Source organism: Pezoporus wallicus, unplaced genomic scaffold, assembly GCF_028554395.1.
Source record: "Pezoporus wallicus isolate ANWC-B61680 ecotype Strahan unplaced genomic scaffold, APGP_CSIRO_Pwel_v1 contig_227, whole genome shotgun sequence".
In the NCBI taxonomy this organism is placed as follows: domain Eukaryota; kingdom Metazoa; phylum Chordata; class Aves; order Psittaciformes; family Psittacidae; genus Pezoporus; species Pezoporus wallicus.
The window spans coordinates 4,255,091-4,316,038 of record NW_026635704.1 but is presented as its reverse complement, the minus strand read 5'-3'; the positions used below and the strand labels follow the sequence as shown (position 1 = coordinate 4,316,038).

General features: G+C 42.6%; 1 protein-coding gene across 1 annotated transcript; it reads right to left on the bottom strand.

Moving 5' to 3' along the window:
• Positions 1 to 7,518: 7,518 nt before the first annotated feature.
• On the bottom strand, positions 7,519 to 35,589 carry APCDD1 (APC down-regulated 1). Its single transcript, XM_057397459.1, has 5 exons — positions 35,432 to 35,589; positions 25,991 to 26,174; positions 24,115 to 24,646; positions 10,621 to 10,942; positions 7,519 to 8,632 (listed from the first exon to the last, which is right to left on the bottom strand). The coding sequence occupies exons 1-5, from the start codon at positions 35,487 to 35,489 to the stop codon at positions 8,184 to 8,186; spliced, it is 1,545 nt and encodes a 514-aa protein (XP_057253442.1). The 5' UTR covers positions 35,490 to 35,589; the 3' UTR covers positions 7,519 to 8,183.
• Between the last annotated feature and the right edge of the window lie 25,359 nt (positions 35,590 to 60,948).

Below are 60,948 nucleotides of genomic sequence, written 5' to 3'. Positions count from 1 at the left end.
CTTTAACTGTTCCTAATTTTTTAGTTACTTTAAAATTGCTTATTATTTTATTTTTTTTTACTGGAAATCCTTTATTTTTTTTTTACAGGAAATCCTTCCTAGTCTTGTGCCTGCTGGCTTCTAAGTCTTCCTTTCCTGTAGCTATACGTTGGTAGCTATTGCCTTGTTCAGGCATGGAAGTTAAAGCGCTTGCTCTTATAGCAGGGTGTGCTGGTAATAATCTTAAGATACAAAATTACAGTGTCTGTCAAAATGTAGCAATATTTTTTAGCATATATAGTGTATTTAAGTTTGTGTAGCTCTTAGAACAGCTTAGTGAATGTGTGATACTACTCATTAAAAGTTTTAGTAATTCCAGGGATAAGGTACTTGCATATGGGCTGTATATATATATATATATATATATATATATGTATGTGATACATATATAATTACAATTTTCAGTTACCATTTATATATACATTTTTGGACAGATGGGAATACATTGAAGCAATGAAAGGTCTGCAGCTTAGTAACAGTGTTTTCAAGTTTTTTCAAGTATTAATTTAAAACGAAACATGCAGAAATGGTTGGTACAGCTGAGACCGCACAATCATTTCCCCAGTGTCCATTATGGAGTGTGAAGAAGGGATTCCTTTAGTGCATGCTGCATAGGTTCAACAAGTTTTGCCCTACCTGTAGGGCAGTGGGCATGCAGGAGAGCCTTCGGTAAAGGCTGTAGGGATAAGGCTTCATTTGGGCATTTCCTAACTCTTAGAAGTGTAATTTAAAATTTCTTCCAGGTGTAGTTCCTGTGATTTCCCTTATCACTACCACTCCCATGGATGGTGTGCCCCTGTGGTAAGGAGAGAGCGTGCTGTGCAATGAAACTAGTGTTAGTCTGAACCTGAAAGAAGACTTGTAAAACGTCTTTAAAAGATGTGCGTATGCTTTGTTTTCTGTGTGCTAAAACCATGGGCTCAGTAGAAGAACTTGCTTCAGGACCAGTATGCATCCCTCTTAATTTGCCCAGTTACCCAGACTGTGATGATCCTTTCATCTTTCATAAGAGATGTTGGTGTCACCCTCTTTCCTTGCTGGCACTCCTCTGCTCCAGTTACTATTTCACCTTATCAAGTGCTCTAAATTAATTACTATAAGCAGACTAAAGGAAAGCATTCCTTCTGTCTTTAAATTGAGCTCTGCTGCTGCTTACTGTCCTTGATAAAGGGGACTAAACCCTTAAAGCGTGTCTGGTTTTGGTCATCCCTGCCTTCCGGCTCCCCGGACTGCATTCCAATTGGAATTTTGGGGAGGAAGGGGGAAAGCTAGGAGACCGACTGTTGAGAAGGTGTTAGCCGCCAGATGGCAATGTCTGCTCGGATTCCTATATACAGGTCGGTTCTGTGGCAGAGTATTTGGCTCCTTGTGTGTCTCTTGCTTATAGTGTTGAAATTATTGCAGTTGCTGGAAGATACGGTTGTTTACAGCCGTATATGAGTCCTTAGGTCATTAAATAAAGCTAATCTCTATATATTGATTTGATTTATCTTTGGGGGTCTTCAGGCTGCTGTTTGGAGCTAAAAGTGATCCAGTAGTTGGGTATTTATTGAGAGAATTCATAATGCCATGTCTCTGTCTAGCAAGCATCTGTCCTCTGGATAAGCGTACAGATAGTTCAGATCCCGGGCTTTCTCTGTGGGTGGAATTACAGAATTCAGCAGAATTAATTCAGGAGATCTAATGCCTAACAACTCCCAAGTGTAAGGCTTTTCCCCCTGACTTTTCTGCCCCCTCTCCCTGACTTCCCCTTGACTTTTTCTGTTTCTTTATTTGAAGACAGCACTGTCCTGCACTGCTTGCTTTCTCATTGTCCAATGGACTGTCTTGGAAATGGCAGCAGACAAGAACCAGTGTGATTCCCATGGGAAAAGGATGTTGGGAATCGTGTCTTCCTGCTTCAAAAGGATGACCACAGGCAGTTCCCATTAGTGGAGGACACGTAGGAATTAGTTACTTTCCTTGGGTCTTGGTAGCACCATAGCTAGAATCCATCAGATGGACTGGTCATATGTCCTGGAGCAGACTTGTGAAGAAGGGTGGGAAAAGGCGCCTGATAAATAATTGCTCAGGCCAACATTGCTGTTTCCTTTGCTATTGAAGGTACTTGTGATTTTGTTTCTGACAGCCATGATTGTTCCTTCCTGATTCAGCAGTGGAGTAGGAATTTTATTTCTTCCTTATTGCTGGCAGCAATTAGCAATTAAAAAAAACAAACAAACCCTACAGTGATTGCACTAGAGGAGAAGACTAGAAGGGAAAAATTCCTAGCAAATACTTGTAGCAGGAAGGCAAAATTATGGAATACTAATGAACCTACAGAATTCAGAATTAGTGGTGCTGGTTTTTATCGCCTAGTCTTCCCTGTTGCGTCAGCAATGAGTAAATTGCACCATGTAGAATCTATTTATGCCTGAACACATATGCAGCCACTGCTCTGTGTGGAAGGGCTGTGGCTACAGCATTCAGAGTACCTTGTAATTTAGGGCATGCTTCCTGCAAACCAAGCTCATCTGTGAGGGATCTCCCAAGTCACTCAGAAGTCCCTCAGCTCCACAGCTTGTGGTGGTGGTGGTGATGGAAGTCTCACTGCATTTCACATCTCTCTGTATGCGAGTGAGGCAAAGGTGAAACTGCACAGCACCGAGGAAAGATGCTTTTGTTATCCTGTGGCTCATTCTCCCTTCTCTGTTATTTCAGGTTTTACTTTTAAGAAAAGCATCCTTTCTGATCCCTCTCTGCTCCCTCTCCCAGGTTGTATCCCATAAAGCAAGCCAGATGCAACAGTAGAGCAGTAATGTTGATTTGCTTAACTCTCATTTATGAAAAATCTTGGTTTCTGTTGAACCCCACCCTTTGTCATGACACAGCTGCTCTGACTGTGCTGTCCTTGCAAGCCAACACCATCATTGCTCGCTGGACAATTCCAGCCCCCTTTTTTGTTCAGAGAACATGAAGATGTGCTGTGAAACTCAAATCATCCCAGCTGTTTCCATCAGAGCTGTTTCTAGTGATGCGCTCTCAAGCAAAAGTGTTTTCTTGTGCATGTAGTAAGAAATGAGCTTTTCTGTGCACAAGTTACTTAACAGAGGGATTTTTGGTTATCGCTTTTTGGGACAGCTATCTTTTTTTTGTACAGGTATCAAGTCCACAAGTACAGAAAACTAACATGTATAGGAGGAAAAGAAATCCTTAGTTTTCAGTTAGGCTTTTTTATTTCAATCAATAGTTTAGCAAGTGCTTAAACTTCCCCAGCAGTTTCATCTGGAACGTAGTTGAGAGGAAAAATATTTTCTATAACTTTACAAAAATAAAAAGATTTTTTCTTTTTAAATCCTGCACTTTAGGCAAGCACACTCCAACTCAAGACAGACATCATACCTTAAAATACGGACTCCTGTTCATAGAAATGACGTTCTACCCCAGGGCAGCAGGCACAATACGTAAAAGGTATAGGAACAGAGCAAGAACACTTGTTTAGATTGTTTGGGGTTTTTTTCTTGATCCCTTTTGTCCTATTTCTTAAATATGACCTGTTAAAACAATTTGCCCAAGAACTTCTTCAGGTTAGCATTTCTTCTGTCAGGGGGCTCCTTGAGTAGGATATTACTGGGGGAAAAACTTCAGTGTGTCCTGGCAACACTGGCGGTGATTGAAGATACTACCATTAATTGTTTCATTATTGTTTAAAATAAAAAGCTTCTGCATTTCTGTCTGGGAGAAATCACTTGGTTTGTAGGTCTTCTGCTAAACCACTTGCAGCTTAACTTCTTCGAAAGCCAGGGCTGCCAGCACATGAGGTCAGGTTGGAGAAATAAAATGAATGGAATATATTGAGTCATAGATGAGTACAGTGCTGTGTGGCAGCTAATCTAGTGTGTAATGAAACCAAAAGATCAAGGAACCTTAGCTGCTAGTTCTGTGCCTGTAACCTAGGAGAAGCCTTGCAGAGAGTATGGGTTGGCAAATAAACTATATAGTCTGAAGATTTCCATCTTTGTCCAACTTGACTTATACTGGCTAATAGAAAGAAAAAATACATATGCACACGGAAGAAAGCTGGTGCACCATATGCTGTGAACCCAGATCATAAAATTATGTTTCTGGTCAACACTACAAATCAACCAAACGAGTCCCCAGTCAGGTAAGAACTAGACAGGTCTTCCTCTTGAAACTGTTGTAATATTTCTGACATTAGGCAATTTGCACAAGCAGTAATAAACTGTGGATCTTTGCACTGATGAATGTAGAACATTGTGCTGCAGAGTGGTTTTGTTGCTCTCTGTTTCAATCCTGCATCACCAGCATGGGCAGATTTCAGCGGGGACTGAGTTGTGTGTGGCATTTGCATAGAGAAGGAACAGTGACAACTATTCTGACAACTCTTAGCCATTGATATTTTTCCAGAGACAGGATCACCTAACATGGGGATGAATGGTTGACAGTGGTGGAAGAAGCTTGTCTTGTATAATTTAAGGAACATCATGCCATACCAATCCTCATGAATAAAAACTAATATGAATTCAGTCATGCCGCTAAGTCTCAAACAGAAGTCAGAAGCAAAGCTCATATATAAAGCATTTGTTTGACTGTAATAATTCAGTAACTCAGCTGGAGATACACTGGTGTCAGTCTTCTGAGTATACAGCTCAAGTCTATAGCTAGAGAAAACCAAATTCCGTCCTGGTTCTTAGCTTCTCTTTCAGAGGTGGTGTGTCTCCTTCTTGATCCTCCAGTTAAAACTGTGCTCCTGATGCCTCCCTGCCTACTGATCCAGAACTGACTCTTCAAGTAGGTTTGACTGTGTGGAGCAGAAAACCATTGAGAAATGCAGAACAGAGCAGCTGTTGTTCACAGGGGACTGATTGATCCATCATGCTGCACTGGCTTTCAGCATCTTCCATCAAGCTGAAGGAGGGTCGGATATCAGGTGGATGGCTGAACACTTCTTCTGGTGACTGCTGAGCCACCGTGAGCCTCGTTCCTGACTCATTTTAATGAGTCTTCTGTGACTTTTCATCTCTCTGAGGAAGCAGCGTGAAAGATGTGATGTGACCTGGCAGTGAGTGTATGATACTGTTCTTTCTCCTTCCTCTTGCTGTCTCAAACTGATTTTGTTCCAACTCTGAGGAAATTTACATTACAAGGCTGATACCAGGTTGGAAAATTGTCAAGAAGGCACAGGCTTGGAGGAGATGGGGAGTCTGAGCATAGCTATTTATTGCTCAAATAGCTTTTTCCTGCTGCTTTGCTAGCAAGGTCTCTGCTGTTACTGTGTTTTCAAAGAGTGCTTCTGCTAAAGCAGACAGTAAGGAGACTCGCCTATATAAAGCTGAAAGACCTTCATTCAAGACATACTTTTCATGTGATGTTGGAAGTAACGTATTTTTGTATCACATAATACTTGAATGAAAAGTTAGAAGCTGCTCATACAGATGAAGAAACATTATGACCTTACTCCTTACATTTCTTACACAGTTTTCTTTTCGTTCTGCGAGCCAAAACACATGTATGTTAGTAAAAGCCACGGCCCAAATTTTCAAGGTTAAGACATGCCCTCAGCTTCTTCCTCATTAAAGCAGGGGAGCGTGGTTCATCTATGAACTTGTATGTGCCTCCCCAGCATCCCTATAGGCCCCCTTCAGATACTGGAAGGCTGCTATGAGGTCTCCACGCAGCCTTCTCTTCTCCAGGCTGAACAGCTCCAACTTCCTCAGCCTGTCTTCATACAGGAGGTGCTCCAGTCCCCTGATCATCCTCGTGGCCCTTCCCTGGACTTGTTCCAACAGTTCCATGTCCTTTTTATGTTGAGGACACCAGAACTGCACACAATACTCCAGGTGAGGTCTCGCAAGAGCAGAATAGAGGGGCAGGATCACCTCCTTCGACCTGCTGGTCACGCTCCTTTTGATGCGGCCCAGGATACCGTTGGCTTTCTGGGCTGCAAGCGCACACTGAAGCTGGCTCATGTTCATTTTCTCATCGCCCAACACCCCCAAGTCCTTCTCCGCAGGGCTGCTCTGAATCTCTTCTCTGCCCAACCTGTAGCTGTGCCTGGGATTGCTCTGACCCAGGTGAAGGACCTTGCACTTGTCATGGTTAAACTTCATGATGTTGGCATCAGCCCACCTCACAAGCATGTCAAGGTCCCTCTGGATGGCATTCCTTCCCTCCAGCATATCAACTGAACCAGACAGCTTGGTGTCATCGGCAAACTTGCTGAGGGCGCACTCAATTCCACTGTCCATGTCAGTGACAAAGATGTTAAACAAGACCGGTCCCAACACCGATCCCTGAGGGACACCACTTGTTACTGGTCTCCAGCTGGACATTGAGCCATTGACCACAACTCTTTGTGTGCGGCCATCCAGCCAGTTCTTTATCCACCGAGTGGTCCATCCATCAAATTGATGTTGTTCCAATTTAGAGACAAGGATGTTGTGTGGGACAGTGTCAAACGCTTTGCACAAGTCCAGGTAGATGACATCAACTGCTCTCCCCCTGTCCATCAGCTCTGTAGCCCCATCATAGAAGGCCACCAGATTGGTCGGGCAGGATTTCCCCTTAGTGAAGCCATGCTGGCTGTCACCAAGCACCTTGTTGTTTTTCATGTGCCTTAGCATGCCATTCAGGAGAATCTGCTCCAAGCTTTTGCCAGGCACACAGGGGAGACTGACTGGTCTGTAATTCCCTGGGTCATCCATTTTCCCCTTCTTGAAAATGGGGGTTATATTTCTCTTTTTCCAGTCATCGGGAACTTCACCTGACTGCCATGATTTCTCAAATATGATGGCCAGTGGCTTCGCAACTTCATTTGCCAGCTCCTTCAGGACCCATGGATGGATTTCATCAGGTCCCATGGACTTGTGCACGTTCAGGTTCTTAAGATGGTCTCAAACCAGACCCTCTCCTGCAGTGGGCCCAAGGTCTTCTTTCTCACAGTCCCTGTGTCTGCCTTCCAAGACTTGGGTGCTGTGGTCAGAGCATTTGCCAGTGAAGACTGAGGCAAAGAAGTCATTGAGAAACTCGGCCTTCTCCAAATCCAGGGTAGCCAGCTCTTCCGATAGCTTCCAGAGAGGGCCCATGTTGTCCCTAGTCTGTTCAATCTGTCCAGCAAGGAGAAAAGGGAGGACGTGGCTGCATTTGTGCCACTTTTGCTCCTCCCTCTGGTAAGGCTGGGCCAGTCTAAATAGGGTTGCGTGTTACTACTCCACTTACTTCTTTACTTTGCCCGCCCGGCTGACAGCAAATCCAAGGCACAAATACTATGGGCAGAGCATGTAAAGTCTCAGCGCTATGAAAATGTAAGTCGTCCCTGCAGCCTCGTATCGCAGCTTACCTGCACTGTGTGCATCCGACAGGAATGCTTGTGTCTGGCTTTAAGGCGGCTTGGTTGTAACTACTCGCTAGAAACAAAGGGAGGCCTTGAAGCAATTACACGGCTAAGGAAATAAAACAAGAAAACATCTAAACCGCTGGTTATTTTTACAACTTAATGATTGTAAAAATAGCTTAAATTACTTGGAATATTTTTCTCATTAGAGGTATCAGCCGTTCAGCACTATCTGAACAGAGGGCTGTCGCTTCGCTGTTTCTTTGTATGTTACGAGCTGTGAGATAATGACAAGATAAACCTTTGTGGGTTTCCTCCTTATATACATATCTACATCAGAGCTGTGAAGTCAGAGGGGGAAGCTGCTATCACAGTACTGGCACAATACCGAGCCCTTCCCCAGAGCTATATTCTGATGAGAAATGGGGTGCTGGGGAGAAGAGTCCCACAGCGGTAAGATGGCAGAGATGGCTGAAGCAGGATCGTAACATTCACCCCAGCAGTTAAAAACAATAATAATAAAAGGAGACCCCCTCCCTCCCCCCAGAATTCTGCAGTCCTAAAGTGCAATTACTTTTGTGCAGTCATGTCAGGCCAGGGATCAGACTGGATGAAGTTCAAAGCACAAACATCAAACGGGTGCCGTTCGGGATTCGAGGAGGAGGGGGGAAGTAAGGAAAAGAACAACAGTTCTCAGGCATTCAAGTGCATCAAGAAAATAAATGTTCCTTTCTTTCAGAAGAAAAACAACCCCCAGTCTGGTGGAATCCTGGCTTTGTAGTCATGAAAAATAAGGTTTTTTTTTCCACTTCTAGCTGAGAATGTCCCAATATGACACAGTACAAATAAACACCAAAGCAAGAGCTGAGGTGCTGGGATATTTTCCTGGTGCCCTGCTGCTATACAGCCTTATTTTATTCTCCTCTGGTGACTCTTCAGATCTGGGTACAGAAGAAGCACACTGAATTAAAGGCATCTGATAGGAAGTGGCTCTCTTCTCCGGTCGGTCCGGGCTGGACCCATCGCTTGGTCTCTGGCCATTGTACAGCAAGTACCTGCCCCGGGCATCCTGCTCCATTTTGAAGATCTCGTACTCGGTGTGAGGTAGGCGGATGCCGAGTGCAATGCAGCCATTCGTGTGGGTGACATCCTGCTGAACCCCAACTTGCCAGGACCCCTGTGCTCCACATTCATTCCCATTGAAGACATTGAGCAGTGAAGCTGTGGATATATCCATGGGAGTGACTTTCATGTGATTCACTGCAAGAGAGGACGAGAGGAGCTATTAGCAGAGGGATGAAAACAAAAGCAAAGGCAGCAGGCGGGTTGCAGTGTACCTGTGAAATCAGAATTGTCTCTCCCTGTTCATTCTTAAATCAAATTTTCATATTGCAGGTGTTGCCAGCAGATCTGTTTGCATCGTATGTCTTCGATGCAATTGCTTCTTGCACAGAACACATACACCACCCCCAACTCAGCTGAAGAAAACCTGATGGCTGCATATCTCAGTCAGAGATTAAGCAGAGCTTTTCATAAATTCCATACAATCCTTTATGGATAAAAGCCTGGTTTGTTGTATTAGGAGATAGGTAAAAGAGGAAACAATAAAACTATAATCATGTTTTATTACCATCTCCTTTAGCCCGTAAGTAGGGCTGTTTATCATGTATTTTTCATCATTTTCTAACATATATTACTCCATAAAGCTAATGAAATAATTGGCTCCAGTTGGAAGATTTGGAAGGTTCCACAGCTGCACTATCTTCCTGTATTACTTGTCCTTTTTGGCATGAACTACATGCCAGAATATAGCTGAACTACAGAGAGATGCATTTTCTCATGTCTCAGCAGTGACTGCAGCTTCTTCAGTTCTAACCTGCCTGTATTTCAAAAGAATTTATGACACGAAGTTGTATTTTTCAGCCAAGTTTAAAAGGTTGGGAAAAATCAAACCGAATGAGCCTATAGAAGCTGAATAGAGATTTTTCCTGGTGTGCGTCTGACACTGCATCAAGAAAAGGGGATCAGAATGGGTCAGTGCTGACCAGAATAGAAGGAAATAATGAGCCATCATGCCCCCCAGCACACCACAATCCCAATTCTCTTGCTATCGTTTTATAGTAAGACTTGTTGGGAGTTTTATTTTGAAGTTTTCTAAACAGACATTTGACCCGGTGACTCTACAGTTCACATTATTTGACCTAACTGGTGTAAAAGGTAATTTACAGAAACTGAACCTAAGAGTTTTAACAAAACCAAGTTAGTGACCTTGACCCATGATGTAAATTAGCATACCATAAACTAGAAATTCAAGCAAAAACTGGACTTCTCTCCGGGAGGTAAGCTGGGACACGCTGCATGCAGCTCTAAAGAGCAAATGTTCTGACAGGCAAGGGCATCTCCTGACTCCTATGAAAATCCCTGATTAGTAAATTGCTTTTTACAGTTAGATGCTTTCCTAAATTGGAGCCATGCAAGAAGCTTTAAGCTTCTCACATGGTAAGTGAAAGAAGGAGGAACGAGACCACAGAGTGCCTGGGGCTTTCAGAAGCTCCGCTGGGGCTGGTGCCATGGCAGAACATCGTGTTTTGGAGATGTTTGTTTCTGTGAGTGGTTAAAGCCACTGAGCTCTTTGTACACAGGGTGCTATGGGGCTGTTTGCACAGGAAGATGCAGGGACCCAGATAGCGTCACCGCTGCGTGCTGCTTCTCAAAATACTTGAGGGGTTTCTGTTAGACGCATCTCGTCTTCACCGTGGTGGGATTAATCAGCGGTCTTTAGGGACATCCTCACTTGCTCTAGGGCTCCTTGGAAGCTGATGAAGACACATGCTGTTACATGTCTTCAACAGAAAATTGTTTATAGCACCTCAGACCTGAAATGCCTTCTGAAGGTGCTTTCCTCTCTCTACTGAAGGGAGCCTTAGGATGCAGATCTAACCTTAGACACTTGCTTACATGCTTGAAGCCTGGCCACTGGACGCCAGGACTTAGTGATGCAAAATCTCACTTTCTTGAGCTGTACTTAAAGATCTCTGCCTCGGATGAGACTTGCTTCAGTGGTGTGAAATGCCATGCAGCTGTATAGTTTGGCTGGCATTCACACAACACCTGTGAGCTTCCCAAGAAATGACTAACTACTGGAAACAACAGAATGACACAATCAGCAACCAAACCATTACAAGTGAACTCTGCTCTGGTCCATAGCTACGTGACCAGCTCTGCCCCCATTTAACAAGACACACTACCTTTAAACACAAACTCTGTGCCACCCATGACTTTGGACGAGTGCACTCCCCGGCTGTAGCGTCCTTTGGCGTAGATGGTGAAGGTGGGGTGCTTGCAGATGGGGTCGGAGTAGTGATAGTAGTGACCTTCCCAGGTGTTGTTGTTGTCGTGGAAGATGAAGTGCCGAGTGAGGAAGAGGACCTCTGGTCTCACCTCGCAGCGCTGGCTCACCCACTCTCCGTGTAGCCCTATGGTCAGATCTGCCTTGGGGGGTAAGATGGGAGGATGGTGCTCATCTGAACGGTAGATGATTCTGCACGCAATGCATGTGCGGTCATGGTTCTGAAATGAGGCAGAGAGAAACCCTCAGTAGGCATTATCAACGATACAGGGCAACGAATCAGGCCATCCCTTTCATGCTGAAGCAACACCAACTCGGCATTTTAAGGGATACACTGTCATTCCTTGTCGTGTTAGTGTTCTCCTGTTAATTTCACCCTTCAAAGCACCTGAAACATGGCACCATTTGGTTTTGTATACATAAGGCTGCATAATAGGAAAGCAGTTAAGAGATTAATTCCCTCATCTGCATTTATCTGAACATTTTAGTTCAGCTTTTTATAGAATCTAGAAAAGGCTGACTTTATCCTTCAAATAGTATGAGAAGCTGGCAGATGTTAATTTACTATGGTAGGGACTTGGCAACACTGGCTTTTGCTGAGCTCTTATTTTGCATCTGTTTTCCTTTTAGCTCCTTTTGTAGATAGACAGCAGTGTCCTAAGGACATTTTTCCTCACATCCACTTTGTTCAAGCTGTGGGGTACACTGAGTTAAGAGCAGAAGCTCCCTACGCAGCCACTGGGGTGGGAGATTTACGCAAATGCTTTTTCTTTGCACCCATTTCCATTCCTCTTTTCTGATATTTCTCCAGGCTCCCTCCATCATGTAAATGCTCATATTCATCACTCATACTTTCAAGTCCATGTGAGCTGCTGCGGAGTCAGCATTTCTCCACTCACTGCCTTCAGCTCATGGCACACTTTAGGGGGGACATTTACACAACCTTCGTTAGTGCCCTGAGTTTCTCCAGTAATGTGGCTGTAGGTATCTTCAGAGGATCAACATAAAACTCCCATGCTGTATCGCTTTTACACATATCAAACAGGGTTTATATTTGCCCCCATCTCAGACCAGATAGACACCAAAAGTCAGTGAGATCCATGACAAGTCTGCTATTCTGCATTCCTGCGATGTAGAATAATGGTCTATGTGAAAAATAATTATAAATGATGTAGCTCGGGTTGACCTGAACCAGCACTGGCCAACAGTCCTGCTCTGAGGAGGAAGGAGGTTGGACTTGGTGACCTCCAGAGGGTCTTTCCACCCCAAAACACATGGTCTCTTGTGAACCACGCGTCAGCAGGCTACTGAAGTGGATGCAGTTCTTTCCCACTGTGGAGTTTATTAACCAATTTTAAGGTACTTTTTTTCAGGTAAATTCTACAAGCAGGTGAAAGGGCCACTGGTATCTCAGTGAAAATACAAAGAACACTCAATTGAGTAATTTAACTGCAGCTGGTGAAGTTAGTGCAGATTTGTGCCATAGTAACAGACAGCAGAGGCTGGTGCAAAACACCTGGTTCTGAACATCGAAAGCACAGATAATGATAAGGACTGTGAAACTGAGCCATTTCCTGACATTGCAAATTGCAGGTTGGATTTTCTGATGGTCAAGAGTGGAACCAAGATCCAGTTATGTTTCCTATTTTGCTGTAGGTTTCTTGTGTGGCCTTCCTGTGTGACTTAACCTCATTTCATAGAAACACAGACAATTGCAGCTCTTCTGTTTAGGACAGGGCTGGTAGGAGGCTAAATAAAGACACTGAGCTGTCAGAAAGCAGACAGAAATTTCATGGGCCTGGAAATTCAAATAAAATATTCTAATAGTGTGTAGCTCTATTCCTGGAACAAACCTTCCAATACAGTCTGACAGAAGGCCAGTGTCCACCTTCCTCCTGCCTACAATAAAGTCTCAGCAGGTTTCCTCTGCAAGCTTGTTTGGGAGTTACAAAACCAGTCTGTTGAATCCCTAGCTCTCTTCAGAGGATGTCTTTTTCTCTGGAAAGCTCTCTGGTTTACTGAGTAGTTTGTGGCTCAGGATTGCTGGGGGGCAGATGACTTATAAATTACTAGGAAATAGGCTGGAGCTGGGAAAGGTGGAGACTATCTTGGCACACCTTGGGCAGCAGCAGAGCTGCCCCATTTCCACTGAGCTCCAGGGAGGATGCCAGAAGCTGAGCACTTACTGGTGCTGCAAGGAAACTTTTGGATGAGTTTGTGATTCTGTTCACTGCCAACCAAAGCACCAAGAAAACATGCAGCTTTGAACTGTTATAGAAATAACACTTTTTCTTCTTGGAGATCAGTATCTAAAAGATGCCACTGCTGCCTTCCATGGACACTGCAGTGATCCAGGCCGAGGGGTTGCTCTGGGGAAGATGGTGTCTATCAAGCACTCATTTCTCCAGAATGGCTGTTCTGACATGGGGCACACTGGTGTCACTGCTTCCTAACACAATAAACTGCACTGATGACAGTAACTTTATTCTGTGATTGCCCCACTCACATAAAGTCAAGCAAGAAAGTGAGGAAAAGACAGTGTTGTAAAACTAAACATAGCTTATATAAGCTGAACTGGTTAATAGAAGAAGACAATTTCTGCTACAGTCCCTTCTCTATTGAAGTTGAAAGCTCTTATCAGCTTCTAGAGGAGACCCTGCCTGAGCAATATGGCGGTTTGGTTTATATTCCCATTTCCCTCTCAGGAGCCTGTCCTCCGCAATCAGTTTGTGAGCCAAAACCAATTCAACCTGGGAACCACTGATTTCTGTTGCCCTTGTTCAAAATATGAAGAAAAACAAATGGAAACCCAGCCTGTTGTCTTTTTGGTCACCCTTGGCTGTTTGCGGGATTCCTCTGTTGTTTCTCAGGTCTAGTGAATGGACAAGGAGGAGATGTGTAATCAGTCCTATTTGCAGCAACATTGGGTTTTTTTTTAAACTTTCTCGACCAGGAAGGACAATCAAGCATAAATGTTCTTTGCTGTTCTAGCGGTGATTTTAGGTCTCATCACTCCTCTACAACATTAAAAGGAATGGGTATTATGAGTCAAGGCTCTGATGCTGGGTTGGGAGTATTATCATAGTTTGACATCTCCTCTGTCATACTGGGAGTGTAGAAGGTGTAGACTGGTAACACTTGCAGCTGCTTAGTCCATTGGTTGTGGCCAGCAGCCGAGTAGGCAGAAGGTCCATGGAGCTCCATGGTGGAAAAAAATTTGTAACTACAAGCAGCCCATTTCTTCTTATCAGAGGGGGGTTCATGTTGCAGTGTGAGTACAGTGTCTGCCATTGTGTGGAGTGGAGGTGACTCCCTGGGCCAACTCAAGGAAGGCCCAGGTTAACTCAGTGCTAAACTTCACTTTGATTTCTGTGAGCTGTCTGGCTCTTTGATCTCTGCAGTGCTGAACTGCTGTAACTCTGTGCAGCCCTTCTAATTCCAAAGGCTTTGCACCAGCTCAGAAGGTCTGGCCAGTTGCACTGCTGCCTACCTTCTAGCTACTGGTGGTGTGCCTGGATGGAGGGATGAGGTGAATGGGCACATTTTACAATGAACACGGAGTGGGACAGGGAGAGGTTGGCGTGGTGAGGGTGGAAGCAGAAGCATGCCTTTTGCAACAGTGAGACATCAGGCAGGCTTAGGCACCTCATACAGCCTGAACACATCGCTTCCCTGAGACAAGCACTTGTATCTAAGCCCACATAAATGTTTGGTTTTTTTTTTTCCTGTGATAGTATCTTTCACAGAGTTATGAACTTCTTAGTGGAAGCATATGCCACGTGTGAACTCCCTTAGTACAATTCTGTCCAAGTAATGGATGAGGGAAAGATCTGGCTTTGTTATGAGGCAATTTGACTTAATTATGGAGTAATTTACATTTAACAATTGAGTGTATTTTTCACTGTTGCTATTTCAGGTCAGCTGCTCTTGGCTCTTAATTATGCTGGCTGAGGCTTCGCAAATCACTCCCTTTCCATGTGTCTCACGGAAAGATTATTTTCTAAAAACAGAGTTCAAAGAAAACAGGGAACACAGGCAGAGGACATTCGTGTCCAAACACGATTAAATACTCTCTAATAAAAAGCTCATTTGGGCATGACATAAACTAAAAAGCAATAAAATGAGCAGTGGACAGGATGAACATCTGTTTTATGTTCTGATTATCTTAGGTGTACAATGCAGTACTTTTAATCGTGGGGTCTGACTAAAAGGACCAGTTCCTGAAATGGCTGCTTCCTAATGACTGGAAGGTCCCTTCCCATACCGAGTGCCTCCTTGTAGCTCTGCAGTGCCAAGCCCATCGTGCCCCAACTCCTTGCTCTCACAGGTGTTTCTTTAAAGCAAATTATCAATTAATCCATGAGGCCATGTGGCCTGAAACAAGCCTGAACCTGGCTGGAAACACAGTTCTTGTACTAGGGACAAAATAGCCTGTGATCTGAAAATTTCCACCAACATTTCTCCTCATCCCTCTCGCCTGCTGCCTCAGCTGAAATGGTAACAGGGCCAGAGAACTCTGGAAGCCAAGCAGGGAGGTTTCTAATAGAAAAAGGCAAAGAAGGATGAGGTTCCTTGATCTTTTTCCCAGTTGCTGTGGATAGTCAGAAACATAAACCCTCTCAGCATCGTTTAATTTTCTCTTGAATTCCATGGGATTCTATGGCTGCCTAAGGCTAATTTGCTTCTAATAATTTCATAGTGTTTTTTTATGGCCCCGGCCAAAAAAACTATCACACAATTGCTCTCTGAGCAATGGTGAAATAAGCTTTAAGTAACACCTAAAAGGATCTTTTTGGAAGGTGTTCTGGTTTTCTTTGAACACCTTTATATTTCAAGGCTGTTGACATCTATATGTATCTGTATAAGAATAAGACATCTATGGACCTAATGTTTTTCAAAATGTACAGAAAATCTATCTTTTCCTTATAGTTAAAGCAGAAGCTGAAATAGATGCTTAGTATTGAGGAGAGGACCTGCAGGGTGTACTGCAAGCTGTATTTAGGGACGAAACAAACAATCACTAATAGTAAGGAGCAATACAGTTATTTTTCAACTGAACACCTTGTTCAAAACATATTTCTTCTCTATCAATCTACTTATTCTTTATATCTTGAAAATGTGTCTGTATTTCAATCTGAAAATTTTAAAGCACCATTTGTCTGAAACAGCTCAAATTGTGACTCAACCTTTCTCGTGTAGAATTACACCAGATCACTTTTGTGATATTTGGATACATAATAGAAAATTAACATAATCTCAACTAGAACTTACTGGTTTTTAATGGAAGATTCATTGCTCAGACTACTTATGAGAGATGCAGTGTGTTCTTAGCAGAATAACATTAAAAGTTAATGTGATATTTTTCATTAGATTCTTATTCTTAAAAGGACATTTTAATGGAGAATGTTGACCATTTTCTGACAGACTTCCTCTTTTTTTTTTTTTCATAGTTGCAAATACGTGGTATTTTACCAGACTGGACACATTAAGACGACAAAATCATAGAAGGCAGAGATGTGCAGTAAGGTCCTAAACCATCCAAAGATAGGGCAGCTCCTGTGATAGGAGCCCTGGTGTTGGGGCAGATGTGGGACTGCTGTTGTTCAGAGAAGCAGTGGACAATTCTGAGCAGCAGTGAACCCAATTAGCTTTCTCAGTAGCTGTTTCACACCTGCAAGGTCTTTAAACCTGCATGGAATTATACAGCTGCTTCCCAAATTAATTTGGGAAATCAGCTCTTCTTTTCTTTCTATCTGGAGCCACTGCATGGTGGACACATCCTTCCCATACCATAACACAGCTAAAAGATTCAGGTAACAGCTCTGCCTCAGCAGGATGGAAAAGCGCACACTGTTCAAAATGAGATGGGCTGCCTTTGGACTCCTCCTTGCTAGCCTCTTCCCTCTCAGCAATGCCAGTATCAAACCCAAACCCAACCCAAATCCCTGGGCAGAGCAGTGGCTTCTTTTTTGTAATGCCTCCCCTGGGGCTCAGGCCTTCCAGCTTTCACCTTTTACTCAAACCCAGATATTCAACGTGGCTACTCGAAGTACATCCTTCCCTCCCTTGTCTCTCCTTAAGACCTGCTGCCACCACTCTCCTGCTCACTTACAGTAAGACCATACTGAAGTCACTTACTTCAAACTTCTGTAGTGATATCCTGCTTTATCAAGTCATGTATTGACATTAATAATATTTCCAGAACACTACTTGTGCTGTCTGAGCCCCCATGTCTATGCTGATGGCTGTAGCATGGGAAGCTTTATTGGAAGATCCAAGTTCTCAGCTGATATAAACCCACCTTTGGCCAGCCTGATTTGCACTGGTTGCCAGTGCATGACAAGAAGCAGGTCTCATTCATGGTTTAAAAAAGAGGACAGGTTGCATCTATATGGTATCATGAGAAGCAAGGTCTAGAAAAAGCCCCAGCAGACACCCCAGTGCCCTTCTGCACCCTCCCATCACCAGAGAAAATGCTCCTGATCAGCTGTGACGCCTGCACAAGGCAGCCTAGGCTCTAGTTGTTCACAAGGTCAGGTTGCTCTTGCATTGGAGGCTTCCCTTTTAGGATGGATCTGACATTGTCTATGCAGTGTTACTGGATGGGCCATGTAGCAGCAACTGGGTTCAGTATGTTGCATGCAGCATATCCTTGTTGCAGGGAGATGCGTGGTGAGGGACCAGGCACTGGTTTTCCTCAAGTGTGGGCTCAGGACTGAACTGTGTGTGCAGTGTAGACCTACCTGGTGGTTTGGGATCTTGTAGGGTCCAACAGTCACAAAAGCTGGGGTAGGAAAACCCTGCTATGTGAATGCACGTATTACCATGAGGGAAAGCACTGAAGAACAGGGGAAAGAAAAGCCACGCTTAGTAATGCTCTCTCACACCCACCCAAATACCATGTGTCACGGGCAGGGCTAGATGGGACTAGAAGGAGGCATGCCTGGTCAGGATGCTTCAAACCTCACCACCCGAGAAAAACAGGTACCAGGCTTTACTGCTAGAAATTGAGTGTTCCCAGGATGAGTACAGATGGAAACCCTTGGGAGAACCAATTCAATTCAAGGAAATGCTTCCAACTCATCAAAACAAGCTGGATACCTTTGCCTCACAGTGCCAAGGAGCAGAGTCCACAGAAAGGACACTTTTATCGCTCAATATCAAGCTCTGCTCCTCCACTGCTCTAGATAACTGCAGACCAAGACAACAGTTTAACAAATGGCTACAATATCCCTCCACCACAAAAGTGATAATTTGCAGGCTTTCCATGACCTCATATGAAGCTGAGCTGGCTAATGTGCATTAGGCTGGCTCTGGGGAGTTGACAAGCACGGCTTGACACAGTTGTAATTCAGCCTGCCAAATGGAATGAAGGCTAACAAAGATTTAAAACTTTAATTAAAAATCTTGAAGCAAGTGAACTGCTGGAGACAGCGGTAACTCCTTTGCAGGGCTGTCAGTTTGGGATTTCTTTTGGTGGGGAACAGAGGTGCTGCGAGCAGGAAGGAGGGTGGAGATATGCTCAGATTTATCTGCAAGTGTGTACTATATATTTTAAGATATTGAGGAATGGTTTTTATTAACTGCTATCATGAAGGGCAAGATAGTGAAGGAATCTGAAGGCACCACCATTACACAACTGATCTATGATGTCAATTCTGTTGCACAAGCCTGCATAAATCAGAAATAAACACAACCAACATGAAATGCCCGTCTTCTGGTTGTTCTTTTCCGATATAAACTGCTTTAGGCTGGGCAAAAGATAAGAACAAAGAGAAAAACAGCCTTTTTCTCAGATGAATGTGCTTGCATGTCATCTATCCCACTAAACTGATAGTAATTTATGATGACATGAATATTGTGGGAAGTATCAAACAAAAAAAATCTTGGAAAACATGAAGGGACAGTTTGAATGTCCATTTTCAGGAGCAGAGTATTCCAAACTAAAGCTGCCATATGTGTTCATTATGTCTTTAAAATCAACCTCTGAACCATGTAGCAATACTACCAGTGAGTCCTCCCTCCCCTCTTACAAAAGGTGAAGCAACTGTGGTTAGATGCCAGCAATAAGGAGGGTGTTAGTAGGTTAGATACATATGCTGAGTTTATATAAAGGCCGGTGTTTTATTTTGCTAGGCTAAATAGTTAATTTCAATCCCTGGTACTGTATTTGTGTTGGGGCAGGTTTTTACTGCAGTTGCAGAACAAGCAGTGGTAGTTAAATCAACAAAGGCAAATAGAGTTTTAAAAGCAACACAGCTTTCAAAGGTTCACACAGAGAGTGAAAAGCAGTCTTTTGCTCTAGACCTCACCTAGCTCTAATGCCAGAGTAGGCAGTAGATGCAGAGTGGCACCTTCAGAGGAGCACTCTTCTGCAAGGCCACAGCCAACAGCGCTGCCGAGTGCCACAGGGACCAGTCTCCGCTAAAAGTTGTTTGCTACTCTTATCTCTGCAGGGCATCACACATGCTGTTATTGCTCATAAACCTGGAATTTACCTATTTGAACATTCTTCTGAATATTCTTTCTTTGCTTGCCCTAACCGAGAGCCTTCTGCAAGTAATAATGAACAAAAGAATCCCTTCAAGTGTTGGTTAATCTAGAAGTCTAGTTACACTACTCTGACAGACAAAGGAGTTTTGTCCTCCAAGATTACACTTTTTGTTTGAGATAATGTTTTGCACGTTTCTCTGAGGCACTTCATATGTTTAACATCTATTTATTGACTTACGCTCACATTTCCCTGGGAGCTCCTCAAGGACATACCATTCTCCTATAGATGAAGTCACTGAGTTTCAAAGAGATGAAGACTCAGATTTTGAAAAGCATGAAAAATGTTGAGCACTTTGTTCTTTCACCACCTGATACATGAAAGTGCGAACACCAGCCTCCATGCGCTGAATCTGCATTAGCTGCAAATGCCAGGTGCTGCTGGAAGTCAGCTCCCAGTGGCAAATAAACTTGTAATAGAGAATCGATCCATTGGAATTGTGTTTTCAAGGGGAAATGTCCTACTGAAAGTGCGTGGCCAGCAAATGCTTGAGCATGGTGAAGGCAGAAGGAAGGTTATCCTGGGTTGATTGTGATGTTCCAGACCATTCCAAGCTTTTTCCCAAATAATGATCTAACTAGAGTGACCGGTCATCAGAGCTCTGCTGTGATCTTTCCCTTTACTCTGTCAGATGATAAAATAGGACAAGGAGTTCTTAGTTTACAAAGCACTATTGCTGAGGCAATTACATGTGGAGTAAGTGTTCCAGTATTGCTGTTGCACACATTTCCTGTAGTTTTAGAGCAGTTATCTCTGAAAACATCTTCTGTCCCTCTGCATAGCAGATGAATACTGCATTCGAGCCTTCCTTCACGCTACAAGTCCATGGATGTATGCATAAATAAGATGTGATTTTACAACCCATCAGCCAGACTCCCTGGTGTTGTCCTTATTGGGAATATTTTGCATAGTATGTGTGATGATGTCCAAGCAGTTCCCCTGTCCTGCCCTTTTTACCCATGTGGTCTGTCATGCTGACTGAAAAAGTTGTATGGGCAATAGCTTGAATCCCTTGGTAAACTCTCAATGTCAAGAGACATCAAAATGTTCAGCCCTGTTCATCAGCAAGTCCTAACTAGTATATTGAGCAAGGCTAGAGGACTGCTAAAATAAATCTGTACAGTGGCCTATTCAGCTGCAGTTAGGAACTTCCATGTATTTTACAGGAGGAATTTGTTTAAGGTATGCCCTTATCTAAGGGTATTTGTAGAGCCTTAAGAGATGACATATGATATATTTTTAAAAGATCCCTGATATTATATGAACCCTTGAGATATGGTAATCTGTGAATTTATTCAGATTTGTAGCTCAGCATAAAGCTGTCTGGTTTCTGGACAGCCCTTTTGATTTACCATCCTGTGGTGAAATCACTGCAGGAATTTGGAAAAGATCCAATTCTATTTGTTTAAAGTCCCGATCATGTGGCTTTGGCGTTCCTAACGTATCCAGCAATCATTTGCTTTTAATTACCGTTCATTTCAACCACATAAGTAATGAATGTCGCTACCACATCCAACTTACAGGTTGTATAAACTCTTGAGCTGGGTGGAACTTTCTTCTATATAGAGGCTTAACCATAAATTTAACTCAAAATGTGAATCCTCTTAACTTATTTTAGGCAGGCCTTTATAAGTTTAAAATAAAAATAAATAAAAAGGAAATGAAAAAGCCTTAAATGAAAGATTGCACACAATACACCTGATTCACTTCAGAAGCAATTTCCTGGCCTCCCTAACCTCTTGGTATGACTGTAGAAACCTTAAAAAAACAAGTTGATTTAACATTTCTATTTATTCATGGTGTCCAGTTTCCAGAGGAGTCTGTGACTTGTAGTTTTAAACTCAGTTTAGCATTTAAACTCATTTTCAGCTGAGTCCCAGTGGAGCAACAATTAGAAAAGGAAAAGAGTTCAAAGAAGAAGGGTTATAACCTTTCAACGGTATGTTTGCCTGGACCTTTAAAAAAAACCCATCTCTGTTACTATTCTTCCTACATTTGGCAAACATGAGGTCAGACAGCCGGGTTGAGAACCTGTTGATGTAGAGACCTTCATGGTCGGATACAAACCAACACCCAGGAGTCTTTCATGGCAGCTGAGGCAAAGGTTCATTTTTCAGGGGTAAGTTTCTTTATGCTGTGCTGAAAGCCTAGTATCAGCAGGCCTACCTCCTCTTGATAAAAAAGAAATCTCACATCAAATCTGAGCAAGAGGAACCTACCAAAAACCACAAAAAGAAGCTGCGCTGTTGCACACTTAAAACTTGCGTTAAACCTATGCATCTTTTCCTGTTGAAGGCTCTAGCTGAGACTGGTGTCCCGGAAATCCAGACGCTGTATATATGCATTGAGGGAGCCAAGCAGACCATGCAGGCAATGGTTGGAGGAGGAACAGAGGTAATGTAACTTGTCAGAAGTCGTAACTGGCCAAACTGAGAGTTGAGCAGTGGCCTGCAAGTCAGGACCTGGGGCCCCCATTTATCAAACTGCAGTGGTTTCATCACAAAGAGCTGGAATGTGTACATATTTTCATGTACTCAAAGTTAACCTTTGCTTTCTATACTAACAGCGCTTTCTGTAGCCATTAGTACTGTTACGAATGGGCTTCCAGAGTCATAAATTCAGCCTCAAGATTCAGCCTTTGACAAGACCTGGCTACCAAGAATCGTCTTTGGTATTCATTGGTATTCATTTGGTATTCATGAATACAAACGGACAGCTGATCGGCTTGTTCTCCACCAGTTCTTGTAAATATATGATGGGGAAACTTCCCTTGAGATCCACACAGCAGGCTTTTTACTATTGGAGCACATGGATACCGCTGGGCAGGAACTGCCTGTCTGGACATGTGGGACTGAGGGATAATGGCATGCAGAGTGACTCAGGCAGGCAGGCTGAGGCTGCTCTTATTTTCCACATAGAGATGTCACCCACTCAGGTCAGAATGGATCAAATTATGCCTGAAATAATGAGCTTTGTGAACGTAACTGAGAGGTTCCATGCTCTCACAGTTTATCTAGCTAACCTGGCTCAAGAAACAGACCTCTTTTAAAAGACTCAATCCCTTAAATTTCAGCACTATATTTTAGATGCATTATAGTTTAGAGGGCAAAACTGGTGCTACAGTAGCAGAAGAAAACAGGAAAGTTGTTATCAATGTGTCCTAAAAATTACAGCATACCTGGACAAATCTCTTACTTTCATAAAACCGGCTGATAGTACCCCTGATCATTCTGACTGTAATAAACTTACTACAAAGTGGAAGTGTAAACATTTCCGATGTTATCTATCAGTTCATAGTAAGACAACTAGATAAGACAACTAGATTTGACCAGAAAAAATAATCAGCTAGGGTGAATTAAATCAAGATTTTGTCTCTGTTTCATGTGGTCAGAAAAAGATCTACAATATTTTCTACAGGTACGACATATGTCTAGTGCCAGGTAGTCTGTACCTACAGATACCTGCAAGGAAGAGATTTAGGAAAGAACTCTCACTCCCAAATAAGCAAAGACATAGTCAAAGTGCTTGCCTGAATTAATTGAAGAAAAGAAAAATTTTGACGAGGAACACGCTGTGGTTCATGTGCTGCTGCTGCAACTCCATTTTGGGAAATGTGTTTAAAAAGAAAACTCAAATTTGTCCTTGATCACTTGAAGAGAGCATAAGCATGACAGAAATGACAACAGCTTTCATGCAGACACAGAGGTGACCATGGATTAAAATTATCCCTAGGCGAGGCTATTAAAATGATTAAAAGCAGATCACATCAAGTCCAGAACTATTGAAATCTGATGTTCAAAGGAGGCAGACACAACCCAGGGCAGACGGCTTTGAATGGAAAGGAAAGCCAAGGCTTTCTCATCAAAACTCTCCCCTCCCCTGTTGTGTTTCCTGCTATTGCTGATAAGCTGTAGCTGATTTTTTAATCGTTTGTGATGAGGTGATTAAAAATGGTGATAACCCATTAGCTGGAAGTGATGCTGCGGCAGCGCCCAGCTGGAGCACACCAATGGCAGCGGCACCCGGCAATGTGGTTCCAATCGCCGTCTGCCTTTGAAATGTCACCAGGAAAGATCTATAGACAGCCCTCCTGCTAGAGGCCAACAGTGTCTGCTCTTCCTGTTTGATTTTTATTTAGCTTACTATGGGTCGATCAGCTCCCAATGAAGCTGGGGGCACTTTGAGGCCCCTTTAACAACCAAATTATCAAATGGAATTAGAGCCCCATTTGAAATTCACCTGTTTTTCATTTTATTAATGTGTGTGCCTGCATCTGGATCCATGACCTGTACAGCCCATCAGTTTTTCCCCTTTCTGCTCCTTTCATGTGCCTACCTTCTAATTTCCTCTTTTTCTCTTCAGGTTATGGATCACACAACTTCAATATGCTGATACAGTTTGATTGCCTCACTTCCTGACACTCCTGCAGCTATACAAGCATCCACTGATGCTTGTTTCTCTTCTCCTTTCTCAAGTCCTGTATGAAGATTTCTTCTCAGCTGCTAGCTTACAGCCATGGTCTCAGCCAACCACTCCCTCCTCTGCATAGGAGCCTTTGATTCCATCTTCAGAGTGGCCTCTATTGACTTTAGTTCATCAGGCTACTTTTTTTGCATATCTGATGCAGTCACATAAACCACAGCTAAATGGTCCCCCATAAAATACATTCTGTGATTTTTTTGTTAATTGGCTGCATCATCTGTAAGACTGCAGTTATATATAGGCTTGTATGAGAAGCACATCTACATTTTAGGTTACGTTAATGCACTGACTCAGAGGAGCTGAATAACATGGGCTTTGTCACTAGTATCTTAAAAAGAGGGCATATATACACACACGTACCTTGGCATTTTGAAGAGGAGGTTGGTAACTAGAGGGCCGATAGTACCTCCTCTGAGTAGCATCAGTATGAACATCTCCAAGAAATAGCTCCTCCACAAGGTGGTCTAAATTGTGGTGCAGGTACTGCTTCTCCACGCGGATCAGCTGGAGTTCATGCATGGCAAAATTCAGAGCTTTGGTGCATTCACAGCCATTTTCTTCTCTCAGCAAATCATAGCTCACATCCTGCTCCCAGGGACTATCTTCTGGTATAAATCCAGGACACGTATGGTTCACCAACTCACTTAATTTTTTGGCTACTGCTTCGTTGTGGCATATGATCTGTATGCTGCGTAGCTGATAATCAGCTTCCGTACCCCCTCGGATGATCCAGGATGCTTGTCGGAGACGTATTTTGCCACGTACAACTAATGTGTAGATAGGGTTTGTGCAGCGATTGCCACCGTAATAAAACTGGTAGGCTTTAAATGTATTATTGTGGTAGAACCTGTAAGATCTCGTGATGAACTCTGGGCCTGCTCTAACTTCGCAGCTGTGGGAAGACACAAAATGGTGAAAACAAAATTTTAGCAAGGTGGCACATCATGTGCACTACAGATTACAAGACTGAGCAAACCTGCATAGGTCCACAGAGACACTTGGGACTAATGTCCCTCTGGCAGGAATGGGGATTAAGTAGGAACTAGGCATCTGTGGGCTGCCAATGATTTCGTCTGCTGTAACACTGTTATTAATATACTGCTTTACGGTGATCATAGCTAGGGGTTTCATCTTTGTAGGTTTAAATACCTTGAGTAATGTTTTGCTTTTATTTTTGTCTGGGACCACCATGTGACTCAATTCTTCCCTGAAAAAAAGTAGCAGCTTATTAAACATCCGTTCTTCTCTTTTGCACAGTAGGTTGGTAAAAGGGCTGATAACATCAGAAAGCGAAATGCCAAACATCCACAGAACAAGTACAAAGAGCTGGCTTGTTGCTGCTGTAGAAGCTCCGCTAGCAAAGTTCCTCCAGCTCTGGTCTGCACAGGACGTGCTGAATTGTGCCCTCAGCTTTTCCACTCAAAATTTCAACAGGGGTGGCAGCTAATACAATCTTCTGACTGCTAATGCAGAACTTCTATTTGGCTTGAATTTGGACCACGCATTATTCAGGTTTTGTGGTGGGCTGTTTCTACCCCCTCCATATTTTTTTCCCCCTGAAGGTGTAAATGGCCGTTAAATTCCACTTCCTGTAGAAGGCCCTTCTGTGCCTTCAAACTTTCCCCCCCTTTTCACATCCACACAGGTTAGCATAAATACACTGTTTTCTGTTAAAAACCCCAGTCTTTCCTACTACAAGCCACTTCAAGTAAGCATGTGAATATTGCCTGCTGAGATACAGGAAGCAAAACAGCTCTCTGAATTATAAGTCATCATGTATAGGGAGTAACAGAACAGGTGAAATACAGCTTATTTTCTTTTGCTAGTAAAACCTGTGCTAGACACATGCTCTGAAAACAAGGACCCATTCAATGGATCTAATGCACGTAGTCAAAGATAGTACAATGTTATGTTTTAATAAGCATCCATTCTGGCAACTTGTTGGGCTCCTTCCTATTCAAAGAGAGATTTAAAGATATTTCACAGCATGCTCTTCAAATGCCAGACTATAAATTGGTTCATCAAGACAGTTTTATAGCATCCTAGGCTAGTGTACATAATGCCACTCCTCCTTTCATGCATAAATATATAGAAAGCATCTGGAATTCAGAGCATCAACATGTTAAAGAAAATACTCCCCCTAATGCTTAAAGTGGTAATATTCATCCTTCCTTCTCTGCTTCCTTCCCCTCTTCTCTTCCACATATATCAAGCGTCTTGTTTTAGCTTTCCTTACCCAGTAGAGACCCAGTGTCCCTCAATATTGGGAGGCATCTGCACAGTGATCCGGGCTCCATTGTGAAGGTGTTTCAGCATATGATGACACTGTGACTCCTTGAAAGCCCTCCATGCACTCTTCTCCAAGGACCGAGGGTGGGACCTGCTGTCTGCATGAAGAAGAGCAGAACCTTCTCCCAGCCCTGTGAAAGAAAGTATAATTATCATGAGACACTGCTGAGAAGGCCTTCAACATGATAAAGCAGGTTGTGAACATCATGTGTTGAGTGACGCTTGTTTGCATTCTGTGTCTTGGAAAGTACTGTTTGCATTTCTTTTATCATCTAAAAAAAAAAAAATTCCTTGGGAAGCCCTCCCTCTCTGTCAGCCCACTAAAAAACTACTAAAGAAATTTGCTTTAAGAGAAACACAGGGGAAAAGAGCTTTAACAGAAGTGTTGCGTTTCCACACCCAGGAGACGTGGCTTTGAACCTGAATTGTACAGACACCTCTGTAACCTCTGGTTGGGACAATCAAAAACCTGGACCTTGAAACTTTCAGAAAGTTTCATCCAGATCCAGACATACACTTTGCAGTTTCAGCCCACCTCTAATTTGAACGTGTCTATAATAAACTTGCAAATAAAGACTACTCTTTAAAGCCAAGGCCAGACACTAAAAGCAAAGCCTCTGCACGCAGGAAGCCTCTGTAATGACTGAGGTGGTCAGTCATCTGCTGATGACCAGATTCTGCTATTTTTGTTTTAAAGGCGAAAAGGAATTTCAAAAGCTGATTATATCTCCAGCACACAGTCATTTTGGTTTCTAGTAATGTATACATACAAAACTCACCAGCGCTCTCTCTTCACAGTATTAATTGAACAAAATGAATATGTAGCCTCAGAAGGAATGAGTCTTTACTCTTTTAGGCACAGCCTTCTCTTAGATATGTTGGAAAACACGGATCAAAAGAAAAACACACATCCAGAGGTTAAAAGGTGACAAACGTGAACCTTACATAATGGGTTGAAAACTGTATTACATTGCCAGAAGGAATTTAAGAACCAGCAGGATAGAAAATGAATACAGGGTGAAGTGAAGGGGCTGGTTGTGTGCCGGGGAAGTCAGGGCAGCCGTCCTGGGAGAGGGATGTATTCCTAACACATGCTCCCAGGGGCAGGGTCTGGGATTCACCCCGTCTTTTCTGGTTCCTTCTTGGCTGAAGCAGCTTAGGAACTGGTCTGTTGGGAATCACCATGCATGGGACAACCCTACACTGTGCTGAGCTGCTTAACACAGGATCCTACGCTTTATTCCCCAGTCCCCATCTAATACTTAGGCACATGCTTGGGCAGCACACAGCATCGCTACAGAAATTACAAGAAAGTCAGTATTATTTATTTTTAGTAGACACTGTTTCAAACATTTGCCATTTCCTATTGCAAAAAAGAGAATGGCATTGGTGATTCATTATGTTGGCTAGATCTTCCGGAAGAAACTTGGGTAACACCTGGGAAAATGGCATTGCTAAAAATATAAATACATGTCAACCATTTAAAAATATCAATTCCTAAGCTAAACAAAGGCAAGGACTTATCTGTTAGGCAGGATAAAGAATGATCAGAAAGAATACAATAAATACCTAAATGTAAGCAGTGCTTACTACTGAATGATCTCAAGATTTAATGAGATCAGTGAATACAACCTCACAAAGTCTTTACTGGAAAATCTGGTAGCTTTGTTGCATGGTACATACAATTCTTGCATGTGAATGAGAATTTACAGCTTTACTTTCTAAAGGGTAATAAATACTAGAGATGCTTTGATATTTGAGCATGCCATCTGAGATGCCGTTAAAAGAGCCTGATTTTCAGGAGGTCAGTACTTCTCCATTTCTGGAAGTCAAGGCTTCTCAGCTACTTCTACATTGCTGAGCAGAGTCACTCATGTTACAGCCAAACAAGTTCTGTTCCGCAGCCAGAAACATTATTGCTTGGGAAATGGTATGGCCCTGGCAGGGTGAAGCTGTTGTGGTGATACCATTTCTCAGACTGAGCTATGTCTTTGGAGAAGCAGGATTTTACTAGATAGGGTCAGTGCTTCATGTACGCAGAGGTACAACCTCCTGTGCTGAAGGCAGCATCTCTGCACAGCAGCGCTGTGCCATGCTGTGTCTTTCCTGGAGTACTCGACACTCTCAAAAACTTGGGCTTATTTGGTTTATCTGAAGCGTTGTGGGTATGGGGTGGATATCACAAGTCTTCACACCACCAGGAGAACCAGTTCAGCCAGGTACTGGTGAGCTTAGCTTACCAGTGTACGTATTTTTGTAGTTACGAATCACAGCTAGTGACTGAGAGCTTTTCTTCACACACTCAAAAAGCCCACACTACTTCAGCACCTCATTCTGAAACGGAGTTAGCACTCCTGTCCATGGGGTAGAGCATCTTTTAGGTCAGAAGAGAGACCTCCTGCAAGGTACCTGGCAGAGGCTGTAGCCATTACAGAATGGGTTAGGTTGGAAAAGACCTTTAAGATCATCAAGTCCAACTACTAAATGATGTCCCTAAGTGCCACATCTACATATCTTTTAAATACTTCCAGGGATGGTGACTCCACTACTCCCCAGAGCTACTAATTTTAAATACAGCTGACAGTATGTCTCTTGCAGACAAATTATCTCACAATGAAAAAATCTTTGAAAATTTACATTTCCAGTTGAAGTTGTTAAGCATTTGAAATTTGCCATTAAGAAGAGGCTTTGAAATGGTTCAAGTGGCTATTTTCAAGGCATATTTATTATACCACTTGCTTTTAAGCAGTTGTATTTTGCTTAGCTCATGTCATATGATTCATGAATGCAGACACACTTAAAAATGCATGATTTATTTATTTGAATGTACTTGGGCATTTCATTTCTCCAAGCAAAAATCCTTCTGTGGGAGGATACCATCTTGGATATGCACATATCAAAGGAGAAAATGCAGTAACCACATTATACATTCCCAATTATTCCCTGGGGGAAGTAATGAAAAGAAGGGTTTTTTGAAAAGGATTCAAACTTTATGTGGTATTATACAGTGTCTTTTCTTTGATATAGCTCTAAAGCAATTGGGTCCCAGCTCTCCCTGTCACATGTGTGTAATTCTGTCTGCAACTTGCAAATGAAAGTGGGCAGAAGGGAGATTTGCCTCGACAGCCCCAGAGATCAGTACCTGTGAAGACGGTATTTGTTTGGGACTCTATCCATCCGAGACAAATGAAGACAAGAACAAGTTCAGGTAATCAAGACAGGCATGAGAACATAAGGAAGGCTGCTGACAGAAAAAGGGATGTAGAAAATATATACCTACTAGGCAACATGAACAAATAGGACATGAATATCAGAATATGAATTATGGCATAAAATTAAAAGACAGCAATGGGACCTTTACCTACATTTGTGTTGCTGGGGCAAAGAAATAATTTAGCTCAGACTTCTTTCTTACCAAGTAATCATTTCAATGCTTTTGAATTTACTGATGTATTAATGTACATATAACTACCATACAAAGGAGCCATAACTTCCTCTTATACCATCTGAAGATCAAATACCAAGACTGTTGATACACTTCCCACACACGTCAGTAAATTGAACACTGTCTCCCTGTGCTTTTCCTAGCAGTGGGTGCTCAAGGACAGTGCAGTGTCCCCCCGCTCCATCCTTGGCAGTGCACAGTGAGGTGTTCTGCAAAACTGAGGTCTTGCAGGGATGATGCCTCTAATTCTAAAAGATCCATTTGGCCATGTTAAATTCGGAAGGCTCAAGGTTAAAATGTGCTTTCATGAAACTGGGAAAAGAATTTCATGGCTCTTTTAAAACCCGCTTTGGAGCCTAGATGCAGTTACAACATAGTTGGAGCCACTACTTTCATTCAAAGAGTTCCAAGTCTTCTATTCTCTACAGCACAGACAGATGGTAGGTTTCAGTACCTCCATAACACGCCATGTAAGTATCTCAGGCTCAGCGGAGTAACTCGGGTCTCTCCAGCTGACTGCCTTTCAAATTTTTGTGTGTTATTAAGGAATCTTACCCACTTGTTAAGAAAAAAAAATACAAAAAATCCACCACGTTACTACTGAAAAGTGTGGCAGACTTCAAACAAAAAACAACCTTTGTACAAGGCTCAAACTCTGCGAAGCCTCTGGTTGGCTTTCACTTTAGCTACACCACGACCAGAGGTCATAAGATTGTATCACCCACCACATGTTGGCAGTTTACGTAAAGAAGCAAGCCCCAAAGGAAAACTCCAGAATCCATCAGAAATGCCCGCTAGAAAAACAAAGCAAAAGAAATGCTTTTTCTGATGAGTTGATATCCAGCTTCTCTTTCATAATCAAGCCCTAGCAGTGTAGATCACAGCTTTAGAACCAAACGAATTGAAAACAGTAAAAGGGGTGCTATGGCTAGCAGGGGATCCCAGCCCAGAACCTCACAGATCACACTTTACAGGGGCAGATGCAACATCCATCTGAGTGGGAAAGTGGCGGTCTGCACAGCTGCCACTCCGGTAAGACATGGATAGGAGCACACACTACATCAGATAAGATATTCAGGCTCTCAGGTTCACCTATAAACCTGTATCTGATGTGGGAATTCACCTATAAACCTGTATCTGATGTGGGAATTCACCTATAAACCTGTATCTGATGTGGGAACAACCATTCGAGATAAAAATAATTGTTAAGGGAAGATAGGTTACTTTCAAATTCGTCAAAGATTTCTGCACATAGCTGGGAGTGAAATAACAATCTTGAAAGGGCAATCTGTTGGCAGCCCGTTACCTAAAACATGTTTCAAAACCGGCTATGACAAAGATCTCTGCCAACATTTCTGCAAAAAACTGCAAGATGTTGGAATAAATGTTTTGGTTTTCTGAAAAATAGTATGCAAATAATGTACAATTGCAACACGGATAATGATAAGTAGAGTTGTGCTTGAACACAAATTCTTTTAGTTCCTGCCTAAACTTCCTGGCCAAATTCTGTTTTATGACAGATTGCAAAAGTATAATGCAAATAAACTGCTTAATCAGTTTAATGAACAGCTCTACCAGAATGTAAACCATGACTTCCACCATGTCCAAGTGTAGTGCTTCAAACCAGACTCCAAGCTGTTAGGTGATCAGCAGGTTCACCCTTTGCTAAATGGGAGAATAAATGTTACCTGAAAATGGGGTTCAAACCTTTTATTTAGATTAGGATTGCTCAGCAGAAACCACTTCATGTTTTCTTTCACTTGTGGCAATGTAAATCCAGAAGCACACAATTTTATTACAAATTAAAACAAGCTCGAGTGATAGTACAAGTTCAAACTATGTGATGGCTTCATCTCTGATAGAAACATTTTAACATTCGTGCTTTATTTCTGCAGCAAACTCTTCAAGTTAGAACTTGTTTGAAACTTAAAAATCCTTGCAACAGATAATGAATAACTGGCTGGATTAAGTTTATAGTTTTCCTTATCTGGGCAGCTGCCCTGCACAATTAAATAAATAGATATTTGGATTACTCTCTGTCCTGATGTGGGACAGCGTTAGATAATGCCTGTGACAGGCTTTTAGCTTCAGCACAAATTTACATAATTGCTATGGAGAATATCATGTCCTGTTTCCAAGCCTCAGTCTGTGTTTACCAGTGTTTTCCCTGCACTTGAAACTTCAAAGAGTTCTCGCAGGACTGGAACCTAAATTAGCTATTGCAAACAAAAGGGTCGGGAAAGGAAAGCTAAGTTTTATGGCCATGGAAGCAGACGGGACAATGATTTCCTTTCACATGTACCTGTTGCTTTTCTTGGGCATACAGAGTTTACAGGTACAGCTTTCAAGGAGACTCCAATGTTTCAGAGTGCTGAAGATCCTGAAGAGAGATCTAAAGTATATTTAGATGGAACAGCTAAAAAGTATCTCCTCTAAGGCTGACAGGCCCACCATTGAGGTTCTCTGCTATCTTACAGCTCAGTCTTTACTTAGTGACCCATCTTGGAAGAGGTCAAAGAACTAAAAGCCAAGCAGCTACACAGCCATAACCTCTGCTAAATTGAAGTTTGTCTCCTAATTGGGATGACTACTGCTACATGTGGAGGGTGAAACGCCATTGCCTGGAGCATGGGCTTCCTTATGACACCCCAAAGGGTTAAAACCCACCTCCCTTCAGGGCACTAGGAACTCTGCCACTGGCACGAACGGGTGCAGCACTGGGCTCTAAGCACAGTTCAATATTGGCGGTAGTTTGGTCTTGCCCTCTTTGGAGGAAACATCTGCTCTCTGTCAGAGACATCTGCTGCACAGCCTGAAGACCTCTGCCCTGTCCTCCACCCACACCTTGGCACTGGCATTTATTCAGGTGGAATAGCCCCCAGCACAGATGGGATTTGTGTCTGCATAAAGACAACTGTAAACGATCTTCCTGTGTATAATCCCATCAGTAATAAAGTACTAGCCTTGCCTTGAATAGCTGAAAATATTTGCCTTCAGCATGGTTGAGGCTAGTTTTGGGCCTCACTGCTTGTCAGCCTACCTCATACGGATGTCACGTAGAGAGCAAAAATCGCCCTCACTATCCATGAAACCTATATGGTACCACACTTAGCCCACAGTCGAATGACAGAGATGAGTGAAATTAAATGTACACTGACACAATTGTGAATAAGATTGAGTCCATCTTCTAACTCTCCCTGCAAACTCCAGAAGACTTACACTAAGCAATGTGTCCTCCCCTCTTTTTATTGTCTTCCAAATTTCCAAATGCAGTATTTTCTAAGGGAACAGACCACATATGCCTCTAGCATGAAGCAGAATATTTGCCCATTTTATGGTTAACAGATATAAATATCTTCCAATACTTTTACTTACTATTGTCCTGAACGGATTTTGAAATAAAGCACTCATGTAACTAATTTAAGCAATATTGCCAGAGAACTTTTAAAGCATAAACAGTTTTTCTCTGAAAAGCCTAGCAGTCCTGTCTTTATTATCTTTATTCGTACTATTTCCATTATCAACAAACTGTTTTAAAGTTTCCAATTCATTACTCTAACAGTAATGTAATCAGAAATACCCTAAAGTTTCTTCTGAGCATCTGTATTTGTAAAAAATTTACATTTACAAGTGAAATTAGCCAAATTTGTTTTGAATCCACTTGACCATAGCCTCTATTAATCACTTTTTCTGGAGCTGAATGATCTTAGCATTTGACATCTGAAACTTCTGTGGCTTTTTGTTTAAGCAAAGAAAACAGTGATAATGGACAACTTCCAGCTGCAAACCCTTTTTTTCTTTTTTTTTTGACACTGTACAGGTTTTATTTTGATTACTGAAGACAAGTTTTTCCAAATTTCAATTCAGTGATGCTAAAGTAGGCATTTCTCCACATAATAAAAGCTGAAGCTTTAGCCTTACAGGACATTTTAACTTGTGTTATAAAGCTTTAAGCCGTAAAAATCCTCAACCACCCACACACACTCGCTCACTTTTAACCCTTATATTGCCATGTGCAATAGAAATGCAAAAGAAAACATTGTGTGCTGTAAAGAGGCTTAACACTGTGATCCCCTGGGACTGCTGGTTATTCTTACATATTCAGGCTAGCCACTGACTAGGAGTATGAATAGAAGTATGTTCCTAGTGACTCCATAGCACAAAGGGAAAAGCTCTAGGCCAAGTTAAAGCTAACGGGGTAAATACATTTAGACAAGCTAGATTTCAATGCATTATATGCCACTGATGTCATTTTCAAGTTTGTAAGAGGGCAGTAGTTTCCCACCGTTGGAAGCTTGGATCCAAACTGAGCTGCTTGTCTTTATACACAAGGTGCCGAGTTCTTTCTACATGAACTTAAGTTTATGTTATTTGGTGAAATGCAACTGCAGATGGAAGAAATAGATGATTTTCCTCCTTCATCCTCTTTTGGCAGCTGCTGTTTTGATCTGATCACTGGCCCTGATTTGTTTCCTGCTCCAGCCAGGGTTCAGCTCTGCTCTGTAATTCCAAGCAGATGAGCTGGGGAGTCCAACCCTGTAATTACACCTCCTCTCCTTGCCCTCTAACTTCAAACCTCCCATTTCGACTTTTACATCTCAGATCACAGAGTTTTAAAGAACACCTCTGGCGTCCTGGCAGGTCTGGCTCAGCTACACACGTTTCTGTGCTCTCCGGATTTCACGGCTGAGCTGTGAGACCGGTATAAAACCACCTCCTGGGGACACAGGGTCTCCTGCTCTTTCTTTCTCAAAACAAAATACACAATCAGAAGCCCATGCTCTTTATTATTTATTAAATACCATCTGTATGCTTAGCACTTGTACAAACACAGGGAGAGACAATCCCTGCTCCACAAAACCAACCCCAGGAATTGCTCTGAAATCCTTTCCCCAGCTCACAGATCTCACACTGAATCCATGTAGGTCACTCGCATTGTAACAGTTATTAAAAAAAGAGGTTTATGAGTTAGCTTGAGGTCCTAAGAAATTTAACTGAAGAAGGCTGGATGCTACAAAGTGCTTCAGAATCAGGAACACTCTTCGAAATGATGCTGTAACTGAGTAGACTGACACACTTTCAGAACAATGTCGTGCCCAGAGTTTTCAAATCTGGCTGCCAAATGTTAGGCATATCTAAGCAGCTCATTAAATAGCCTCCTTTTCAGAAGTTCTCGAGGGGCACTGGCTTTCTGGAAAGATGGGTTATCTGTGTAGAGTGCCTAAATACGGATTTACAAGCAGAACTTGTAAGTTTAAGTTCAAACACGCTGGCTTTTCTCACTAAAATTTTGCCTACTGTGGAGTTTCAGTGAAATGTCAGCCTAGGGCTAAGCTGAAAGTCACAGCAGGACTGGGCATAATGACACCCAGAATCTCTGTGCTCTTCAGCAAAACGTTTGTAGTTGGGTACACGACCCGGTGCCGGCATACCCTGCGCCAAAGGCTTCCCAGCTAACACCTCCATGGCAAACCCCTCTTCCCCTCCCGCAGGTGAAACGCGGGTCCCGCGGGATGTCTCGCCCAGGCTCCCCGGCCTTCGTCAGAGCAGCCCGTCGCCGGAGGTGGGTAAAACATCTCTGTGTGAGGTGCCCGGACCAGCTGCTCCGTCCAAGCAGCTACAAGAGTGCAACGTAACTCCTCCGACCCAAACTGCGGAGCGGGGCGCTTCCTGCGTGATTTCCCCCACCCCGGCTGGGTGTCGCTCCGCGCCGCACCCCCACGATGTGCGAAGAGGTACCGACAACGAAGGGGATCAGGGAGAACGAACCGGTCTCTGGCCGCTTCGGCATCCATAGAGACCTTTCCTCCTCCCGAGCAAACGGGACCCAGCTCCCGCAGCCACGTCGGGCGAGAGCACACATCCGCGACCCTCTGCCTCCCGCAACTCGGCCGGTTCTCCGGGCGCACAGCGCGTAGTCCCCGGGCTCCGGCCCGCACTCACCGTGCAGCAGCAGGGCTGGGAACAGGTATCTCATCAGGATCCCGTACAGGGCGGACATCTCCCCGCCGCGCCGCGACCCTTCCCAGCTCCTTCGCCCCAGATGCCGCTTCCCGCCGCGCCGCCCGCGCCTCAGCGCCGCCGCGGGCAGCCCACGGCCCGGCGCTGGGGGGCAGGCGGCTGGCGGGGCCCGCACCGCCGGGCACCCTCCGGGGCCGGGGACCGCCGCTCCCGCTCCTTAAGGCTCCCGCCCTGCGCACCGCTCCAACAGCGCTCCGGCTCAGCCACCGCTCGGTGCCGAGGATACCCCCTCCACCGCCACTGCCTCCCTCGCCGTCTCCACGCAGCGCGGCGGCAGCTCCGCTTCATATTTCCCCTTCCAGCAGGAGGAGGAGGAGGGGTCGGGAGGTTGGGACTCCTCCCGGGGCGGGGAGGGGGGCGGTCCCGCCGGGCACCGCTCCCACGGGGAAGGAATGGGACCCCGCGGGGGCTTGATAGTGGGGGAAGGCCGTGTGGTGAGATGGGGCGGCGGGGAGGATGTGCCAGAGGGGGTGGAGGAGGTGTTTGAGGGCGTGCGGGGCCATGGAGCCGTCCTCAGGTGCGGGGACAGCTCCCGAGCAGGGCTGGAAATGCGGGTGCCCGAATCGCGCTGCCCTGTGGGCAGGTGCTCGCCGCTGAGGCCGTGAGCTGGGGAGGAGGAAAGCTGGAGTGCGTCCTTGCCTCGAAAAGAAACCTCGGTGTGGTTATGGTTTCCACCTCAGTCAGGCGTTTTAGAAGATAAAAGTAAACGCCAAGGTTCCCTCTTCGGTGCTGCACTCTCCTGAACGCTTCTTCGCGTGTCTGGTATTGATTAGTTTTGCTTTTTAGTCTTGTCTTAGGACCTGATCATGCAAACACGCGTGGACTTCACGTTGTACATGTGAGTGACTCATGCCTCAATTTAAGCGCAAGGCTTTTGCCTGTGGTGTCCTCTGGACATCATGTTTTCTAGTGTGTGCTTGGACTCCTGGGCTCAGGTGGAAGGCCTCATGACTAAAAATGTGTACAAATTGGAGGAAGTGTTGAGAAAATCAACATAGCTGAGCTTTGAACAGCTTAACAAAGCTGAAGTGTTGAATCGCTGCATGGTTAAAAAGAAATACACACAATGATGATTCCTTCCAACTCCCTTGAGAAGGAAGAATAAATTTAACCTTCCTCACATACATAGGGAGGAAACAGAGACAGAAACAAGTAAGTGGTGAGTCAGAATTAGAGCTCCAGTGTCTTGGATTCTCAGGATTATGCTTGTGCCTTCACACAAATGTTTTCCAATCCTGAAAGGGTGGTTTCCAGAGCACTTGGTGGCGATCTGCACAAGCCTGTAGTGATCAGATATCCTCGCAGTGACCTGGTGAGAGGTGCACAGAGAAAACCAAGAAACAGGTGTATATGAACATGAGCAAGTAGCACTGGGTAAGGCTGTAAAAATACCCTTACCCAATATTGCTTGCTCATCTTCAACCCATTCCTGTAGTTGCCACAGAGGTGTTTGTCATGCATGCATGTGAAGGGTGGTGATTCACGCTGTTAGATGCAGTGCATTTGAAAAAAGCCACTTTCAGGACTAATCCAGGAGAAAATTCTGATTTTACCACTTGTAACAATCCTACAGCAGCAGAGACACCCAGGTAATTTTTTTTCACCTGTAGGTTCAGTAAGAGAAGCACATCCAGTGAGGAGGTAAAAGTGTTTGCCTGAATACAGTGCAAGCACCTGTATTTCCAATGCTTGTAGTACCTGTGATGTACTTCAGATCTGTGTGTGATGCTTGCCTCTCCTAAGAGACTTTTCCTGCCAGGGTGCTCAGTGAGATAATGCTGGGTGTGCACATAGGTGATAAAAGGAGAAGTGAAAGGCAGCGTATGTGGGAAAGGGGGTTGACATTTTGGCCATGTGCACTAGATCATAATGAAGGGGTCCTGCCTGGTCGAAGAAGCCAGCTTGAAGAGTCTCACATGTTTGGCAGGGATATAGGTAATATGGCACGTGGGGAGGCTCCTAATGTAAGTCACCTGCTATTTACCTGAATGTAAAAGGTAGGCCAGCATTGCCATGAGCGGTAATGAGGGACTAGCAGTTTTGAAGTGTAATTGTATGAAAGCAGCAACATCTGAAAGGAGACACAAGCTGCTTTACCATCCCCAGATTGAGCAGCACAGAAAGGTGATGCTCAGAATTGCTTGCAAAAAGTAGTTTATCCCCAAAATCAATTATCCCAAAAGCTCATGGTTTCTCCCTTGAGAAGTGACAGCCTCCCCTGGCAGCATCACGAACAGCTTTTCATAAGAGGAAAGAGCAGTGACTTTACTGCTCCATTGGCCAACTTGGTAAATTAGGCGTCACGTGTGATTTACTATCAGTGCAGCTTCAGATGTGGTAATGAAATAAAATGAAATCAATACCCAATGGGTTCAGACACAGGACAGCTTGCCAAAAACAACAGTCTGTATTTTGTCATTTACTTGTCTTTTTAATTTTCTGTTGTTTTAAGGATATGGGTCTTTTTCAGAGTGATGCACGGATTTTTTATTTTTTTAATTCAGCCAGTCCCACTTGTTTCATTACTGTGCCCCTGTTCAGAATATGCTGTAATGGGAAGCAGTGACAAATAATGGCTCTTTGCACTTTGATCTGAGTAGCATGTCACATCAGTGCTCATTAAAAATTGTATTAACCAATCCAACCGTGACTTTCTGAACTTGGGCTCCTGGGGCAGCCTATATACCTAAAGCAGGTATAATGTAAAACCATTTATAAAGGCATCTCTCAGCCTCAAAAATATCATCAGGGTTAAAGCATTTCAAACAGGAAGTTGTCAGCAGAAGTTTGCACAGAAAAGAGCTGTGTTGAAAAGAAACCAAAACACTACCAAAAATAATGGGAGATGTACTTTGTGGCTGGGGCCCTCTGCAAAAGGTATTAAAATAGGAAGAAAAATAACTTGTTGGACTTGTTGTGTGACACTTCTAAGATACAGTCATATCAGCATAGCAGTTCTCTAGCTAAAGTGCTGGCTGCTTGGCTGTCCGCCAATGCCAATCTGGTGGTGAAAGAAACTTTAAAGAGAGAGAGGATGGGAAAGAACAGAGGCATCAAGCATGAGGACGCTTTATTCTTCATGGAGAAGAATGGGATGGGGCAGCACTCTTGGACTTGGTAATGCTTTGATGGTGCCACAGCTACGATTTGCTAATGGCTATGTTTTAAAAACCACAATATGTTCTTAAAGGAGTGGGCCATAAGGATTTATTGGAAAGGAGTGGAGTGACTAATTTGAAAAGAAACAAGTGTCTGACAGATTTCTATTTGTGAATTGTCCTTGACAAATTCATCAAAATTAGGGAAGATTTGGAGAGAAGTTTTCCTACATGTCCAGCTTGAGGCAGAATCCACAAGATGAGCCTGGAGCCTGTCCGATACATAGAAATATGCACTATGTGACTCTTATTTTGGCTGCAGCTGTTTGAGGGAGAAGTTAAACTGCTTTATGATGTAAAACAAATGGCAATTGGTTTGTTTTTCCTTTTGATTTGTACTGAAAATGTTATAGTTTATGGAGTATAGCAGGGTTTCTCAGTTACTGCGTCTACCATTTTTATACTTTTAGACTTTAGCTGTTTAAGCTGCTGATCTTTTTCTTATTCCTTATTAAAAAAAAAGCAACTTAAAGAACCTTTGACATTATTTTCTAGGTGTTCAGCTCCCAAATTGCTCAGAATATTTTACCTTCCTCTACCAGAGATTTGATCTTCAATGCAGCCACTGGAATTTCACTATTACTTTAAGGAATGCTCAATCTGGGTTTAGTTTTCTCAAGCATGTACCTGTGGTAATGCTGACCTGCAAACTGTGACTCTGAGATGCCACCAGTTACCACAGAGGTCTATCCTTTATTGCTTTCCCTTGTTTAGGTAGATAACTAGTGTGAGAAGTATATTTTGGAAATTAATTTATTTTATTCATCTAAGACACAAAGCACATGTTGAAGCTCTGCTGGCTGGTAGCAGGCATAGAAAATACAGACCAAACATAGTAAAAATGTAGATCTTGTGGCAAAGATAGGCTCTTTTCTCTCTGTTTTTCAGTTACATGTGGAGACATGTATACACACACAGACCTATCTGCTAGAACAGACTTGCTGGTTTCACAAAAATATAGCTATCTGAAGCATTTATTTATTTTTTTCCTTTAGTTTTTCTACACTGGTTTGAAAAATAGGTGGGAATAAAGGTATAAAACAACGTGAAGAGTAGACCCTGCAGAGCTCAGGCCATCCCAAAGAAATCAAAGAAAGATGTGAAGAATTCAAGCAAAGCAAATGGCTTTCCATAAAATCTCTCCTTCTTGTTTCTCCACTTGTTTCTGGCATTTAAAGTGTGCTTGTGATTTGATTGTTCAGAGCCAAAGAGGAACTTCTCTCTGTAGAATTACTTTTCTATGAGCACAGACAATTTCATGGTGCTGTTGTTGCAACCAGAGCTTTAGGGCTGGGTCCAGCTCCCAGCAAGCTTGGCGGGGGTCTTGCCATTGACTATAGCAAGGGCTGGATCAGGACCTGGACAACGCTGTTGGAAATGCCAGCTGGAACAACTAGTGTTTGTTGTACACTGACGGCATTCATCTGGAAGCACAGCAGATGGGGGCGAAAGGTATTTCTTCATCCAGGGTATGTATGAACAGCCATCCTAACCCTCTCCAGTGCTGTTCATTTCATTCATCCTTGGCACTCAAATACCATGAAAATGAGGGTGGTAATAATGTCTTCATAAATGTTGTTTGTGCCTTCTATTGTTTGTACAGTGGCTTTCTGATGTTGTAACTTTAAAAACCCCAACAACACAACAAACCATGCCACAGGGCCAAAACAGCAGACTGAAAATCTGTTGGAGTCTGGGCGAAAATGCCCTCCATGTATCTTCTTGCTCTGCGGCGCTGTGGAACCGATTGGGGTAATGATGGTTTCCATTGCTGAAGACAAAAGAAAACTTCTGGAAAAATTTAAACACATATATGGTGTTGTTCATTACTGCTTATATTGTCTCAGATGAAGTTAAAATTGGTTTTGATTAATTTCTCAGAGAAAATGGAAGTTCTGGCAATTTTTCATAAACTATCTGAAGAAGCAGGTTTCGTTTCCAAACTGAAAAATGGATTAACATGACCTGCCAAGCTTGTGTAATAGTATCAAGTAGCAGCTAATGCACCTGGGAGCTACTTTCTTAGTTTACATTCTTCTTGCAGTCCTTTTGGGGCCAATGCTTCTCCAAGTTAATAACATCCTTGGGGAGACAGGATTTTCATCCGTCACATAGCATTGGCCATGGTCTTCCTTCCACTTGGCAAACTTCTGAAGCTGGGGGGGACTAAGGTTGGACAATTGAACGTATTCCACACAGCGCTGTTACAGATAGCGCCATTTCTCAGCGAGGAGAGGAGGAAGCCCTTCTGCTTGTGGCTGACCCAAGTGGCCAGCTAGAATCAGTGTATCCTGAGTGTTACCTTGAGGGAGTGGGTGGGAAATTTTCTGTCATGGTTTTGTTGGGGTTTTGTATTTGGTGAGGGGTCTCTTGTAATGTGTCTTAGATACACAAATGGCCAAATGCAAGTTGAAAGTATGACCGTGTCTCACAGTGCCCCTGGGTTTTGTAGAGGCAATTTGGTTGGCTTGTATGCAGTCTCATTCTCATGCTAAGGTTGGTTATTTCTCAGTGTGAGATTACAGCAGCCACTTTCAATCTTGATCTGGAATCGCAGGTGTGACAGTTTTGGAGTTCTACAGATGTCTCAAACATACCCTCGTGCAGATATTTTTTCTTCATTCATTACAAGGCTGATTCTTGTTCAGAACATTCACTGAGTTTTAGTCTCGGGGTCCTGGCTCTCAAAACTGCTTGTATGTTTAAGTGCATTTTACCAAAGCTTCTTCCCAAAGGGGGCTAACCAGCATCTTTCAGCAAAAGAATACCACTTCCGTGCACTTTCAAACATAATCGGGTGTCAGCATGGCCACTGAGGGCACAGTTGGCTCCAAGAAACATAGAAGCATATTTTTTCCCAAGTAGTTTGAAAATAAGGAGGTGGAAAAAGAATAAGCAGCAAGAAGTCTTGGAGAGTTACCATTTCTAGTCTTGGAAGCCAAGGTGGAAGAGAGGCCAGGGAAAAGCTTCTTCTCTGGCTTGGTACGCAAAGCCAGTGCAAGTTGATTGTTTTTTCGTGGCCTCAGTTTCTCCAGCAGTGGGGAAAAAATACAAATCTGTGGATAACTTCATGAACAAAAACCAATGCATGTACAATGTGAACTTTAACTTGGGGTGGGATTTCACCTACAGATAGAACAGCATTTATATGGGTTTAGGTAAGAAATATTATGGGGCAGCTGATGTCAGAAGGGACCTTTGGAGGTCATCTAGTCCAACTCCCCTGCTCAAGAAGGGCCACCTAGAGCCAATTGCCTGAGATCATGTCCAGATGGCTTTTGAATATCTCGAAGTTGGGAGACTCTACAACCTATACAGGGCAGCCTGTACGTGCGTCATCTCAGAGTATTCCAAACCAACTGCAATAAGTTTTTAATTCTTTCCTTTATTTCCATCTATTTACCAATGTAAAATATATGTTATATACATATGTTTGTATAGGTGATGTATGTACATATACAGTATGTATATATGTATAAAATATGTCTATTTTCTATGTGCATAAAGTCTTTGAAACATCTGGATAGTGCATTATCTGAGCATATGCTCTTCAAATCCCTGTGCAGCCAGCCAGCTTGCTGATTGCCTGAATTAAACTGCAATCTTCCCAGACAGTTCTGTCCGCAGCTGTAAGGTGTTCTCTAGGCTACTTAAAAGCTGCCAGGTCCTGTAGGAAAACTGCTTATCTGCTTGAGAAAATATTACCAGCACCTTCTTGGAGAGAAGGGCCAAGTTTCTCAGAGCAGTTGCTAGATTACAGTTGTAGATGATAAAAAGAGAAGAAGTAAGGGAAAGACAACAACCATCTGAATTCTGGCATGTTTCTTTCTTCTCCTGTTTCCGTACTTGGTACAAGAAGCAGGAATCTAACAGCCAGGGTGATGCAAGTCACCTCTGTGTTTTCTAGGGCTGGTGCTATTTTGGCTCTAGAAAATAGCTAGTGAGTAACTGCCCAGGATAGCAGGGAGATGCTCTGTCCCTTTTTGCATCTTTGCCTACTATAGACAACTGCGCTGATGATCACATGGTGTCTGTGTTCAGAGAGGATGTCATACCTCCTCTCCTGCCTTTTATGTTTGATCTGGACAAAGTTACAATTGACTTGTGTCAAACAGCACATAGAAAGAAGTACCTTCTCTTCCTGCCATGGGAGGAATTAACAGCAGAACAGAAGCCCTTTATCCTTATCCCACCCACTGGCTGCACCCCTGGGAGCCCCAGCAGTCCCTTCTACAGCCCCCCTCTCAGCTCCTTCCCTTCACACTGCTGTCTAGCCTTGCACCAGCAAGGAACACGTACATGTGGAGGGTTGTAAAGACCACAAAAGGGACATACTCACACCTGCACTGCCTTTTGCAGAAAGGGGCTGTGCACATGGGATGCTCTTGGACAGAAGCAGAGAGCAGAGATGTGGACCACGCAGCAGGCAGCCAAGCATGCTGACCCTCACACCACTCTGTTGGACACATGTACACACAAATAAACACCTAATGCGCAGGTGACTCGTGGAACTCGTTTTCCCATTGGAATAATTGTGGCTACTCCAACTATAACTACACGTGTGTGTGACTTACTTCTGGCAGATGATTCAGCGATCTTAAAGCTATCAAGTTACAAAAAAATGTCCCCTGCAGCCCATTCTTTAATTACTGAACTGTTCTCCATCATGTTACAGAAAGAAAAATACCATTTGGTAGCAATTGTCTGACGTGCAAGTTTGCACACAGCGCTCCCTGCTCATCATGCAAGTGTGGTAAACTCCCTGAGATACTCCTAAAGGAGCATTTTGCAGAGGTTGCCTCCATTGTGAATCAAGGGGCAGACAGCTGCTGCTGTTGCTGTCACTGTGGTCTCTACTCTTCCAGATCTGGAGGAAGATAATGTGGTCAGAGTGAGCAGTCGGTCGGTGGCCCTATATTGACACATGTGCAGGGAGCAGAATTTTCTTCTGAGCCTTGTTGGGTGTGAATGGGAGCAAGCTGCCTGTGACGAGTAGAGCTGTTTTGAAAGAAAAGGGAGAGGTGAAGTTCATACAAATTCCTGAGGTCGTATCAGATACGCCTTGTGGATTTTTGTTTTCCTGGGGGGAGACAGGGAGCACAGAGAGACCCAGGCAGTGGATACGAGCTAACATTTCACTCACAGAGTGCGAAACAGAGTGCCTTTCTTTAGCTACCGTCTGCTTTTATCGTTGTATTATAGTATTTTCTGACAATGCTACTACAACAGGGCCCACATTCCTACGGGCTAACACCTCCAAGGAATACACAGGAAGGGGAAGAGGAGTAGAGACAGCTGGGTGTAAAGAGCCCTCTTCAATACACTCCACCACTAATAGTTTCTGTCCTCCCTTGAACATCAAGACTGGGAAATCAAGAGCTCAAGAGAAGTGTAATTTAATTGCTCACATGCTTTCATGATCAGGCATTACCAAACTGTTATTACTCATCTCATTCCTGTCTGACATGAGCCTGTAGCTCATTCGTGAACTCCCCGAACTTTCTTTTACTTGCTTATATTTGGTTTTGAGCATCTTGACAACAGAGAAGTTCGCTCTGAAGAGCTGTGTATTCCTTATTCATTGGTGCAGTTTCCTAGATGTAAGCACTGGGAATGCTTTATAGCATGATAGGCAGGATAACTTGTATCCCAGGAATAGAGATGCACAGCGGTCCTTAAATAAAGGATAGCTAGCAATTAGCCTACCTTTTACCAGCATTGATGATAATGAAAGTATTTATCCCTTTACTTGCTTTTCCAGTTTTCAAGGGTACCTCTCCTACCAAGTATGTTGTTCCAGATTCTGTCCAGGTTTATACAGCTCAGTAGTTTCCTACTGCAGTCTGGGAATTTCACCTTTGGTTTCAAACAAAGTGGGGTAGGTTGTAGGGCCAGTGACGAATCTTTTGTAGTTCAGGCTGAAAGCAAGTGCAAACAACTGAAAGAAATGTCTTAATAAAGATAATTTGCATGTTGAAACTTACATTGCATAAATGTGCCATTAATATCATTAATATCTTCCTGGAGATAAGATGCAATGAACTACTTTGAAGATGAATTGCTCAACTCACCCCTGGCATGACTTCAGTGGAAATTCACCCACTTCTGACAGTGATTTATTTCCTCTGGAGCACTTTCCTCTGGGAGTCCAAGATGCCTATCTTTTCAAATTCATACAATCTCACATCAGAGAACTTAGAAGCAGGACTCTCAAGTTCCAGTACTAGCTCAGCCGTGAACTAGCACTCTGCTGGTTATCTCAATTTCTGTGGGCTGAATCTCACAGACATACTTATTTCTTGCAAAACTTTTCAGAATCTGACTTTGAAAGGTGTACTCATGAAAAATTTAAATTCTCACAAATTAAATGCTTCTAAAATAATTTGCGAGTAGAGAAGGAGATTCATTCCCACTGAAAAGAAAAGAAGGAGGAGATGTTCCCTGAGGCTGCTGTAGAAATTTTTGATCGCATCCAATATGATGGAATAGCAAAGAAATATTATTGGGGTGTTTGTCTGCAACACGAAACAGGCCCTGCCCTCAGTTTTCTTGGTCATTGTATTGGTGTTTGTCTGTATATTCAAAAGTTAAAGTAGGAGAAGTGGCAAAGGTTCAGGCTTGAGCATGAGTTGTGATGGGCTGCATTTAAAATCGGTCACATCTGAAACAGAATGAAAAATTGTACAATAGTGTTAGAAAACAGTGCCAACATTTTAATCCTCCCTGTAAAGTGAACAGTTGGGTTTCTTTAACCCACTTTTACGCCTCCTTGATGCTAGCTAGGAGCTGGTTTGGGTCTGAAATGGCTGTAAGTGTTCATTTTCAAAGAAGTCCTAAGTTTTAATGCATGCTTTGCATCTTGCCTTCAAGAAGGTATGAATGATAATGGTGGGAATGGAGGCACATTTCCACAGTCAAAGTTTCAAGGAAATTTACCTGTATTGCAGCAATGCAAGACAGACTTTAAGAGTGGATGGAGCCCTCACTGGTCCTGTGCTTTTGTATCTCCACTCTTTTTTCATACCTTGACTTTATGTTATAAGAGCTTGGCCCTTTTTCTCTCTGTGATGGCAACACCAAGGGACCCCTGGTCTAGCCTGACCTCTTGTGTAACAGAAGGCTTTTAAATAATAGCATAGTCACTTGCTGAAGTTGAAGAAAACACGATTTAGCTAAATAGTCTCAGACACTTGCACAGAGCAGAGACAGTTCAAAACACTTATAGGCAAAAAATACTTTATTATAATGATATAGGGAGGTAACACCTCAGAGATGTGGTCACAGTTCACACTTCAATGTGCGAACAACATTTTTATAAGCTTTTTGTGAAGAAATACTTATCTGCTGATGAAGGACTCTTGGTAAACATTTGTGGCTGAAGAAGCACTAAGCAGAATGGGGTACAATTTATCATACCAACTACATTATATTCTCCTGCCAATATTTCTATTCTGCATATTAATATTAGTGTTAAAACACTTAGGCTATATCTTAAGTATGTGTATGTTCATATATGTGTTTGTGTTTGTATATATATATACATACACACACATATACGTAAATATATTTATATGTATCTGTGCCAAATCCTTTTATGTCCAAACTGTAGATCGTGTCACAAGATTAAACAGCTTGGGTTTGTAAAACTAAAATAAAACATCTGTTTGGAAAGGCGCTGGCATTGTAAGAAATTTTTTGCAGGCTCTATCTGCATTCAATGAACATTAACTCATATAAGTTTTTATAATTATTTCAACTGAACAACCTCATCACATACATTCAGAAACTAAAGATAAAGGTTCTGTTGAACTTCAGCAACTGCTACTCCTGAACTAAGTCATTAAGTTTTCATAACGTTCTCCATTGTAATCTGTTTTTTTTTTTCACTGGCTTGTAATTTTCTGAGCTGTCTTAGCTGGGTCCCTTAGCTGGCACCCTTTAAGGTGAAATGTGTTTTTCAAAGAATTTAGCAAGAAATTATTAACTTTTCACCACTTCTGCGAAAGGCCACAGAAGTTCACCTTACTTATCAGAAAATGTCCTCTGTGAACCTAGTGAAGAGGCTTGGGGCTAAAAGAGCGAGTCTGAGGATCAGAGTCCTTCTTGATCAAGGGGACCATGCATCTTTAAAACACATGTATTAAACATACAGAAAAACATGACTCCATCTGAGGCATCCCAGATTAGTGAGTATTTAAAAAACAGTCTACATGATTTATCCCTGGTCTTGCAGTTAGGTCTTGATACCAAGCTTTTTGAGATGCATGGCACTGTTTGTCTACAGGTTGTCATTGCTTCTGAGATGGGAACAATTCCAGATTCTTCCTGGTGAGCAGAGGATGTACTTACCCATCTGGGACAATCACTTTATGATCTACCAGGGAAAATCACTTTGTAATTGCCATACTTTCTTACTGCTGATGGTAGAGATTGGCTTCCTGATGTACTAATCAGCACTAGCAGAATAGTGCAGCGAGTGGAGGTCTGATTCTCCTCTGGAAATCAGATCACTTCGTGTTACACCATAATTTCTCAGCCCTTTCTGGATTGCACTCAAATAAGATAGCTCAGATTTGAAAGCTTGTTCTGGAAGCAAGGTGGGGACAGAGAAAATCATTGTTTTTTCATCAACATACCAAAATCTATGTCAGAGCAAACAAATGTGGGCTTTGAAAAAAGCAACTTTTTTCACTGTCTCTGCCTGAGTAGAAATGAAAGCAGGAAAAAGGTAAATTGCAGTTGTGGAAATAAAAATTTTGCTTTTCCCCAGCTAAAATTGTCCCTTAGTAAAGTGCACAAGCTGGGAATCATGAGGGATCCTGTTCTGTGGCTATTTCAGAGTGGAGCAGGTTGAGTAGTGATGCAGCGTACCTTTTGCCTTTTTCAATAGTCTCAGTCAGGCTGAAGGACTCTTGCAGCCATTCCCGCTCCACGTGACTCATTTTTGACGGTGTATTACACCCTACCTTTGGGCCTTGGAAAGATGATGATTTATAAGCACTATGAGCTCTTAATGAAGCTTCTAGGAGTAAGACTGTTCAGCCTTCTACACAAGGCTGTGGGTGCAATGACAGTAGATTAGGTCCTGGACCTTTGGCCTGTACAGATATAGAGGAAACAAAAATTAATAGAAGTTTTTAGAAGAGTAGAGACCTAAATGAATACCATATTGGTCTGCATGTGCCAGTGGGTCCTTTAACATCATTATGCATCCAAATAATTGCACTAGGCTTCCAGTTCTTGCCCTCCTATCCCTACGCTCATGTCCCCTCAACAGTGCAGACTAAACAACTGAAGTACGGAATTGCTGTTTTTTCAATGTTCGGCTCCCTTCTTTCCCATATGCTTCATGTTTTGATTAGGCAACTGTCTGAGACTTTAGAGACTGATTATTAGTACCCATGTGGATGTAATTTAACTGTCTTTTATTCTAGTCATGCTTTTCTTTGGAAACTTAAAAGATAGTGGTACAATACGAAAAAGAAACGAAAAAAATTAATGTGTGATTCCTTTCAGAAAAGACACATTATTCTATGACAGAGCGGTTTGCCTTAGTCGATGAGGAATGGGTTAGAGACCAGTTGAGCAATCTGGACATCCGTAAATCCATGGGTCCAGATGGGATGCACCCGCGGGTGCTGAGGGAACTGGCGGAAGTCATTGCTAGACCACTCTCCATCATCTTTACCAAGTCTTGGGAAACAGGAGAGGTGCCTGAGGACTGGAGGAAAGCAAATGTCACTCCAGTCTTCAAAAAGGGCAAGAAGGAGGACCCGGGTAACTATACACCGGTCAGCCTCACCTCCGTCCCTGGGAAAGTGATGGAACACCTTATCCTTGGTGCCATCTTAAGGCATATCAAGGATAAGAGGGTTATGAGGGGCAGTCAACATGGCTTCACCAGGGGGAAATCATGCTTGACCAATCTCTTAGCCTTTTATGAGGAAATAGCACGGTGGATGGATGATGGCAGAGCGGTGGATGTGGTCTACCTTGACTTCAGCAAAGCATTTGACACAGTCTCCCACAGCATCCTCACAGCTAAATTGAGGAAGTGTGGTCTGGATGATCAGGTAGTGAAGTGGACTGCGAACTGGCTGAAGGAGAGAAGCCAGAGAGTTGTAGTCTGTGGGGCGGAGTCTAGTTGGAGGCCTGTAACTAGTGGAGTGCCTCAAGGGTCAGTACTGGGACCAGTATAATATATATAATATATTCATCAACGATTTAGATGAGGGAATTGAGTGTACTATCAGCAAGTTTGCTGATGACACTAAGCTGGGAGGAGTGGCTGACACGCCAGAAGGCTGTGCTGCCATCCAGCGAGACCTGGACAGGATGGAGAGTTGGGCAGGGAATAACTTGATGAAATATAACAAGGGAAAGTGTAGAGTCCTGCATCTGGGCAGGAACAACCCCAGGTTCCAGTATAGGTTGGGAAACGACCTGTTAGAGAGCAGTGTAGGGGGCAGGGACCTGGGGGTCCTAGTGGACGACAGGATGACCGTGAGCCAACACTGTGCCCTTGTGGCCAAGAAGGCCAATGGCATCCTGGGGTGTATTAGAAGGGGGGTGGTTAGTAGGTCGAGAGAGGTCCTCCTTCCCCTCTACTCTGCCCTGGTGAGACCCCATCTGGAATATTGTGTCCAGTTCTGGCCCCCTCAGTTCAAGAAAGACAGGGAGCTGCTGGAGAGAGTCCAGCACAGGGCAACTAAGATGATTAAGGGAGTGGAGCATCTCCCTTATGAGGAAAGACTGAGGGAGCTGGGTCTCTATAGTTTGGAGAAGAGGAGACTGAGGGGTGACCTTATTAGTGTCTATAAATATATAAAGGGGGAGTGTCACGAGGATGGAGCCAGGCTCTACTCAGTGGCAAACAATGACAGGACAAGGGGTAATGGGTACAAACTGGAACACAAGAGGTTCCACTTAAACTTGAGAAGAAACTTCTTCTCAGTGAGGGTGACGGAACACTGGAACAGGCTGCCCAGGGAGGTTGTGGAGTCTCCTTCCCTGGAGACATTCAAAACCCGCCTGGACACATTCCTGTGTAACATTATCTAGGTGTTCCTGCTCCGGCAGGGGGATTGGACTAGATGATCTTTCGAGGTCTCTTCCAATCTCTAACATACTGTGATACTGTGAAATGATTGACCACTGCGAAAAATAAATCAGGCTAGTAAGGAATAAGAATTAAAAAGGAGAACCAATAAATAATAACAAGTATCATTGTCCAGGACATACTAATGCACTGGCTAGGCACCACAGACAAAGTTTAGGTTCCATTCTTGAATATGCAAGTTCTTGAATAATCTTATATATATGGGGAGTATCTATACCTGTGTCTGGAGGACATGGCTCTGTATGAGCAACCCTGCTATATGTATGAATGATGCATCTATTTCACAGTTACAGCTGTAGGTAAGTAGCACTAAAGCATTGAATTAAATTCAATCAGATTAAAATGTTCTCATAATAACCTTAAGGAGTAGGTAGGCATTGTCACAGACATATAGGAAAAGATGAGGCATACTATATATTTTCATGCATGTACTCTGTAGGTCAAGCAGCTAAATTTTGACTAAGGTCTATTTCCTGTCTTTCTTAAGTGCATTGGATCAACAGTGTAATATATGTACTTTTATACAGAATGAAGCAAGATCCCATATCTGCATAGTTTATTTCTGATGAAATATTATATGTTTGTAAACATTCCTATTTCTTTTCTGGAAGCTCCTAAGATTGTGCATAATTTCATCAGTTTCTAGCATAATCATTTTTGACATTTCTTGGACTTGATGATCTTAAAGGTCTTTTCCAGCCTAGCTAATTCTATGGTTCTATGTACTCAGGCATGCAGCACACTCACGTGGAGCATTTACAGAGGCCAGCATCAGCTGCGTTCTCACGGAAGAATGGATTTGCCTTTACTAGGGTTTTGGGCTATGGGAGACCAGCACACCATGCGATGGTGAGAGCATGGGGGACAGGCAGTTCTCCCAGGCTATCCTCCTGGGAAATCCTTCCAGGAGCTGTCTGTTCCCCATTATATGGCCACTGGCATCCCTGGGGCCAGGACCAACCTGCCCTCATGGTGGAAAATGGGAAGTTCAGTTCAACCTTCCCAGAGATAGGGTCTGTAACAGGCAGGCAAAGTACTCCATTGCTTAACAACATGTTGCATGCAGAGGCTCTGTTTTAGCCTTGTTTTCCACCTGCCACCTTCTCTTTTCATGCTATGCCCCTGGTTCCTGCCAGAGGAGACAGTACTCCCACTGTGCCCAGCTTGGTCTCCCCATGACATACGTGTCTGATTTATGGACCTCTGTTGTACCTGTGCTTGGTCATTTCATTTCCAGCCTATTGTGTTTAGTGATTCCTGGTAGGGAAGCTGTTCCACAACTTTGATCACCCTTGTGATCTTTCCCTGAAATTTTCCCTGTTCAAATATATCCTTTTTGGGGTGGGAGGAGCAAAACTATATAGGGTATTCAAGGTGCAGTATATCAACGAAGTGGTCAGTGGATAAAAAAATGAGCTGGTAGAATTTATTTAGACTTTGAAAGACCTTTGACCAAAGCTATTAAAAAGTTAAGTAGACACTGGCTAAAAGTCAAAGAATTGTTATTACAGAAAAAGCAGGAAGGAATCAATTTCCATCAGTGATCCGTTTTCATTATTGCAAAACCCTAGGAGCAGGGTCTGACAAGTTTCCATATTAAGGCCAATGTTTAGTGTACATAGTAATAACTTGTAAATGATGGTGAGCCAGGAGGCAGTATGTCAGCAGATGGCCCCGAAATAATTTAGGTTAGTCAAGGTGAAAGAAGTAGATAGGAAGACAAAAACTGGGGAAAATCTGGTGAACTTTAAGAAATCCAGATAAATGAACTACTCCTAGCAAGTGAAGTTCATTATGGTTAAATGTAATTTATAAATGCAGCAAGAGCTACAAAAATAAATGGAGAAATGCAGTGCAAATGTGCATAAGTGTTCTGTGTACTGTAGTCGGTCTATTATTGATTTCAAGATTTCAAGGATTTCAAGAAAAAAATGAAAAATCTCTGCCCAGCATGTAGCTATGAAGCTGCTACAAATAGCATGTGCAGTAGGGAAAGTCTTAACCAGATAAGAAATACAAACTATTCAGGTAGGCAAATCACTTGTTTTAAATTTAAGAAATCCCTGAACCACACAGGTTTGAAAGACAAAACATTCATAAAGAACATAATTTTGATGTTGCTTCCTTTTGCAAAACTATGGTCTTAGTAACTGCTAGAAAAATGTCTGATGGGGCAAAACCCTGGCTTTGACTAAATTAGCTTAATTGTTGTAAGTTGTTTGAAGATTATGAAGATAACTGTCTTTTGGTCTACCAATAGCAGTATGTTTGAGAAAGTTCTCACATCACAGGCTTAATTTACTTAAGATTCATGAAACTGTTTCTATTTTGTGACTGACCAACGTAGTAATATAATGCTGCTTCTTGTCAAGTTAGGGGATAAAGCACATTTAAAATTTGTTTTTCCTCAATATGCAACCTTGTGTTTTTCTGCCTTCTACAAACATTTGATCCAGTAAAACCAGATATCATAAATATCCAGAAAAAGCAAACATAAAAGAGCAAAAAACAGCTGGGAGACGTTTGCTTAGAAAGTTGATCAAATATTTGCAGACTGCTTTTTCCTCCCAGTTTTCACTCTCCTACTTAGGCACCGAGAAGGTAGTTTACTTCTTTATGTAGGCAATACTTTTCACCTAGAGAATTCCAACCCCTTTTACAAACAACGAGCAATACATAAATTTGGATCACATTGCTGTTGTCTGAACTGCGACTTGCCTGTGGTGTGAAGTGGGTTTTGGCATACCCACATTCAAAGCAACCTCCCTTAGTTTTGATGGTGTGCCATTATTATATCAAACGGGTAAAATAAATAGTAGAAATGGAATGTGACCAGCAGACTTGAATAAATACAGCATTGAGGCTCAGCATTTCAGCCAGAGGCTCGGTGATTCACTGCGTCAACTAGGGGGTGGAGAGAAGGTGCAGAGGACTGCAGCACTTGGATCAGAAGGTTGTCAGGGGTCCTACAGTATCAAACAGACCTCTTCCAGCCTTTTTTAATGTGAACGGAGGTATGTAAGGCATCAGAGAACAGTCACCGTGGAGCATGCATGGGGCACTCATTGGACAGTTGTCTGTCTCTCTCTTTCTTCTGCTCAGGTAGATTTGCCGCAGCTTGAATTGAAAGGATTCCATTTGTCAGTTTTCAGGGTTGATGCAGTATCTTGCCTTACATCTTGATTGACTTTTCACTCTGTGCTTTTTCCTCTGCAGCTGCTCACAATTCTTTACTGTGAATTGTCACAGATGTAGACTTTGACTCACATGCTTGCAAGGTGAATCAGTGGCAACATCTGTTTCCCCAGAGGGATGGGTGCACCAGCTTCAAACCACCCACGGTGGCAGTGCCTATGGAAGTTGATATTTCCTGGCTTGCATTCTGGCAGGCATGTTCATTAAAGGGAAAAAAAAAATAAAATCTATCCACATTTGTGTGGTTTTGGGCATAGGTGTGAAGATCTCCCCTGTCTTCAGAAAGGCAGGGTCACAGAGAAGGAGTCATGTGGTGTCAATACTAACATGCATCTGAAAGTTTCAGTTCAGTTCAAGATTCCCTACATGGTTATTGCAGTCAGAGGTAGCACTTTTCATGTACGGCAGATGATCCAACACCCTGTCAGGAATTATTTGTTATTACAACACAAAAACTTCTTGTAGGATGCATTTTTCCATCTGTTGCTTTAGTGGATGTGCTGACCTGCACACGTTCCATGAAGAACTGAACGTGAATCCTTGTGGGGGTCTACCAACCTGCAGTGGCATCTGCAGTCTGACAATGAAACATAGCTGGATTTTAGGCAGCTCAGAAGAGGAGATACCAAGAAGAGGAGGATCTCTGCGAGTCCTAAATCATGACCCAAGTCTGTAGTTCTTCTTTTTCAAAGACTGCCTCTGAGAAAGGTCATAAGATTGAAAACTCTCCAACTTCAGTGGTAAAATGGAGGAAAACCAGAGATGAATGGCCACAGAGTAAGAAACAGAGGAGCTGTTTTATGGAAAAGGATTAAAAATGAAGTGAATTTTACCAGGGTGGTTTAGTTTCACCTTCCCTCTATTAGTGACGCAAGGAACATTGCAAATTGTGGGTGAAGTGATTGCAAAAGAGTCATGGCAAGGTATGGTTTCACATCCTCTTTGTGGCCACACTGCAACCACTGCAGCATCCTGCTTGGAGGTCTGGGTGGTAAGTGGAAATGTCCCTTTGATACTGAGCAATTGTGGGCAGAAGTGCAGGCTGGCCGGGGGAGACACTGTGAGCATCTTGGCCTACATGTATTTTCAGGGTTTAAACACCTTATTTCTATACTTTTAGGACAGGGATGCATAATGTCATGACCATTATTCTCCAAGACAAAATCTTGGGTGGAAATACCTTTGTCTCTGGTGTGAAGCACAGTATATAGGCAGGCAGCCTGACATCTGTACTGTTTGCTGGCAGCAGCTGTGTTGTGGGATCACGAGACCCTTAGGACACTGCTTTACAAACAAGAGGTCACGATACTTAAGAGGTGGCTTGATGGGAACTTGATTGCAGGAGTAGGGCTTGCAATCAGAAGTGGGGTCATGAGCTTGGAAGTGCACTGGGAAGTGAGGTCATGAGTGGAAAAATTTGAGAATTTGCTCTAAGAGCTGTGTTTAGTGGAGAGTTGCCCTTGGCCTCTCTTACATGCTCCCATCGCTGTGTCATTAATGCTTCTACAGAGGATTATAAAACCCCTTCCTGGACCATGAGAATATTCACTTGAATCCCATTTCTTTGGTACAGTTCAAAACACTTGCCAGCAGGCTAACAACAATCTCCTTTGTCAACGTGAGGAAAAACCTGGGAACTTTGTGATCAAGGACTATTTCTCATTTTCATGAAAGCAACAGGAAAGGGTTGAGCCACAGGGGAGACATTTAGAGTCAAAGAATAGAACTTGCCTCAGCAAAGCTATAACGCATGTACACACACCAACCAGAGGAGCTTAGAAATCTTAGAAAAGTCCTGTAACACCAGAACAGCTTCTCTGAGAGAATGATCCTGCATAAGAAATGAGACTTAATAGCTATTTGTAATTTAAAAAAGGCTATTTGTTTATATGTGCTGTTCTCATGAATCCAGAAGGCAGCTAGATTTTCTCCATCTAAATAAGAAGTAAAATAATATCTCATATTTTGTTTGGAACTATGTTAATAGAGAATCTAATGTAAAACATGTAAAAAAGGTTGTGAGATGTTTTATTTAACATTAAAGCATCAGAAAGTGAGATGGTGCATTGTTCTATGCAAGCAATATAATAATTTAATTGATAGTCTTTTTACTGCACAGAATTTATAGCCATATAATTTCTGTTTCATTAGGAACACTTTCCTGAATGTGCAATAAGATCCTTATCTGTACATATTAACAATATCCTTTTAAAAGGAGGCCATAGAGGGGGTTTCGTGATCTTCAGGAGAGGCAAATGAGATGCAGGATTTCCTTAGAACTGCATTTGATCTATAAACAAAGTTCCTCTCTGTATCTCTGAAAGTTTAAGTGCCACTGCTTAAGCAAGAAACAACAGAAGTATCTCACCAGGTTTGAATAATTATATTAATTGAAAGTGTTGCGTTGTGTTCCGGTACCTACACAGAAATGTCTTGCAGGCACAGAGAAGAGAAATTATTTGTGGAATGCAGCATCAGCCAAGTCTCAACACACATGCTGGAAGGAATTGGCATAGGCTCACCTGGTTTTGCGTGCAGGGGAGTCTAGAAGTGTAGGAGTTTGGAGTGTTTTTTCTTTTAAATTCTTTTATTAATGCTGCAGCATGGCAAATCCAAATTTCCCATTATCTGCTTGCTTTTCACATTTCTCTAAGTCAGATTAACTGTGGCTGTCAATGGAACTTACCTTGCTGCAGAGAGCATCAGACAATTTTCTTCTCTCCTCCCCCATTTCCCCTTTCCCTTTTTCACCTGTTTTACAATAATCATATTGTCTTCTACTTAGAGGTATTTGGCACAGTTTTTCCTGTTGCAGCAATTTGTTTTTTAACCTGGAGTTCTTAGAGCAGCTGAGCAAGTGAGACGTGGCAATTGCAGTTGATTGAATACATCAAGTCCATGTGAAGAACTGATCTTTTTTTCCCCTGGGGACTGTGTAAAAAAAAAAAAAAAATCAAGATTTGGGTTTGGATTAAAGTGATTCTAGACTTCTTTTCCATTTTCTTTTTCTCCCCAAGGAAGAATGAAAAGTCTCCAAATTACATTTTATATTGAAGGAAACATTCTGTTCAACCCAAAATGAAACTTTTAGTTTTCCAAGCATTTGCAAGAAAAGCAAAGGAAGTGAAGGGATAGATTCACAAAACTGGAAAATGAAGAGTCAGACACTTTTAACCTATTGCCAGGGACTCCTGTTTTGTCACTTTTCAACTGTGTATAAATATCGATTGGAACACAGAAACTAGCACAGAGGAGTGTTCCAACTCCTTCCATTTTAAGAAAAAGCAGACCAGAAGGCAATACTTTCCTTTCAATCCCTGTTCTGAGGCACAGCCGTGGTAAAGTTGAAGGCTGAGTTTACACATGCCTTCTTTGCATGGTGTAGCCTTTCACCACATCTGACATGTAAAGCTCACTTTTCCTGTGATACCAAGCCCATGAATCAGAAATCAGTGAATTTTAAGTCAGGTCTCCACAGTGAACATCCAAACCTTCAGGCTTTAGTGCAGCTCCCTCAGTCTCTTGTGCTGAAACTCTTTCACCCTCTATGGGATGTTTAGGAATTGAGACTACTAGAGCAAGTGAATGCCTCTCCCTACCCCAATGGGTAGAATGCTCAACTGAAAGGTGGGAAATCTGCAGTTTAGAAATACCTTAAGTTCTTTAATTACTATTGAAACTAGTTAACAGGGCAGATGGAGAGAGATACCCTGCCCTGAATACAAAAAGGGTTGATATTATTGGTGAACTTCTGGGAGGTGTGGGCTACTGGTTACATCTCCTCTGGCAGGGGAAGGAAATCAGTGTTTTCTCACATTCACTTGTGTTCAAAAGGATACCACAACTAATACTTTCTTGAGTCTGGCTTTTTTAACTTTTTTTCAAGCCAAAACAATTTGGTGAGTTTGACCAGTCTGCCCTTTGCTACATGTATTACATGGCAGATATTCCACCAAACAAAAAATGTTCTTGAACATGTGTGAATTTACTGTGTGAGTCCAGAGCAAACAGTGGGCTGAATGAAGCCTTTAAGGTGAAATTCACCTTTTCTTTCAGGAAGATCTAGAAATCAAGGCTATAAGTGGCATTTCTCTCAACACAACTAGAGGTATAAGAGTGGTCTATATGCAGTGAAGGGAATTGTAGATCTTATAGGACAGATACCATATCCTTTAGGTATAGTTTTGTACTTAGTCTAAGCCCTTGACTGAATAAGCTGTCTTGAAGTTGCTTTCGGTGTTTGGGTATCTATGGAGAGAATAGTAAAGAAGAAGAGGAAACAGCTACTTGAAAATACTTCACTGAAGAGGATGAGCTGACAGAGGCCTGGTTTAGGGTTGAATAGATTTTCCAGAACTGCACATTTCTGTGGTGGCATCTTCATGAACATGGAAACTTCCTGTGTTTTCCTGATATGGACAAGAAAAAAGGCTGATACCAAGCCAATTCTTCTGCATGGAAGTAAGTTACTCATTCCTTAAGGTTGCAGGCTATTTCCAGTTCAGTTTCAAGAGTTCGTTCTTGAGAACTCTTACTGTATTTTTGTAGAAAACAGTACCCGTATATGTCTTCTTCTATATGTAGATGGAAAACTTTTATTGGCAACCCCAATTTATGTTCAGAAAGTCTAATGTAAGTTGAGCAAGCTGCATTAATGACAGTGAAGTACTAGCATTCATAGCTTGAGGGTAAGCAGAGAGCAAGAAATGAGATATTTTTATTCCAACTTTGTGCTAGAGCTAGAAGATTGAAAGTAATTTTGGAAAAGTGAGAAAGTTTAATTTTGCCCATAAAAACTCAGAAAATTTAGACAAAAGTGAAAAGGGAGAAGCAAGCTCTTACCCAAGTGTTCCATACAAGATCCCCACTGAATTTTCAGTTTGGTAGGTGAATTGAGGACACTGGAATAGACTGTTCGTATATTGGTGACTCTAAGTTTTGCAAGGACTCAACATCAGGACTTTCCTGCGGTGTTAAAATACAAAGTTTTAGTATATTTCAGAACAGGTAGAGAAGAAAATGCTCTTCTCTACACTTTACCACTGTGGCTGAGTAAGTAGATAATTTACTTTATGTTTGATACAACTATATTTATTTACAAAATATTAATATTCATGCTAAAAGCCACATCCATGTAATTATAGTACAAAAACAAATTTAAGATTGATCAAAACCATTCATTTGACTCAAAGCCAAATATTCAGTTTCCTTTGTGGGATTTTAAGCTCTTCTAAAAAGTCTTTTATGTAATAATTGGGCAATTTTAAAGTAAAAAATACCATTTTAAAACAAGAATGGAAAAGAATACTGAATATATTAAATGAAACATTTTCCCTGTTGTTCATCCTTGTAAGATCTCACTGCCAAAAATATTAATTAAATGTAACCCATCCTTCCCCTGACCTCTTGCAAAAAGTGTTTTTCTACAGGTAAAATACTCAGTGAGAATAAATAACCTAATCGACCCTAGAGACCTGATGCTGTACTCCTTTCTGTAGCTCACGCGTGTGTTTTCTGTCATTTGCATGCATGCTCAGATCACTGTCCTGATATTCATTTACCCATTGAGTTGTGCGCAGAAATGTACAAGATATACCTTTCACAAGTTTAAACAGAAAGATCTAAGACAACAACGTACTATGACTGCTTCAGAATTTGGACAGAACATATTCAGAATTAATAAATTTCAGAAAGTGCAGTGAGCAGTAGTGATTTAACTGCTGATAATGCCATGCTGTCCTGCCTTCAGTGACCTGCCGTCGATGAATCTTTCTTTTCTGCCTCCTCATGGATGACCAAGCTACTTCTGATGAATTTCAAGCTTAGGTCTGCGTGATCGCGGTGGAAATTGGATTATTTTTTGCACATTTGTGTGCTTGTTTTGTTTTCTTCTGTCAAAAATACTTTTTACCTGAGGAAGAAGGAGTTAATAAAAATAGGCTTTCTGCTCTTGAAATGTCAGCCACAGCTTCTCATCACCCCATGAAAAGCCCTCTTGTTTCCTTGCTCAGCTCCTCCTGAACTTCAAACAGTCCTATAATCCCTTTGACTTTAGAAGGTCAAAGATATATAAAAAGTATCATTCTTTGTGTAAAGGCACATTAATCATTCTTACCTAGCCCTTTATTCTCTTTTGAGGGCCCTGTGATGTTTTAATTCAAGAACTACCTTCTAGCATTAACATATATAATTTCAACTCTTAAACAGGTACAAGAGGAGAAATCCTCTTACAGAAAGTCTCCACTTTTGCTGACTCCCTGAGTACAGGCACCTAATTTACTTTCATGATTCACTTAATTGCATAATTTAAAATGTTAACATTCACTCAAAAGGCACGTATCTATGTCCAATTGCACTATAAATAATGTTTAATTAAAATACCTTGATGAGTAGATGCAGATTTTTAAGCATGCTGCTCTCCATTTCCATGAATTTGGCAGGACTTGAAAGTCCTAGCATTAAATTCTGATGTCAATGCAAATCTGGGGTTCAATTTAGGTCAATAAAAAAATTCCCTGGACTCTCAGCTGAAGGCAGAATCCATCTCCCTTGAAGAGCTCTGTCCGGCAGGGAAAGGGAACAGGCAAATGAAACCCAGCTAGAAACAAAGCAACTTGCAGCCAGACTTAGTTAACTGTGTGGAGCCTGTCAAAGGTCAGGGCAAGATCGACACAGAAAACACAAGTACAAGACTGAAACAACACTGGCAGCGGGAGAGTGGGGGCAAAGACAGAACTGAAGCTTTCAGGCAGTCACAGCTTCATGCTGGAGAGCTAAACCAGCATGGCTCTGCCTGCAACAAGCAGCTCAAAATGTATTGAAACCAATGGGCAGCAATCATGCTTGTTGTTAAAGACTGCTGCATCAGGCCCTAAATTCACAGCAGGTGGTGAAACAAGCTGCACCAAGGAAGCTGATGAGAAGTTGAAAAGGGAGCATGTGTTGCAGTTGTCTTGAGCCTGACTTAAGTTTTCCCAGCTTCCCAAACTTGATGATCTTGGAGATGCCTTTTTTGAACTGAACCACCTGTCTATTGGTATTTGGGTTTTCTTTTTTTTTGCCTTTTTTCCTTTCAGTAGGATTGCTTGCAGGTGGATTGTCAGAAAAGTTTTTAAGTCTAGTTTCATGAGCAGTGTTGGGACTAGTATGTTTGATTGTATATTTGGAGCATGCCTGCAATGAGATGCTTGGAAGAGGAGCGTGCAGAAGCTTTTCTGGATGAGGTGGTTTAAAGGAAAACTGTAGGCTGCAGAACTGCATCAAAGTGCCACAGACGGTGAAAAACCGCCAAGGTGATGTATTCTACTTTTTGCATTGATTTTATTTTTGTGTGTATAAACAGCCTTGCATATAAGTTATATAAGAATATAGGTAGCAACCAACTGCTGTGTCAATGTGCCAGCGAGGTTATGTTGATGTGTCTAGACCTCTTCACCTTTTCCTGTCCCTGCTTCTGTAGGGCTGGAAACTAATTCTGGGCACATACGGGGTCAACAGCACTGCCCTGAAATTTGGGTATCTGACATGGGTGTTCTCAGCTTCCTTCAGCCTTCCTGGCATTATTCCAACCAGGACATAAAGTGCTTACTAATCCCTTTAAATATTTGGAGAAGGACAGTAAGATGATGAGAGAAGGACCACTCAAAATAGACAAAAAAAGAAAAAATCCAGGGAAAAATGTTCATTTTTCATGCGCTGTGTTTCTCCAGAGGTGGAGGCAAAATGCCTCTCAATGATTATTGGCTCCTGCTGGCTGCAGAAAAGCTGCTTCTGGCAGTTCCCTAGTATTTTTATCTTTCCTTCTTTCTTCCCCTTGGCAGGAAGCAAGGGTAGCTGCCACATCAGTAACTTCTGTAAACTGGAAATGAATCAAAATAATGGTTTGATGCCAGAAGGGCAAAGGTGGACTATAGACAAAATATTATCTTGGCTGATAGCATGAACTGATGAGCCTTTGGGCTGCTCAT

Excerpts from the sequence above, each read along its gene's own strand:
- APCDD1 (XM_057397459.1), bottom strand. The coding sequence starts at position 35,489 with ATGTCCGCCCTGTACGGGATCCTGATGAGATACCTGTTCCCAGCCCTG. Across the intron at positions 26,175-35,431 it reads CCCAGCCCTGCTGCTGCACG|GGCTGGGAGAAGGTTCTGCT; the intron begins GTGAGTGCGGGC and ends TTTCTTTCACAG. Across the intron at positions 10,943-24,114 it reads CTCCTCTTCAAAATGCCAAG|AACCATGACCGCACATGCAT; the intron begins GTACGTGTGTGT and ends GCCTCATTTCAG.